General features: G+C 36.7%; 1 protein-coding gene across 1 annotated transcript; it reads right to left on the reverse strand.

Moving 5' to 3' along the window:
* Positions 1 to 19,971: 19,971 nt before the first annotated feature.
* On the reverse strand, positions 19,972 to 54,446 carry LOC131440682 (uncharacterized protein MCAP_0864-like). The gene is made up of 3 exons (XM_058612176.1): positions 53,911 to 54,446; positions 53,597 to 53,722; positions 19,972 to 21,138 (listed from the first exon to the last, which is right to left on the reverse strand). The coding sequence occupies exons 1-3, from the start codon at positions 54,238 to 54,240 to the stop codon at positions 20,449 to 20,451; spliced, it is 1,146 nt and encodes a 381-aa protein (XP_058468159.1). The 5' UTR covers positions 54,241 to 54,446; the 3' UTR covers positions 19,972 to 20,448.
* Positions 54,447 to 72,089: the final 17,643 nt, after the last annotated feature.

Consider the following 72,089-nt stretch of genomic DNA (forward strand, 5'->3'; position numbering starts at 1 on the left):
ATCAGAATAGTAAAATAAATAGTTAGTTATGGTATTCTATGAGACGATTACATGTACTTGTGGACGTTGCACATAATACATTTATTATGTGTTCTATTTTCTATACGTCCTTTTGCACAAACTTTTTTAGTGTAATATAGATTGATAGTTCTTTTTAATTATTCGTTCAGAAATACATTTGCCGCCTTGAAAATAAGTTCTCTTTAACATTCAGTAAAAAAACATCGATTTTAAAGTAATTGAAAAATCTATAACGATTTTTCCGATATTTCCCTTGAGCGTGGGAAAGGGGTTAAGGAAGAAATTTTTCCATTTGGTGGATCATTGCTTGTACGCATCCCGACGTTTAGCCCACACTCAAAAATCAATGAAATAACCACTCTACACTCGCAATTCACATGATCACTTGAGAAATTCCTAATCGGTTCACCATTTTTCCTCAATGTAGAAGACACATTAGACCATTTCCAACGATTTAGATCAAAGTATCCATAACTGATTTGTATAAAACTTAATTGTACGGCTGGCCGTGAAAATATCGACTGTCTGGTAAGGACGAATGCTCTACTTCTATACTTCCATAACTGATTATCCTCGTAGCAGAAGTCAGAATATTGGGTGGGTTCATCTTGGACCTTCCGTACAAGGTCACTGAAAGATGTTGTCACATTAGTACATATACGCGCGTCGGGGACAATGTTATCTGCCCCACGGTGTCACATCCAAGTGCTATAAATCTAGGCTTCAACGACTTAGACGGGAAGATGGTTTCCATTTATTGTTCCGCATTGTTTGTACTGCAGTGCCGAAGCATCTGTCACCATGGTGAAATGGCTGCCTTCGATATGCCTTTTCCGTTCCGTCTTGAGTCTGTGTCAAAACCCCTGCGCTCGGTCGCTAACGTCGGTTTGCACGCTGAACTCGACTTCGAAATCTGGATTCGAGAGAATTGGTGCGGTAATGAGTCACTCTTTTATCGTGGCGAATGTGATATCTGCCTTCTTGGTCCACCGAACAACTTTAGGTTTCCCGGATTGAAGGTCAGAGATGGGTGCGGGGATTGCGCTGAAATCGGGAATGAAACGGCGATAATAATTCACCATCCTGAGAAAGCGGTGAATCTGGCGGACCGTTTTGGGTGCTTCAAAATCAAGAATATCCTGTACTTTTGACGGATCTGGTCTGACTCTATCGCAAGGCCAAAGATACCCCAAAAATGGGACTTCTGATCTGCAAAATTGAGATTTTTGTATGTTAATCGACAAACTTGCTTCACGTAAACGACGAACCATTTCTTCTAGAAGTCGAATATGTTCTTCGATACTATCACTAGCAACGATAATGTCGTCCAAATAGACAAATACGTAGGGTTCTAGGACTCCTGCTCCCAAAATCTCATCCATTAAACGGGATAGCAAAGCGGGGCTATTAGTCAGACCAAAAGAAAGACGTGTGTATTGAAACATACCTCTGCCTTGGATGCAGAAGGCTGTTAATGGTTTTAATTCAGGACTCAACGGAATCTGAAGAAAAGCATCCTTCAAATCTATCGTACTTAGATAACGGGTCTTTCTCAGTCTACCCAGTATTCGGCCTATATGAACTAGAGGATAGGCGTCCCGTTTAGTTCACGCGTTTAATTTTCTAGCGTCCAAACATAGCCGAATGCTTCCGTTGGGTTTTTTTTATTGGTACCGCATTCAACACCCAATCCGAATGTGACTCCTTGATAATACCTAGAGTAAGTAATCGATCTAATTCTTCATATATGCTCTTCTGGATTTTGGGTGAAAAAGGAAACGGAGAAATTCGAATGGGTGGAGCGTCTATACATTTTTGTTTTAGCTCTATTTTGTGTCGAATCAGAGAGGTAACTTCGAGTTGGCTTGGCATTGCTGGTTTGAACAGAGTTCTCAGCCTTTCTATTTCCGCGATTTGGTCGGCGCTAAGCTCTGTCAGATCCGGTGATAAGTCACTGATATTTTCCTCTATATTGATTTGAAAAAATGTGCTGTTCGTCCATTGAGATGTGGATGTCGAAAGCTTGAAAAAAATCAATGCCTGCAATACAATCGTCCGGTAATTCCTTAACAATGGTAGTTTCAATGATTTTAGTGCTATCACCAAAAACAAAGGGAAGATAGACGCGTCCCACTACAACTAGTAAGTCTCATGACGCACTTGTGAGCTTAATGTCAGATGAAAACACTTGTGTTCTGTATCTTTTCCAATTAGAGAAGACTTTGTCCGAGATCAAAGTTTTCTCGCTACCGCTATCAAGTAAGGTTTTAATAGTTCGTTTGAAAATAGAAGGATAAATGTACGGTCTATTATCAATTATAACTGACAGAATAGATTGTTCCTCAGAGGTTGGCTGGATATGTGGAGAATAACCTATTGCAGCCAAATTAGAAACGATAGTTGTTGAAATCTTGTGAGCATCTTGAGATGAGCCTACTTTGAAGGGGCGCTCTCCTTCAGGCGCGGCTCGTTTTTAAACATAATGGTCAATTGTGAGTAGGAAATCCGAGGAAGCCAAAAATTTAGTAGTGTAGTTTATATGGCTGATTACATTTCGCGGTCTAGTGTTTTTGACTGCGACAATTGAAACAAATAAATTTATCATTCAGTGGCACGTGATTGCGTACTTGCGGCTCTGAACCGTTTTCATTAGTTCTATTTCGCGGATTATGAGACGGCTACCCTTCCTCTTCGTTAAAGGTTTTCTATTTGGCTGACCCGGTCTGATGACTATCCGGTGTCTTTCGCCCCGGTTCCTTGTTTGACTGAAACTGTTGGAGTTAGAATTACTAGTTTGACTACCCTCAGGGTTTCTATTATGGCCGCGGTTGATCCACTGGCCTCATCCTCGAAAATTATTATTGTTATTGTGTGCCTTTCTAAACACTGAACCATATTGGATTGACAATAAATTATAATAGGAAACGGTACCAATGTTGCAGAGTAAATTACTGTTAATAGGACTTTGAATAGAATAAATATCAAGATTATGCTGTTAGTACAACGTATGAGTTACCGGGTATTCCGTACTTGTAGTTTAAGGCCAACCTATTAAATCTCTAGATCGAACCTCTGATTGTGCACTCAAACTAGCTGCACCTTGCACATCAATTTCTCCCACTGATGCAAATGATCGGTTATAGAGGTGCAAAAGACCTGTTTTCGACATTTTCTTGTCTAAGCCCTCGTCTTCAAGATTTTCCCATGCCCGCTCTAATCTCTGACGACAAATTATTATATCTGATCTTGTGTCACATTTATAAGAATAAAACCGAACGCCACCTCAGGCTTCTTCTCTTAAAGCATTTTTCAGTTTCCATCAACACTAAACTAACACTCCGTTCTTTATCTTTCAAAATTTTACGGATTTTCAATTTGAATCCTAATTCTTCTTCGGTGAGATATGTTACCGACATCCCGATCAATTATTCTTTGTCTAGCGACATGATCGAGTAGTAAATTTTCTTGTTTTCAAGCCCGAATGTATGCCTACGAAGTGTGAAGGGGGAAGGAAATAGAACTTATAACTCTAAGGGAATACGATATGAATTGTGCCGATGACATCTGCACAAGTAAAATACATCTATAGGCATCATCTATTGTGTTAAATCGTGTATATATCCAGAGACAGAACGCGGGAATAATTATAGCACTTCTATATCTTTGCACATCCTTGTCTTATCTCGAGTGATCGAACGATTGAGAGGTACAGAATGGTCAATCAAGATTCTTAGCGTGTGAAGGAACTCAGAGCAAACATTCACTTTGTAGGGAACAAATATACCTTTCGTTTGAATCCAAATTTGTAAGAATCGGTTCAGCCGTCTCTGAGAAAAGTTAGTGCACTTGTTTTCATTTTTTTTGCACATAACACCCTGTAATTCCGGAACCGGAAGTCGGATTCGAATAAAACTCATGAACTTTGTATGGGGTTACAAGAATTTTCACTTGAATTTAAATTCATGAAAATCGGTTCAGCAATCTCTAAAAAAGTGAATGCAAAAAAAAGTTTCTTACAAACACACACACATACATACACACATATAGACATTTTGCGTACTCGACAAACTGAGTCAAATGGTATGAGACAATCGACCCTCAGGGCCTCGCTTTAAAAGTCGGTTTTCACAGTGATTGCATTACCTTTCTATATGAGAAAGGCAAAAAGCAAGCAATAATGAGTTTCAATTGTGTCAATTTTATTACTATGTATAATTATCTTGTTATGCGTATGAGTCACATGATGCGTAAAAAATTGTTATCATAATTACTGACCTGTAATTGTGTTAAATGAAACACATGTTTGTTGATCATTGTTTCCACAATTAATCTCAATTTTATTTCTATGTTTATCTTGTTATGCGTATGAGTGACATGATGCGTAAAAATTTGTTATCATAATTAGTGACCTGTAATTGTGTTAAATGAAACACATGTTTGTTGATCATTGTTCCCATAATTAATCTCAAAGAACTGTTTGCCGTCATCCATCAACAAACGCATATATAAATAGAAGTCTCATAGAAGCATTTTCAAACTAGTCATAAATATCAATTTGTAAATGAGTTTGGCTATCAATTAACCAAACCAGCAAATCGAAATAATGTTGATACCAATATCGACGATATCGTCCTTGTTTTTTCGTCATGAAGGACATATAGAGGTTGGGAATTTTAATTATTCATCATCCTACAACTTACAAGGCATGAAATTTGGAAGAGATTTAAGATCAAATTCATTTTCCCGGAGAACAACAGAAAAGGTCAACACCAGGGTAAAATAAACGATATAAAAATCTGTTCATTCCAGCTAGTGGCGTAATGATGCGTTTCTCATATTATTAATTTTCTCCTTTATATTACAGATGAAATTCCCCAAAACACTACAATTCAAGAACGTTTAGAAAATAGTTTTGAAGATTTTTGTTGCATAATACATCTACATTGGTATACTACATTTGAATTTAAGCTAGTGAAAATCTATTCAATCATATGTGAGAAAGTGAAGTGAGCTCCATTTTATCACATTTGATTACTGTTGTCGGTACATCTAGAATCGAGAACTAAATATCGGCATAGTGACAATCGGTTCATTCAACCATACACTAATATGTGAACTGTAATTTTTTTTTAAGATTCTCTATGACGATTTGAATTTAAAAAAAAAAGTACTGATAGGCGGACTTGGATAAAATTCAGCAAATCATTCATGGGACTATCAATGGTTTATTTGGTTACTACAAACTAGCCAATATAAGGGGATAACATTTGAAAACAAAAATTCTTGAAATTGATATTTTTACACAAAACACATCCGGAACCAGGGATTTGATTCGAATGAAAATTGGATTATTTTGATGGCGTCTTAGACCATTAAGTAGAAACTAGGATAGTGAAAATCGGTTCAGCAATTTCCGCGAAAAGTGAGTGACATTCTTTTCACTTTGATGATGTGTATCACCCGTTAATACTGGAACCGGACAACAGATCCTAATGAAATTAAAATACTTCATATGGGATCATAAGACCTTTCATTTGAATCTAAGTTTATGAAACTCGGACTAGCCACCATCGAGAAAATGAGTGACATTACTTTCATATTTTTCTTGCATATTATCCTGTAATTACGGAACCGGAAGTCGGATTCAAGTGAAATTCTGGAATTTTATATAGGATCACAAGACATTTCATTTGAATAATAGTTTGTGAAAATCCGTTTAGCCATCTCCAAGAATAAATAGTGAAATTATTTTAAATTTTTGGTATATATTACCCAGTAATTCCGGAATCGGAAATCGGATCCAAATGAAATATGGGACCATAAGACCAATTGTTTAAATTTATGTTTGTGAAAATCGGTTGTCATATACATTCGGATCTTCGGGAATGTCAACTTCCCTTTCAGAGCAGCCCAGGTAGTCGTGTAGTGGAGGTAGTGGTTTCAGAACTGGCTAAGAGTAACGCTATGGTATACCTGTACCGGTGGTATAAGTCCACCAAACAGCCGTGTGGCATCCTGTGGAATTATTTTCTACCAAAAATTGATCCACTGGATTCCTGTTTCATGTCGTAAAAGGCCACAAAAATAGAAACTCCCAAGTCAAGGTGTATTTCCGTACCGATGACTGAATGGCTGCAGGAGGTTGAACAATGTAGTCGTCAACGGAATATTTTGAGTTTTTCCTTACTGTATTAAGCGAAGCTCTGGCACAGGTGTGCGATAAGTGCTGGAGATGGAGTGTTCATTACTATAATTTACAATGGTTAGAGTATCACAAATCAATCACCAGCATATACGTACAGTAACTATGAATCTATCCAGACTTCTGCAAGAAGGTAAAGCTTCTATAGCTTTGGTTCAAGAACCATATTTCCAAAAGGGAAATTTCTTCGTTGGAAAGTGTTAAATCCAGTCTTTGTTGCCTTCAACAAGAACAATATGACTAATCCACGTTAAATACCTCGAGCATGCATACTTGCAAATAAAGGATGGAGTTTTCCCAGTGTTACTACAGAAGGGTATGAACATTTCAAACATGTTTTGAAGAAAATACTTACTTTTAGTGCTTGGCAGGAAATCATTGTCAAATTTATTCCCACAGGCGGTCGCGACACTTATGAGGAAGCGAAGACTGTCAGGCCTATCAGTCTTAGTTCATTTCTTCTTAAAACAATGGAACGCATAGTTGATCACTTTATTAGGAATGTTAATTTGGGCGTGCATCCACTACATGGAATGCAACATGCTTACCAGCGTAGAAAGTTCACTACAACTCTGTTACATGATGTTGTGTACAACATTGAAAAAGCTTTCTCACATAACCAATCTTGCTTGGGAGTTTTTCTAGATATTGCAGGTGCTTCGAATAAAGTGTCTTTCAATTCGATTCTGGAAGCAGCCCGTGGTCATGGCATACCTTCAAGTATCACAATTTGGATACACGCAATCGACTTATTTGTTCATCGCTTCGGCAAGCAGAGATTAGAAAGCTGAGTGTCTGTGGGTGTCCGCAGGGAGGTGTACTATCCCCACTTTTATGGAACCTAGTCGCTGATGGTTTGTTAAGGAAACTTAATAACCTTGGATTTACGACTTATGGTTTTGCCGACGATTATCATATATTGATGACCGGTATAAGCATTAACGCTTTCTTTGATTTAATGCAGCAAGCCCTGCAATCTGTTGAGCAATGGTGTTGTCAGGTTGAATTATCTGTAAATCCGGGCAAAACATTAATGGTGCTTTCAACTTATCGTAGGATAATCACAGGAGCTCGTTTGTTACAGTTCTTCGGTTCAGAGGTTACTATGGTTGAAAAAGTTAAATACGTCGGGGTTATTCTTGATTCAAAAGTGAAATGGTCTGCTTGCATGGCTTTCGGCCAATGCACACGAGCTTTTGGAAAATCAAGGGGACTCAAACCCAGATACATTCATTGGATTTACTCAACTATGGTTAGACCAATTTTAGCATATGGATGTCTTGTATGGCAGCAAAAAGGAGAAGTTGCGACAGTTTAGTCAAAGCTAAATCATATCCAAAAGATGGTCTTAATGGCGATGCAGGAGCATTTACTCTTACTGCTGCTCGAGAGGCGCTATTGTGCATTAAACCACTACATGTGTTCCCAAAACAAGATGCATTATCTTGTGCATGCCGTCTTAAGGTTACAGGACTTTGGAACAGTAAACCTATAGACTATGCTACTAGTCACACTCGCTTGTGGTCTCAAATATTTACGTGGAATGAGTAGTTACACGCTCGTAGTGACCTCACATGCAGTTTCCTTTCAAAACATTCAATGTGGGCTATCCTCTTCGTGAGGAATGGTGGTCTGGTTATTTGGAACGACAACATGATGAACATATAGTTTTTTACACGGACGGTTCTCTGTTGAATGGTCGTGCTGGTGCTGGTATCTACTGTCGTGAAATTAGGCTACAGCAGTCTCGTTCACTTGGTAGATACTGTACTGTGTTCCAAGCAGAAATCTATGCGATTCTGTATGGAATACCAGCGGCACTTCAGTAGAGAAGACCTCAGCATTTCAAATGCTATTTACTTCTTATGGGTACCCGGCTATTCTGGTATTACTGGAAATGAATGGGCTGATGAGTTGGCTAGAGCTGGTGCGACGAATGATTTCATTGGTCCTGAACCAGCTTCACCACTTTCGACTAGTTGGATAAAGCACAAGATTCGTTCTTGGGTTGCATCCAAACGTGCCAGTAACTGGTGCAGATCTTAAACTTGCGCTCAGACAAAAGTATATTTACCAGATTCGAATTTGAAAATACAACTTTGCTACCGCCGTATTCCGATAGGTGGCTGTACCGGCTAAGGCTGGTTACAATACATAGATGATTATGCCTTCAAAGTGAGTGTGTACAGTGCCTAACGAATTGTCATCGCCGTTTCAGTGACAGTTGTTCTTGTTTTCGTGTTATTTACGCTCGAAAATGTCTGTTTATGTGCCCAATTCTCGCCATTTGCGGGAAGTTTTACTTTTCTGTTACAATTCGAAAAAATATGCAGCTGAAGCGCATCGAATGCTCTCAGAAACTTACGGTGATGCTGCTATGAGTAAAAGATCGTGTCGGGAGTAGTTTCAATGTTTTAAAAATGGTGATTTCGATGTCGAAGACAAACATGGTGGTGGAAGAGAAAAAACCTTCAAAGATGAACTGGAAGCATTGCTTGATGAAGATTCGTGCCAAACCATCACAGGAGATCGCTACCGAACGCAACTGATGCGCCTTAGTCGTGCTCTAAAAGAAAAGCGGCGACAATATCAAGTTCGACATGACAAAGTCATCCTCACTCACAATGCTCGGCCTCACGTCGCAAAAGTGATCAAAAAGTACCTGGAAACGCTGAAATGGGAAGTCTTGCCCCACCCGCCGTATTCCCCAGATGTTGCCCCTTCTGACTTCCACCTATTCCGTTCGATGGCACACGGCCTGGCAGATCAACATTTTCAATCTTTCGAAGAGTTGGAAAAATGAATTGCTTCATGGATAGCGTCAAAAGTGGACTCCTTTTTTCGAGCTGGGATCCGAAAATTATTGGAAAGATGGGAGAAAGTTGAACATACTTTGACAATACTTTGAATAATACATCTATAAGCACATTTTCGCAATAAAGCTTTTGATTTTGAAAAAAAAAACGGCGGAAGCAAAGTTGTACACCTTATAACTGTGCATTTTGGCATCTGCAGATCGTGCAGCATCCTTTCTAAGATGCAGAACGATTTATTTCTTTATATTTTTTGCTGTTTTTTCACTTCACACACATCCCCTATTGATGAGAAGTACACCAAGGAACAAATCTTCAAATAATTAGAGGAACGTGTCACTTTAGCCAACTAATTCTGATTCTTAAAGCGGCGAATCAATAACAATTGAATTTTTTTTAAATGTCCTAAAAAGTACATAAATTGGTAGCCATTATTAGTATGCAGCCAAATAAACCGATTCCGGCTATTCTGGTTCAATATTTTCGAACAACGATGGGAGATAGTCGTCATATACTCAAAAACGGATCCTACATATTTCTTTTAGAGATGGCAAATCCGATATTCACAACCTTATGCTTAAATGAAACATCTTATATCCCTATTAAAAATTTGCATATTTTTCGGTTTCAACGATTATTTTCACCGTCGTTCAAAGTACAATATCTAAATCGTGTACAACCTCCATAATTTGATTAAAAACTTAAAGAATTCATACTTCATGTTAGCTAGTGGCCGTACGAACCGACTTCGATTATGCCGGTTCTCGGGTTCTGGTGCTGGAAGTACCTATAATAGTGAACTCGCTTCGTTTTCTTTAGGATGGCCTAAGCGATCAAAGTACTGTTTCATTCTGTAGGTTATACTAGTAAATGCACAAACAATCGCTTTGGTTTCTTTCAAAGATTAAACAAGAAATATTAAAAATTGAATACTACAGTATTGTATAAGAGAATATGATTGATATGAGAAAGGCATCATTACATTACGTTTCGTCTTAGACTCGTAAGAGCAGTGCAGCTCAACTTGAACCGCTATGCAAACATAAAGTTTAGACTACTTGCAGAACACTTTGTTTGGGACCAAAGTGACACGTCTTTACTAACGTGCCGAACGAGAACTTTGTTTTCGGCTTATACTGGCCGATTCAGGTATTTTCACTTAGGAGTTATCCTATGGGTACTTCTTGGGTTTGGCTTTCTTATATAGAAAGGCTATACAATCACTGTGAAAACCGACTTTTGAACCGAGGCTCAGAGGGCCGAATGTCATATATTATTCGATTAGTTCGACGAACTGAGCAAATGTCTGTATGTGAATGTGTGTGTGACCAATATTGTCACTCAATTTTCTTGTAGATGGCTGAATCGATTTTCACAAACTTTAAAAAAAAACATAAATTTTAAGTGTGAGCCGTAACATCCCGGCCCCGGTTGTAGCTTAGCATGCAATCAATACGTTCAGATGGACGTACATCCTAGCCATCATCGATAGGTAACAGACAAAGTTCTGTCGTAGCACGTCGTCGAACGCCGGCTTGTGAGCGGACATTCACTACACGTACGATATTGTCCTTGTTTGGGAAAACGGCAATAATGCTTTGTTTTGGTGGAGCGTTGTCTTTCTTAGAGAGGACCATTGACCCAAAACGAAGTGTCGGATTCTTCTGCCCCTTAGCTGACCGATGATGTAATAGGCTGCTGCACTCTTTGCGTTTCCAGCAATCGTGGATGGATCGCTGAGTCGCCTGAAAGTGAGAGAGTCCATTAATAGGAATTTTAGATTGATTTGGCTCTGGAAAACATTATCCGCGCTCTGAAGCATCAGTAAAACAATGAAGATCCCAATTTACTACTGTTGAACTTAGAACCCATTTGAATACACGAAGATGTCCGATAGTATCAATTAAAGTTAAAAAGACAACCACCAAGACTGCAATTCATCCGGAAGCTCATCGTCCCAATTTAGATTTTCAAGCCATAATTGTTGGACAAACATCTTAACACTGGCTACAACTGGTCCAATTAGACCCAGAGGAGAGCTGTGACATCTCAGAGAGCGCGATGCGTTTCGTAACCCTTTCGATTCTTGAAAACTGCGGAATCTTGAAACCGAAAAGAACTTCCTCAGGAAACCATAATAGTCCGAGAGTTTTTATCGAAGACGATTGATCAAGCTCTACAGCACTAAGCCTCTCGAAACCTTTCCGGAATATGTTCCAGAAGAGCAGGATGGTTGGTACTCCATTTCCGAAGAGAAAATCCACTCTTGTTCAGTAATTCGAATAAATGTTTTCCTGTTTCTACAAGCGTCTCGAAGTTGTCCGATCCGGTGAGTAAATCATCTACATAAAAATCTTGTTTTGCTACGCGTGCTGCTAGTGGAAAATCGTCCCCAGCATCCTCGGCAAGCTGATTCAGGGTTCTTGTTGCAAGAAACGGAGCACACGAAGTACCATACGCAAGGTTGTTACGGTCGCGCGGATTTCGCGGATTTGGCGCATTTTCTGAAGAAAATCATTCATCATATGCCGAAAATCACGTCGATCATGGCCAAAGGCTGTACTAATGATGCATGGAAGGAATGTTAGTTCGAAACACTTTGTTTCGGTAGCTGCGAAAGGTCCGCAGGTCGTTCTCAATTTGATCGATCCATCTTGCCCGCTGCGCGTCTCTTCTTCTTATACCTGTCCACAGTGGTTTGAATTGACAAAAACGTGAACTTAATTCTCTAGCTGCTAAACCGGTGATCCGATATACATAGTTCCTTTGGAGAACTCATTCACAAAAATATACCTCGTGATTTGTTCACATTAAAAAATGTGCAAAGTCTACTACGATAAAAAGTTCATTTCAACTACTTTTTTTCCTTAAGAGATAGAAGAACGATGTCTTGGACAAAATTTCAGAACTTCCAACGAGAAAAAACTTTGCCGAAGGAGCTATAGGTCTAACGCATAATGTTTCGGATATTTTCTTTTGAAACCACTTAAAATCAATTTTTTGTACATAACTTTTTTCGTAATTATTTTCAGTGTTTACTATGTTCGAGACAATTACTAAAAACATAAAATTACATATTTTTGTTGAAGACTGTGCACGGTTTGGTTTTCCCTAAAAAGTTATTTAACATTTGAACTATTGTATACACTAACTTTAACTACTAATAGGAAGCAGGGTCGCAGACCAAAAGGCACATACATACTTTTTGGAAAGCTTAAATCAAGTAATATAAAGCTACGAAGTGCGTAACGTGGCCCTTTCAAATTGAATAAATAAGACAACGAAATATCGAGTTCTTTTTCGACCATTTTCTTAGCAAATTCCAAATCGTTTACTAATGAAAAGAATTTATTAGCATGTAGATCGGCCACGCCATCTTCTTCTTCTAATGATAGTTACGTTAGCGTATCAGACGGACAACTACCTACCAGTTTTCCTTCACTGTCATTCGTTTCTTTAAACAAAGTCGATTTAGGTGATATAATGGAAAATAAAATGATCTACCTACAAGAACAGCTTTTCTAAATGATCCTCCGAATGAATTCGACTTCATCACTTTTTGAAGCATTTCAAGTTGGGTGACAGTTTGCCAATATTATTATCATGCGGACTTTGACTTAGATCATCTTATTGTAACATTCAGACCTTCCAACGAAGCTATAATTAATCCAATTAGTTCTATATTCAACTAACATAGAGCTTATTGGTTTGAATACAGATCTCACATTGAAAATCATGTCGATCATGGAAAATTCTGCGGACATCGACACAGCAATAGATATTTTGAATAATTACATTATCGAAGGTAGGAATCCTTCAGTTCCCAAAGCTCAAACTAAATTAAATTCTCGTATCATCGATGACAATCTTCAACTGCTTGAACTGGTTGAAGAATGTTTGTCGACAACAATATCAACGTTCTCGTGATCCTGCTTTGAGAAACAAAGTCAAGTGTTTACAAAAAGAAACTAAACATAGATTTACATACTCTTTTGCGAATTGAAAATTTGGTTGAAGAAATTGAACAAATTATACCATATTGTAAACCTTTCTGGAAACTTTCTTAAGTTTTTAAGAACCCTCAGAAACAAATACCTGCTCTCAAGGAATGAAATCTAATAGTTCTTACAAATGGCGAAAAAAGCTAAAAACTTGCTCAGCAGTTCGAAAGTGTCAACAATTTTAATTTGAACGTTGTGAGTCCTATTGAAAATCAAGTCTCACTGAAATGTGACCATATTGCAACTCAAGTATTGTAACAAAATGATGAATTTTGTTGAAATTACGTCAATCATTAGAAAACTTAAAACATGAAAGCTTCTGGTAATGATGGAATCTTTAAAAGTCTTATTAAAAATATTTTCGTCTTCTCAACAAGTGTTTTTCATTAGCTTACTTCCCTAAGAGATGAAAAACGCTAAAGTAATCCCCATCCTCAAATCTGATTAAAATCCAGCAGAAACATCAAGCTATCGACAAATTAGTTTACTTTCTTCTATCTGTAATCTTTTTGAAAAAAATTGAGAATGGTGTCTTATATAAATGAGAATTTAATTTTTCATCAGAGCAGTTTGGGTTTCGTCATGAACATTCAACCACTCATCAACTTGTAAGAGTAGCGAACATGATAAAAGCAAACCAATCTTCTAGGTTATCCACTGGAATTGTTCTGCTAAACATAAAAAAGCATTCGACTGTGTTTGGCACAAAGGTTTAATAGCAAAAATGTTCGACTTCCTGTTTCCTATATATTTGATCCAGATGATTCAAAATTATTTAACTGAACTCTCTCGGTTAACTACCAGAATTGCAAAGCTGAATTGCTACTCGTATGAGCAGGTGTTATTTTCACTTCTGATCTTCCAAATCTACCCGATGGTTCTCAGAAATCTTTATTCTGTGATGACACAAGTCTGTTAGCCACAGGTAGAAATTTAAGAGTGATCTGCAGTCGCCTACAAAAAAGCTTAAATATTTTCAGTGATTATCTGTCAAAATGGAAAATTGCACCAAATGCAGCGAAAACGCCATGATTTATCTTTCCTCATGATCAAGCTTCTTTTTTTAAACCAAACAATAATCACATTATCAAATTGAATGGTTTGGAATTGACATGGTCTGATCAACAAAATACTTGGGTTTAACGTAAGACAAAAAAATCACTTTCGAGGATCACACTGAAAGAACCCAGGCAAAGGGTAATAAATATATTAAATGTTAATATCCTCTTATAAAGAGAAATTCTAAGCTCTGTCTAAAGAGCAAATTATTAATTTATAAACTAATTTTTAGATTAGTTATGCTTTATGAAGTACCAATTTGATCAAGTAGTTGTTCCACCAGTAGGAAAACGCTTCAGAGGATTAAGAATAAAGAAAAATGATTTTGAAGCGTCGTTCCTGGTTTAGTAAAAATGGGTAAAACTGGGTAAAAATTGGTTACACAGACTACAAATATAGAACCCTTAGATGTAATGTCTCTGTATTAGTTAGTAAGTTAGTATAACACATGGATCCATAAGTCCCGAGACTAAAGCAGAGATGGCGCTCGTAGTAAACCAGTAACCACGTCTTTCTAGAGTACTTGCTTGAAACGGGTCAAAATTTTAAGTCGATCCGACCAGAAACAGCTGAGTTATCTAGGTTGGAGTAAAGTCGACTTATAGTTTGTTTAAAACATGGAAAAAACCGAGTTTCGTGCTTTGATAAAACATTGTTTTTTAATGGGTAAAAACACCGTGCAAGCGAAACAATGGATTGAAAAATGTTATCCGGAATCTTATCCAAAGCAACGATTTGTCGGTAGTTCGTCGAGTCTAAACGTGGTCATACCGACACAAATGACGCGGAACGCTCGGGTAGACCTGTGGAAGCCGGAAAATGTGAGTGAAGTGACAAAAATTATAATGAAAGATTGTAATGTGAAGCTCCGTGAGATTGCTGAGATGACACAGATATCATATGGAAGTGTATTTACTATCCTTCATTCAAAATTGAGCATGAAAAAGTTTTTTTCCAAGTGGGTGCCGCGATTGCTTTCGATGGAACAAAAACAGCAACGAGTCGATGATTCAGAAAGCAGTTTAAATTGAACGAATTGGGCTTTGATCTGCTTCCCCACCCCCCATACTCGCCAGATTTAGCCCCCAGTGACTACTGGCTCTTTGCTGATCTTAAAAAATGCTCCAGGGAAAAAGATTTGGCTCAAATGAGGAGGTCATCGCTGAAACTGAAGCTTATTTTGAAGCGAAAGATAACACACACACACACACACACACACACACACACAAACACAACGTTAGATTTCCCAGTGATCGATCAACTTTTGAATATGAGGGAGGTGAAATCAGTTGTATCTTTTCGTTTTATGTTTTGTATACAAAAGAAATGGTTTGACTTGATCACAATTGTTAATTTTATTATTTTATTCTCAAGATGCACAATGAGTTATAATTCTAGTATGAGAATGAAATAAATATATTTATGAAACTGAAATAAATAGCACGGTGATTGTTTCTTTTTATCTATAAGTTTTTCTACCTTATTATTGGGAATGGATTGAGAACAATTTTTGAGCAACGAAATATTTTACAAGCTGCTTTGTGCAACCATCTTATTTGTTCACTAAAACATAGATTAATTTCTATTCAGGAACTTTTTGACTTAGTTGCTAGTTATGTTAATTATAAACAAATATTTTCTGTATTATGAGCTTAATTGTTTATCTTATTGTTTACTGTAAGCGTGAGATTCAGCACTATGACTTAAAATCTTAATACTGTTATGTTTGAATACTCATATGGAGCATTTATTTGAGTTTATTTCTTTTAGTTCGATTTCTCAATTTGCATTTATTAGTATTTCATATCAGAAATGTCATTTGAGATGCATTTACCGCAAAACAGGCGAGTATACATAGTTGAGTGTTCATTACGCGTTTGAAATTATTTGCATATCACGATACATAAGCGAACGACATTGTCTCCGGAGCGGCATCTTTTTCTTTGTGTATTTCTATCGAAAACTACACTGAACTGAAAGTCCTTATCATTCAAGATTCTAATGAAACTGAATTTGTTGGAAAATTATACCTAGTATCCTAAGTGCTAATGCTGGTTGCCCGATATTCAGGACCGCCGAGAGCAAATACGGACTCGGGGGAGTTGCAATACGGGCTTCACTTCACGGATTGAACGAGAGAAAAATACCTATTTTTATCCACCTAGTGGTGTAATGATCTCTTTCTCATATTACTTATATTTTCGAAAACATCACTAGAAGATTCTCTCAATTTTTTAAACTTGAATAAAATCAAAAACTTTCGTTGGGTATAAACTACCATCACCTTAAATAAACAGTTATGTCAAGTTAATATACATAGATTTAAATGTGGCAAGCCTGTACGCTCCCTGCTAGGTGGTTGTGTTTTATTCTTTCGTACTAGCATGTACCGATGCGTACGGGTTTTGCATCATTTTGTATACCAGTTTGAAAGTTTTGATACTCATCCGCCATCTAATTTCGGAACCGGAAGTCGGATCTGAATAAAATTGTATAATGTTTTTCAAGACAATGAAAGCTTTAATTTAAATCATGATTCATGAAAATCGTTGCTGAGAAATTGATTTATGTATCGTCTACCTACCAAGCTCTGCCAATTAGATGAAATTACCAGTAAGTTTTATAAAAATTCAAACCTCGTTTCGTCATCACTTGTGAAAAAATACTCACAAAAATGAAAATTTTTCTCTTATCGTGATGTAATACCGGAACCGGAAGTCGGATCTGGATCAACTTTTCGAGGATTTGTCAAAGAATTTCAAAACCTTTTATTTGCATATTAATTAGTAACAATCGGTGAAGAAAATTTCCATCGAAATTGAGTGTGCATTTTCTCATACACTGCAGAAATCGATCTTAAAAATTTGAATTACAACAAACTACAAAAAAATCACCATTCTTTATTTGAATGAAATTGTTCCAATGTAGATAATTATGTTCCTTGCCTTATGTAGAAAGTTGAGAATATTTTAGGTGAAAAAGTTTCTCTAAAACTTTTCATTATCCAGCACTGATACTTTTTGCTAATATCGGGTCACTATCAATAGGGAATTCAGTGTATTTTTTTCACAAATTGAGTTTCATTGGAATCTTGGATGGTAATGACTTTCAACTTAGTAAAACTGGAAGAAAAGTTCAGTTTGGACAAGAAATAGTTGTTATTAGAAAAGTTTTTTCCCCTTAAAAGTGCCCTTCTTGCAATGCATGAACGGTTGGTAGGGAATGTAATCACCTTTCTTGGGACAAAGCTTTATCAACATCTAAAATGGCTTTTTTTTAATCGATTTCAATTTTTTAAAATCGTTCTTGTTTTCAGGTGTAAGTATGGATTTTTTCAGTATTTTTACTCCAAAATTGGATTGATTTTGTGAAAATTACTGGTAGAACACTTTCTCTGGATTTGTTGTTCCTCCACTATGAAAAATATTTAAAAAATAGGTTAAAAAGTTTGGTCCTTTTTGAAAAACAGACTAGATCAATTTTGGAAAACAAATAAAGTCTATATGGAAATTTCAATTAAAAAAAGAGATGATCCTGCCAACATCTGTTCGAATTTGCGCGAAATTCGCATATCGTACCTTTGATGATGCTTGTGACATTCCCTAGGCGTTCTGTAGCATTGAAAATGATTGACAGAACGATAGAATGTAGTAACTTGTGTAATAATACATCCTGCTTTATTTCTTATGCATTAACTGTCTCACCGAATATTTTCTCTTTTATAACTGTCCGAGAGAATAAATATGCACATCACATAGCTTGTCGGTGATATAAATGTGTTAGTTCCAAGTCTAAGTCTAAGTCCTGGCATTACATTCCTTTTGTGAAATTTGGCCTTTCTGTTTTAACAGACTTCGCAGCCGATTCTTAGTGTACAGAATCATTGCATGGCTAGTACTATGGATCCTACTGACACTAAGAATCCTTCCAGGTCGGGGCTCGAACATACGACAACTGGCTTGTAAGACCAGCGCCCTATGCATTGAACCACCAACCCGGGCGGTGTTAGTTCCAAACCAACGAAATAATTCATGTATATTTCAATTCCTTCCAAATAACTCATGATTCTATTCATGATTGTTTTTCCCACCTTCAACACTTATTTTCGAAATTTTTCTGATTCAGAATAGTATTTGTAATTGGCATACTAACAATCATATTCAATTTCACCTACTTCCGCTTACCTATTTTTCGCAAAATAGGCAATTTTAGCAGACGTGTTCTTATTTCATAGCTTCCGCATCAACAAGAATATTCGAAAAATATTCCGTCGATATTGATTAGGGTTTTAATATTATTCATTATGTAAGTTGTTAGACGACATTTTATTATAATACATCCTAAAGCTACAGTTTTGTTCGATTTACTCGAAATTATGCAAATGAATCGGAATCGAATCTGATAATTTTCTCCTCGCAGTTCACGTATCAGCGTATACCCAAAACCTCATATATTAAAAAAAAATTCCATAGCTGGCACAAAAATTCAGCAATTTTGAAATAGGTAAATTAGGTACAACGCATGTATTGTATATCATTTCTTCACCCACGTGTGGAGTAAAAATGTGAATAAGTTGGCAGGGGGAAGGGGGGTTTGGTTGTTAAAAGAAAATGGAAAGTGACAAATAATAAACGCTATTCCCCTTCTGCAAAACGATTACTTTTGTCATATATCCTGAGCGTATGTTTTGCTCAATTCTCTTGCAAGTCGTGAAACTATCTGTTAAGCTTAAAACTGCATAAAAAATCGTTCTTCTACAATGTTACAATGTTTACAACGTTATGACTGTTCGTTTACGGGTGTGCTGTATGACAGATTTGTCTAAAATTGATTTTTAAAATCGTAAGATAGTGTGGTGATGGAGTTGTGAGGTAAGGAGTTTAATACTGGGATATACTTTTTCAATTTGCCTTTCGCTGTATTCTAGATATATTATTCGATTCATTCCGCTCTGCATATATGTTTATAAGCATCTTAGAATCATAGAAACAGACTGTTAAGTACTTTTGTTTGTCCTTCGAGCTAAAAACTGTGGTTTTCTATATTATGTGCATGAATACTTTGAATTTTATCTAATATATTTTCATATGAAACTCAAACTCATACAGTTCAACATATTTTTGAAATCTCTCTTCATCTGTTTTGTTTTCAGTTAAGATGCTTAGAATCGCGAAATTTTTTGTAATTGTGGGGGAAAATTTGCTGCTATCGAAATGCTTCCAAAACTTTAGCTATTACCGAACAATTTTGGAATGTTTAAAAAGTTTTGATTTTAAAGCTACTGCGACTGATGCATTTTTACAGAAATAGTACAGAACTGAAAATGATATAAATAAGTACATGGATAGGAATAAATAACAATGTAAAGGAAAGTTTACTTAATGTAGCATGCCAGTTTTTTTTATCCACTTGCAATCAATCGTTATTTTTAAGTTATCACTGATCAACAAGTTTCAAGCAATGTTTGATTTTGCATTGTGCAATTCATTTAATTTATTTTTCTTATGTATAGTATAAATTGCAATCAGGAACTTTTACACTTATATGTAAGGCTTAAGCAAATTGATTTAAATCATTTTTGTATTATTTTTATAATTATTTCGTTTCTATGCAGAGACTAAAATATTTAATACTGTTCTTATTGAATATTCATTCAGAGTATTCAAGTCGTTTTTGGTACGCATCAACCGTTATTTGAATTGTTATATGCTCATATTGTATTATTATCACAGTATGGTAGATCTATTTAAATACTATATGTTTTATGTTTATATATATATATATATATATATATATATATATATATATATATATATATATATATATATATATATATATATATATATATATATATATATATGTACATGTCGTTGTTCATGACGCTTCTATTAATAATCTATTACTTATTGATTGGGCTCTTCGCAATGCTGTTTAATTTTTGATTTAATGTGCTGTGATGGCCATCTGAAGCAAAATCAAAGCTTCTAGCTTGGAGTTCTAGTTGGGAAGATATTTAGTGTTGCTCGGCAATTTAATTTGGATAAATAAAATTTGTAAACAAATTGAAGAGTCAATTTTGTTTATGATAAAATCTTCTAATGACATCTTCGATCTACGAAAAAATAATTTCGGTACAAAGGCAACATTTTATTCAGAACAGTTGTTTATGTGCTTGCTTTGGATTTTTTGTCATTTTAAATGTCTTAGCATTGCGAACAGTCTTATAGAATTGATTCGTTACAGTCTCATCACTTGCATTGAGCTTAAGGCAGTTTTACATCTTCTTCGCAAAATCATAAAAAAAATCCCTTTTGTAATGAGGATGGCTAATTTACACGATTTTTGTAAACATTTACTGTTTCAATTGACTGTGCGCGGGTTGCATTACGAACGAACCTTTGTTCAGAATCACTGACTTTTTATTATTTTTGCGTTGAATTTTCTTTTGGTTTGGTTTAATTAATTTTGACTGTTGGCCAGTAATGAGTTTCTTTTTATTGTTATTGACTTTGTGTGTACCAACCATCGGTGGCCTGGGCGTGGCTGTATTTTTTACTTTATTGTTCACTATACAACATTTGCTTTTAGGGAGGTTTTCATTCCTTTCTCTATGTCTGCTCTTCAGTTTCTTTTTCGATGTTTTCGTTGTGCGAATTTTTCTCGTTTGTTTTGCTTTGCTGAACTTAACCAGGAGATTGTTTACATGATGTTCCATATCTTCCAGAAAGCATCGAAAGCGACACTTTAGAAACCATTTGTGCAGTTCCATGTTTGCTTCTTCCGTCATGTCGAAATTAATGATTGAGTTCATCTCTTTTGCTGAGATTCTTGTGTCTTTGTGCTTTTCATTTCCGGTTTTGGAATGATTTCTGTACTCTTGAATTTCACATAATAATCCTTTGGCATTTTGACGCAGCTCTTGCAGTTTCAGTGATTGTTGCTTATACAAGTTTTTGGATCGTTCGAGCTCAACTTGTTTTAGATGGATTATTTGTATGGATGCCAAATAAACTTGCACGCGGGGTTCCCATGTTGATTGATTCTGTAAAATTTAAGCAGATACGTTTGTGGTTATATTTGTGTTAAGGATTGAATTAAAGGAAGGAGCGTTAAATTAAATCAGCTCGTAAAAATAAATTAAATTAAAATCTACTCAAATAATAAATACGAAAGCTTTGCAACCCAAGATGTCGAATGTCGTATATTAAAGGTATCTCGTCGATATCGGATAACATCAGAGCGCCCTTGTGTATTTGTATGAATGCCATTGGATTTTTCTGTTGAATACATTCAATGTTATTGCCGAGCTGAGTACCAATTTTGGAGTTTCAACAAACAATATTATCATCTTGTAGTATTAGAAAGTAGTTAAACACTCTTGGAAATATTTGACACTTGAAAGGTACGAAACCACTTTTATTTTATCTTCAGAAGTGTCATGACTTCGATGTTTTTGATATTCCAGCTAATACATTTGAAAGCCTGTTTCAATGCAGATGTAGGTCGATATATTTTGTTTGGTTTTTTAAACTTTTTGAGGGCACGTAAGCGTCCTCATCTTCTTTATGATCTCGGTCAATGCGGTGAAATATTGCGTCACACAATATTGAAGGATAAATCAACCGAGTTCACCACCAGTTTCAGTTCAATTATTATTTCCATAAAAACAAGTCTCTGATCGCTACATGCGTTGTATCTATAATAAAGCTCGTTCAACATCAACTTAAAATACGGACAAAAAGTGCAAAAGTTAAATGTTAAAATCGATGGAAGTAACAAAATATTTTGTGGGGACTGTTTCACATGTTTTCTTGCTTGTATTGTTGCCATAGTATCTACCGACACTTTCCGAAGATTATCGACGATTTTTAACGTTGGATAAAAAAATTACCCTATTACTGAGTTTACTGGCTCACAAAGTAGCTCTCGTAGCGCAAGTTGTGTGATCCTATCTTGTCCCAGTAACCGGAAATCGGATCCAGGTTGAATTTAAGTTAATTGAAATTGATCATCTTGTGCAGAAAAATTGAAATCGACCATTTTGTGCAGAGAAATCGACCAACAGGGCTGAAAAATGTAGTATACAGGTCCTAACTGTCTTAGCTTAGTTTGTATTTGTTTTCAATCGAACGAGATAATATCAACTACTGTACTTTCGGTACTGGTACTGGTTTTTATGATTGTTTTTGTTTGGTACGCTGATTAGTCCATCGAACCGCTTTATGTTGTGTGCTCTGGGCAGAATGAAACATCCCGGGTGAAAGAGGGCCCGCAGTGGAATCTATGGAACGATAGTGCTTAGATCTATTTGGCTAGTCGGAGACAAGGTCTTAAGTTTTGAGAAATATATTGTTATCAAGGTCAACAGAAATTGATATTATTTTTTTTGTTTATTTATTATCTATTTGTTTATTTCGGAGCAGAGAAAAGCCCACTGGAGTTGAAATGTACAATCTCTCTCTCCAGCAGGCATAAAACTTCCTCATCTTTTTATATCAACAGATTACAAAAATCCAACATATATATTTCTTAATACTAAGTAAAATAATGTCTCCTGGCGGGGGTCAAGAGTGGCTAGTTTATTGGACGGTGACGATAATACGTGTCATTGAAGGCCGCATCCTGTTGTCCGTGTGGGTCCGCGGGAAAACCCCCAAGTCACGAACACTCGGCTGGTGGCCCGCATGCTAGACATCGAAGAGAGTGGAGGAGAGATAAAGAGAAAAGTGAATGTTGAAGTAAATGGAATTACGAAGGGGTTCAAAAGAAGTTAAAGGCGGCAAACGATCAAGTTAATTCTCTCAATAGATGGAGAAGGGGGGATGCAAAAAATAATTAGTAACATCATAAAGATCTAGTTAATTTCGAAGAAGAAGGTGGACAGCTGGGGGATTGAGAGAGTCGAGCGGATATTGTCAAAATACTGAAAATTTTAGATTAAAACTACGTATAACTGAAAAACATCCTATCCTATTCTATGAACATCCTGTCTAAATAAAAACAAAAGTATTAAAAATAACAAACAATCGAGGTTTATTTTAAACAGCCTGTTTGACAAATTAAAAGAAGCAAGAATGTGTCCATATTATAATCATAATCAATAAATGGAGGCGCATGGTCGCAAATAACGAAGACTTCAATATTAAAAAAAATTCAACCCAAAAGCAAAAAATATCGCAATGTTTAAGCTTTCATAGAAAAACATAAAATTATATAGTGACCATTGGTCTACTTTCTTGAAAACCATTGAAAGAGTATACAAAAGAGGTTTTGAAACACAAAACTCCAACTATGTAATATTCACTTATTTTTACCAGAAACTGCAGATATTTCTTCACCAAACATCCACAAATTAGCGGAATCGATCGATTGGTTCAATTTATCAATAACAATATAAAAATAATAACTTAAAAACATAAAATAACTCATTACAAGGTGCCCATTGCTTGCAAATCATGCAATCGTTTAAAAGTTATACAGTTGACATTTTTAAAAACAAAACTTAAACTTCACAATATTTGCATATCTTTTCTAAAAATTATATGCATTTATTGACAATCTATCAAAAAATAAGCGAAATCGGTTGAGTGGTTCAAAAGTTAAAGATTTAAAAAAAAATGTCTTTTTGAAGAAAATCTAAAACAATCGATATTTTTATCCATCCTAACATGGAAATGGTCACCCTATTGACAAAATAAACAAATACTGGTCTAATACGTGTCGATCTAAGACAAGACCTGACAACTGGCTTCTTATTCTTCCTTCCGAATCATCCTTCTCGTCATTTTTGCTCTGTGGAATAAATACCAACGTATCGGCTACAGTGGCTACAGGGTGACTTAACCATTTTATTCCTCGTTTTGAGAGGAAACAATCAGCATTTGTTTTGGAACACCAGCACATCTTATTTTGTTTGTGTAAGTAATTGATATAATCCCAACGGATACTTGAGAAGGATATGCGGAATAACGAACACGATAAGAAGCGGTCTTACATTCTCTAGTGTCCACGATGAAAGATTTGCAGGAATATATATTGTGGGAATACGATACATTATACAAGAACAAGACGCGGTCGAGAGCGCATCAGGGCGTATTAACTAAGAAGCAACAACTGAAGGTGACTATCGAGCAATTCGTAAAACAGGTTAAAAGGTACCGGCATCGAATCTCAGCAGGGGTATGGAATGAGCTTACCGATCAGTACAACGTAGTAAGAAACAAGTATGAGGTAGCGATAAATATACTAAAGTAATCACTGATAAGAAGAAACTTTGCTCCGTAGAGGGACTCGATTTTGCCGCCAAGAGAACATGGCCATTCATAACACCATCTTCCAACATAGTATTCCTTATCGTTACACTTGGAAATCACCACAGCAGGCAGAATCTCAAATCCAATACGCGCTGATTGATGGAAGGCACTTCTCCGACATTATCGACATCAGGACCTATCGCGGCGCTAACCTCGACTCTGACCACTATTTGGTGATGGTGAAACTGTGCTTTAAACTCTCCGCCATCAACAATGCTTTACCAGCTACCGCCACGGTACAACATAGAGCGATTGAAGCAACCGGATGTCGCCTCAGTATACGCGCAGAACCTGGAGACAGCGTTGCAAGACGAGGGCGAACTCGATGTAGCTCTCCTAGAAGACTGCTGCAGTACAGCAAAAGCAGCCATAAACAACGTAGCCGAGTGCACCGTAGGGTACGTGGAACGGAGTCGACGGAACGAATGGTTTGAAGAGAAGTGCAGAGTGTTTTTGGAGGAGTAGGACACAGTACAAGCGATAATGCTGCAGCATGGAACCCGGCAGAACAGGAACGGTACAAACAGAAGCGTAAACAGAAAACCCGCATCTTTCGGGAGAAGAAATGCCACCTGGAAGAAGAGGACTGCGAGGAAATGGAACCGTTCTCAAGAAACGCGGAAACTCTACAAGAAGCTCAACATATCCCGCAACGGCCCTGTGGTGCGAACCGAAATGTTCAGAGATAAGGACGGAAGCTTCCTAATGGATGGACGTGAGGAGATTAAAGGCAGCACTTCGATGAGCACCTGAACGCACGGAGAACGTAGGCATGGGGCTCAAGATAACGGAGGAAACGACTACGTCAATGCAGTAGAATACGGAAATGATCCAGCACACTGAGGGAAGTTAAGGATACCATGCACCAAAAAAAACCTACAAAGCAGCGGGTAAGGATGACATCGCAACTGAACACGAGCCCAGAAAAGTTCTCCATGTGTTTGCACCGATTAATAGTCAGGATCTGAGAAAACAAACAGCTATCGGAGGGGTATCGACCGCATAGAACTATGGAGAATTATGAACAAGAACAGCTTTCCTGTGAAGCTGACTAGAATGATCAAAGTAACAATGTACGGTGTGCAAAACTGCGTAAGAATTTCGGTGAACTATCTAGTTCATTCGCATCTCGACGGAGAGTGCGACAAGGTGACGGACTCTCATGCCTACTATTCAACATCGCCTTGGAAGGAGTAATGCAACGCACCGGGCTTAATAACCGGGGTGAGATTTTCACGAAACCCAGTCAATTTATATGCATTGCGGATGACATGGACATTATCGCAAGAAACCTTGGAACGATGGCTGTACACTCGCGAAGCAGCAAAGGTTAGACGGGCGGTGAAAGCATCGAATACAAAGGCAAAGGCTGCTAGTAGGTGAAACCGAACACGGCTGGATTCGTCTAGGAAGTAATGTCACGATAGGCGGGGATAACGTAGTGTAGTGGAAGAATTTGTCTACTACGGAAGGAATAATTTGTATACGTCGGATCTTAACCAACTGCTGACAACAATGTGAGTCGGGAAATACAAAGACGCATCATAAGTAGAGGTCGTGCTTACTACGGGTTCCAAATGAATCTGCGGTCAAAAAAGATTCACCTCCACACGAAATGTACCATATACATAACGCTCATGAGACCGGTGATTCTCTACGGACACAAAGCATGGATGATACTCGAGGAGGACCTGCAAGCACTGAGTTTTCGAGCGACGTGTGTTAATGACGATCTTCGACGGTGTGCAGTAGAACGGTGTATGGCGGCGAAGACCACGAGCTCGCTGCACTCTACTGCGAACCCAGCATCCAGAAGGTGGCCAGAGCTGAAAAAATACGGTGGACAGGACATGTTGCAAGAATGTCGGACAACTCTGCCAAACGGTGTTGTAAAGATTGCCCGCGTAAGCGGGATTTAAATAAACCGAACCGTGGCTATAAATATCCTGTTGGAAGAGTTTGGAAAAACTGCGTCAATTATAACAACCTTGAAAGCCGCGCATATGACCAAGGGCAAATAAGCTAGCCAACACAATATAGGATAACGAGACGAATTGACAGAACAATAACTATCATCCCAATAATAGTGACAGAAATGGCAATAGAAGAGGCCAAAATCAACGGAACAATGCGAGAGAACCGAATCGAAAAAAAGGCGTGGTTCAACGCGTATGAACTAGAGTTGAGAACTTATACGAGACCTGACATAACGAAAAAGTTTTTAATCGACACCTGAGCTAGCTCTGTCCTAATAAGTAAAGGATGTGCGTAGGAAACAGGGTCTTCGAGATTAAACACGCGGGAGAAAATTCAAAATATCGCAAGAGCAAGCCTGAGAAACACGCACGCCTATTTCATTTAAATTATACACAGTTTAGGATCAAGTTCGACGTAATAAAAGAATTAGAGTGCGCTGAAACCCTAGGGATGGAGTTCATAAATTGATATGTAAATAGGCAATCAATATGGCAGATGGTTTTATTAAACAGATGCAATTATATTCGGATTACATGAAATAAAAGATGTCATAGCAGTAGTATGCTTGGACTATACAATTGTTTTTTGGGTTATTATTGAAGGGCATAATAATAATTTATGTAAAGTGTTAAAGGCTTTGCGCCGACACAACTTAAAAGTCGAGCCCGGCATATGCCAAATTTAGAAAAATGAAATAAAATACCTTGGATATGTAATAGACAAAGAAAGAATTCATCCCATGGAAGATGATATAAAAGCAATAAAAGAAATGGCTGCTCCAAAAACAGTCAGGAGTATTCGGTCGTTCTCGGGAACAAACAACTTCTACGGAAAATTTTTACCTCACATGCAAAGAAACGTAAACCATTGAACGATCTTGTACGAAATAATGTTAGGGGTGGATAAGGTCTAACATTTTTTAAAAATCATTTATTTTTTTATTTGTATTTTTTTATAGTAAAACATTTCAGCATAATCTGTGGGATTTGCGAGGCTATCGGAACAAAACTCAGCAAGTTATGGGACTTTATCTTTGCTTATCTCATACTGCGAAGATGTAAGAGCTTGGAGCACAGGTCCAAGATTTTTACTTTGATTGACTTAAAAACTTTACAAAACATTATTAAAATGTACCATTATAACAAAATACAAAAGAAAAACCTTTTTTTATTCCACCTAGTGGGGTAATGATGCCTTTATCATATTAGTAATGTTCTAACCATATTTTTTTCTGAAAAGCTTTTTTTCAAAATTGAGTAAATCAAAAACTTTCTTTGGTAAAAACTACCATCACCTTTTCAATTTGTAAACAGTTATGTCAAGTTAGGGCATGTTCAGGAGTGTTCTAGTTCTAGATGCATAATTTATATCAGTTTTAAAATTCGTCCGATCGGCCCGATAGTTATTCTTAATGCTTTATTCCGTTTTCAAGGTCATTCCGTATTCTATTGTCTACATCAGTGCGGTCGAGTGATAATTCGGATTAATCTACCCTCAAGGTCGATTGTGAGCTGTGTAAAGAAGCACTGTGTGTGGTACCGTTAGCCAGCGCCTGCTGTTATATTGTTTACAAATACATTAGACAGTGTATAGTGAAAAAACGTGTAAGGTGCAGCAAGAGACTGCAAAAAAGTACTTTTTCCTCAAGGAGGTTTTTTGCACTTTATCGAACAGGAATATTCTTCGGTTACCTAGGACGTTCGCCCTTTGAAAGCTAAAGTTAAGTATTTTTTTCTTTTTCCCTGTTGTTCAATACCACTAGATTTTTTTTTGCCCTACAATCTTTACTCGCACGGACTTTTTTACGTGCCATGACAAAAGGTTCAAAATTGCCTGATCTCCCTCCAGATGACGAAATGGAATCATCTGATGGCAATAAAACTTGTGCTAAAAATTATCCTGATGGGGTTGCACTTCCGGCCGGTCCGTACGCGGTTTATCCGCGGTTATCCTTAGATTATCTAAAGATTATCTGACCTCGCGGTATTCTACAATACAAAAGATTGAAAAAGTTGACAAGCTTAAGGTCTTATTAGCCAGTGCAAAACAGGCTACCGAGATCGTTCAGTGTGAGCTCTTCACGCGGGAGTATCGCGTATATATTCTAATTCACGAAGTCGAGATAGACAGCGTGATCACCGATCCTAGTCTGACTTGCGAGGACGTTTTTAAACATGAGGTAGGCGGTTTTAAAAATCCCCTACTCAAGAATGTTAAGATACTGGACTGCAAGCAATTGCTCTCAGTATCGACGGCTGAGAATGGGACTAAGTCCTATATCCCATCAGACTGGACCGAGTTCGTTTACCTGTTCGCATTTTTCCGCACCGACGTTGGTTTTAGGAATGTTTAACTCTCACGGTACGAGATGGGGTTGTCTTCTGGACGATAACAGATCAGCTATGATCCATGATATCTGCGACAACTTCAATATGACAATCTTGAATACAGGAGAAATGACACGAATTCCTGCACCACCAGCAAGACCAAGTGCGCTTGACTTATCCCTTTGCTCGACATCGCTACGGTTGGACTGCACGTGGAAGGTGATACCTGATCCCCTCGGTAGCGATCATCATCCTATCGTGATTTCAATCGCCTACGGACTAAGACCCTCGGAGACAATTAATGTTTTGTATGATCTCACACGAAATATTGATTGGAAATGCTACGCAAATTCGACATTACTAACTAACATCCGTCCTCCTAACCCGTGGTGGGACAAAGAGTGCTCAGAATTAAACGCGGAGAGAGCTTCATCATTTATCGAGTTTAGGAAAAATGAAATACCTGATAACTGTAGAAACTACGCTGCATTAGACGCTGAAGTGTGAAGCTTGATTAAAGCGAAGAAAAGCGGTTATCGGCATTGATTCGTTGGATATTCGATTTCGCTCAAAAAGTATGTCCTGACTCTGTTCCAGAACAGACGATCATACGCGTCGCCTCATCAAACAGAAACGAAACACCTTTTTCGATGGTAGAGTTCTCACTTGCGCTTTTATCGTGTAACAATAAAGCTCCGGGGTTAGACAAAATCAAATTCAACCTGTTGAAAAATTTGCCTTTCAATAGGCTTCTTGAGGATAGTATTGTCCTACATGACTGGAGACAAGTAAGAGTTATCGCAATTCAAAAACCAGGGAAACCAGCCTCCGATCACAATTCGTATCGGTCGATATCTATGCTTTCCTGTATCCGGAAATTGTTCGAAATAATGATTCTGTTTCGTCTAGACAATCGGGTCGAGACTACTGGCTTACTTTCAGATACATAATTTGGCTTCCGCAGAGGCAAGGAACGAACGATTGTCTAGCGTTGCTCTCAACAGAAATTCTAATGGCATTTGCTCGTAAAAACAAATGGCATCAGTTTTCTCAGACATTAAGGGGGCTTTTGACTTAGTTTTCATAAACATTCTATCTGAAAAGTTGCATCAGCATGGTCTTTCACCTATTTTGTACAACATTTCGTATAATCTATTGTCCGAGAAATACATGTATTTCGCGCATGGTGATTTGTCGACAATACGATTCAGCTACATGCTACAACATTGTTGAATACATCAACACATCCTGCACGCTAAGACAACTTGCCAACGACAGGACCCAGAGCTGCAGATCTCCAAGGACCATTGCAAGATACCCTCAACAACTTGTCGATATGGGCTCTTCAAATGGGTATCGAGTTCTTTACGAAGAAAATTGAGCTGGTTGTATTTTAGAGGAAATGAGAACCAGCACAACTACAGCTTCAACTAGGGGGTGGAACCATTTGCTCAGGTCTTCACATTCAAATATCTCGGGATCTGATTCGACTCCAAAGGCACCTGGGGATGTCACATTGGGTATCTGAAACAAAAATGCCAGCAGAGAATCAATTTTCTTCGCACAATAGCCGAAACTTGGTGCCACCCAGGAGACCTGATCAGGCTATACCAAACAACGATACAAAAACCCATTTCATTAAACTGGAAAGAACTCAGTATCGTTGTTTGCGTATTGCCTTAGGTTGCATGCAGTCGACTCATACGATGAGGCTCGAAGTGCTCGCGTGCGTCTTACCACTGAAAAACCAATCTGGGATCTCTCATATCGATTGCTAATCTGATGCGACATCTTGAATCCGATGGTGATTGAAAACTTCGAAAGGGTTGTCGAGCTCAATTTCCAGACCTGTTTTAATTCCATGTATTTTGATTACATGGCTCAGAATATTAATCCTTCTTCGTTTGCTTCCAACCGTGCTCGTTTCTTGGATACTACTGATTCTACTGTGTTTTTCGACACATCCATGAGAGAAGAGATTCGTGGGATTCCGGATCACGCACGCCCTCGAGTGGCCGTTAATATCTTTTATAATAAATTTGGAACAGTCAGTTGTGAAAATCTGTTTTACACTGACGGATCAAACATCAACAAGCCCATAGGTTTCGCTATCTTCAATCAGAACATCACCGCTTCGTACCAACTCAGTGATTCGGCTTCAGTTTAGCTGCTATTCAATACACCCTCGAGATTATTGAAACCTTGCCCAAAGACCATTACTTCATTGTCACGGACAGTCTAAGTTCAATAGAGGCTCTCCGGCCAATGAAGCCAGGAAGGTATCCCCCATATTTCCTGGGGAAAATACGGGAACACTTGCGAACTTTATCTGAACGGTCTTATTCAATATCGTTAGTATGGGTCCCTTCACATTGTTCCATTCCAGGAAATGAAAAGACAGACTTATTGGTTAAGGTTAAGGGCATTAGAAGGTGATATTTATGAAAGTCCAATCTGCTTCAACGAATTTTTCAGTATCTCTCGTCAGAAAACTCTCGAAAGTTGGCAAACTTCATGGGAAACTGGGACTATGGTTACATTCCATTATACCTAGCGTGTCGACGAAACCTTGGTTCAGGGGGATGAACGTGAGTCGCGATTTCATTCGTGTTATGTCGCAGCTCATGTCAAATCACTACACTTTCAACACACATCTCTGGCGTGTTGGGCTCGCGGAGAGCGGTCTCTGTGGCGACAGTTATCAGGACATCGAGCATGTCGTGTGGTCGTGCGTAGAGTATTGCGACGCAGCATCGAAGCTACTGGAATCTCATAGGGCCCGAGGTAGACCGCCTGAGGTTCCGGTTTGGAATGTGTTGGCGAGTCGGGATAGTTTATATATGCTTCTTATATATCATTACCTCAAACACATTAATATACTAGTGTAATCTGTTATATCTCGCTTAGAAAGTATAATCTCCACCTGCAGGTTCGACCCTAACATCCGCCCGATTCTCTCGATCCCCGTCCCTGTCCTCCATCTTCATTGGAACTAACAAGATCTTTTTTTTGTCACTAACGGTTTAGTTTCCCCTTCCCTATCTCTTCACCATCTCGATGGTAACTAATTAGATCTATGACGTTTTCAGACATTTGTTCCCACATCCCCGTTTCCACAATATTTACTTTTTTTTCGTTCTCTTCCGCAACATCACCATCATCACCCACGGAAGACCGCTCCAGTCGAAAACCAGAATGCGGGCCACCCGCCGGGCCTTCGTAGCCTGGGGGTGTTTCCCGCGGACCCACACGGACCGAAGGATGCGGCCAGCAAAGATATTTATCAACGCCATCTGGAAGACTCATGCAATATTCCATTCATCGTCCACTACCGATACCCAGCTGAAAGCTGGATTTTAGAGAACCCGAGATGACATAAATACCATTCTAGTTTTAAGTTAGTCGTTCATTAAGATTAGGAAATTCCCTTGGCATCTTAGAGCTTAAGGGGCGGGTAGGATCTAACACTTTTGACAAATCATTTATTATTTTCTTATAGTAAAACATTCGACGAATTTTCTGTGAAATTTTCAAGCCTAATGGAACGAAGCTCTGGAAGTTATGGACCTTTACCTATGGCTATCTCATTCTACGAAGAAACAAGAGCTCAGCGCACAGACCCAAGATTTCTACTTCGATTGACATCAAAACTTGACAAAACATTCTTGAATTGTTTCGTTATAATGAATTATAAAACAAAAAATATGATTTTTTGAAAATGTTAGACCCTACGGGCTCCCTGGAGTAATTAAGTGTTTCCATTGATTTTATAGACAAAAACCTTTAAATGCGTTTTCCTTGAAAGCAGATTTTGAAAGTCCGTGTCCATCGTCATTCGAAAACTACTGCACCATTTTTTTCAAATTATTCACACAATTTCTACATATAAAAAACCAGACCCCAACGTTTTTCTTTTCGTTTTTTTTGGTACTTTGGGGAGGTTTAACAGCTACAAAAAGGCGGATTTTTTTTTAGGAAAAATCGTAGTCTTCACTTTGAACAACCACCAAAAATAAAAAAAATTAAAAAAAAAATCTAACAGAAACGTTGGGGTCTAGAAAAACTTCTACTCTAACTATGCAGCGTTCGTTTGTTCACTTCTGATTAGACTGCGCTGAGATACAGTGGACACCGCAAATCATGATTTTTAAGAAGCGTTCTCGACAACACCTCTTCACCGACTTATTTCTCAATATTTTTTCATCAAAAAATTACAAAGTGTTGTTCGAATGATGCTTTTTATCATGCAAAACATTTGAATTTATTTTGTTAAGCGATAATTCTGGAAAAAATAGCATAAATGATTATTTTAGATTTTAGATCGGTTTAGACCTGTTCGGAAGGCGGGCAAACATTACGAATTCGTGCTACAGATACGGGGAGGATGTTATTTGATACAAAAATCACGTAAACGAAATGTAATCTACGTTTAAACTTTTGCATGTAAATTGGTCAAACCATCGCTGAGAACCATGTTATCAAACCGTCGAGTTTAATTGATTTGTTTATGAAACTGGGCCCTCTTGGCCTAGGATTTTTGACATTAAAATGCTTTGCTCTTCAGTACGCGCGGTCGGATGTCAATTAATAAATGGAAAACTAACCTCGTAACATTTTCTGTCATAATTTTGAACGATAATAACTCAGTCATTTGTTGACAGATTTATATAATTTTACTAACAATCGAGCAAGGCAAATGGATTCACCTTGCATTAAATTCAGTAGCATTTCTGCTTCTGTATAAGGTATAAAGGGGCTTTCGCGTCATGCTTGAAAAAATACCGCATCGTTCTATGCAGTATAAACTTTCGCGCTAAGCAGAATTTATAAATATATGCTAAGGCTCACTTTTCTGCCTAGTGGTGCTAGCCTACTGGATAATTGTTTTGTACTGTATCGGTCTCCGAAAAAATTGAGCGGTAAAAACGGGCGTTTTATCGATTTCGTATATCTGCGGAGCCAGAAGTGATAGCCATTTTATTCTCGAACTTGATCAATCAATCAATAGTTGCTGTCAGCAACGGTTAAACCGATTAACGTTTATTGTAATGTAATTAGCTATTATTTCTTTTTACTATCTTACATAATGACCAAGGAAACACTATTTCCATCTTATCAAAAGAACATTTAGAAGACATAAAGAATTACGCTATAAAAATTGATAATAGTTGATAAATAAGTTAATAAGTTAGTATAGATAAACCGTCTTTAGTAGATTGAACCATTTGTAGTGTTTACCATCCTTGATATTTTATTTTGTTTTATTTGTACCCACTTGTTAGTATTACCACAAAATCATGATGACGATTCTATTCTATTAAAGTATACTTTTTGCATATCTCATATAGAAAGTTTATGCAATCACTTGAAAAATTGGATGTCACTATCCTTGGCCTGGAGGGCTAAGTGTTCTATTACATTCGACACAGTTCATCAAGCTGAGCAATGGCTGTGTGTGTATGTATGTATGTAAGCATGTGTCAAATAATGTCACTAATTTTTCTTAGAGATGGCTTGATCGATTTCCACAAACTTAGACTCAAAGAAAACGTCTTATAGTCCCATAGGTTGCTATTGAATTTTATAATATTTTCAAAAGGAAAAGTGTGTTTAAAATTGCACACCATAATTTGAAGCGATGGAACTCTAACAACTCACTCCATTTTTCATAGAAATGATTTGATCGATTTTCAACAACTTAAGCTCAGACGTAAGGTCCCATAGTCTCATAGGTTGCTGTTGAATTTCATCCGGTTCCGGAATGGGTAAAATGTGTTTAAAATTTCAAACTGTCCTTTAGTGCGACGATACAAAATAAGGGAAAAATTTCTATTAACTTGTTCTAACTGTTTTCCAGTTGAAAAGATTATGTTCGTTTATATCAAAAAAAGTTTCTAATTTTATTCATGTTTACACAAAAAAAATTCTTGCCATTGAATATTTTAAAAAATATAAGTAATTTGAGAAGAGCATCATTGCACCACTAGGTGGATTGAAAAGAGTTTTTTATTAATGCTTCACATATATATTTTGTCATATGTTTCAGATGAAATTAGTGGATGTTAAGTAAAACGTTTTGGTTCAGTGTACACCGAGTCAATAACAGTTCTAAGTTTTCGCTCTGCTAATAATCACCCATAATTAGTGCAAAGTTATCGCTTTAACCGTTATTTTTTTACCGCAGCAAGCAATAGACGTGTGTTCTGCTCGAGAACTTTTCATTTCTCGTTTCAGAAACTTTTAAGTGCCCTTTTTAGTGAACAAAATCGTTCCAAAATCGTTAAAGACCGCCATTTGCGCTAGCCATTTCGATATCGCTGACACTCACTAGCACTCTCGAGTTCTCGTGATTTTGACATTTGACCGCAGCTCCAATCACCATGACAAAAAACAAATGTGATGCCGACGTTTGTTTTGGTTCCTCTGGTTCGCGAAGCAATAAATTAGCTTGCCGATCTTGCTCGAAGAATTTCCATGTTAAGTGCGCCAATTTAAACATGTCAACAATCAAGTTAATTCGTGAAAACCCAGGATTGTACTGGTTATGCTCCCAGTGTCGAGAGTTACCTAATCGAAACGAATCCGCTGATGGAACTTTGCAGTTGATTCTCCAACGAACCACCGCAGCCCTGAAGTCGATCGGTGCTTTGACTGATACAATGCAGTTTTTTTGTCGCATGTATTCTAACGGTTGTGCTAGACCTAGCTGCAATCATCGCTCTGGACATCATGATTACACTGAACGCTCTGCTAACGATGGCACTCGTTTCTTCGAACGGCTCGACGATCTCCATCTTGACTTAACTAACCTGTTTGAATCAATACTCGAGGACAACAACAAACGACCACGCACCAGTAGTACTGGCAGACCATCTATACCTCAACCTGACAAAATAAGGCGAGTCGACGTTCCAATATCTAACCAATATACACCAATTTCTACTGCTCCAATAGTTTCAGTCTCAAATTCCAACGAAAATTCAACTCATTTAACCAATGTTGCCGCTAGCGAATTCGTTGATCCGGATATCATACCTGTTCCAGTAGCGCATCCTTCACCTACTATCATTGCTACTTCCATTATCGACGACTCTAACACCGCTATTCCAACATCGCAAATTGTTTCCACTTTGCCAGCACCGCTCGCTACCTGTACTGTCAATACTGCACAAACTGATCTTCCACTATCATCAGCACCCTTTACTTCATGTACCACCAACATCAACTATTTGCCACCACAAACCGTCGCTGTTAATCAACATGCCACCAGTGACAATGAACCGTCCAACAATATTTTTGCTGCACAATGCCCTATGATCCCACCGCAACCTGGAGCAACTTATACTACCTCTGTGTATACGCCGCAAATATCATCTAACATCACCAGGCAAGCCAACGTAAATATTATTTCTAACGTTCCTTACCTAGGGCCTACCGTTAATTTAGTTTCCAAAAGTGCACATTTACCAAATAGCAACGAGATTATTTCACCAGTAAGCACCAGAAATATCAGAACAGAACCTAACAATCATAGCTCTAGCCTTCAAGTAGCACCTCCTATAAGACAGATCTTAACCGATGCCAATAATGGTAATTGGTATTATCTAACCAGATTTTTACCTAGTGAAACCGAGGAGAATATCATTAGTTATGTAGAATCACGTACAAACTGTCCTCGTAACTTTATTCAATGTTTCAAACTAGTAAGACAATATCAGGAGAGGCCACTTTCTTTTGTATCTTTCAAACTGAATGTTCCTGCAGCCTTTGAGCAACAAATAACGTCACCCAAATTCTGGCCTAACGGTGTGACGATCGCTTCTTTTTTAAAACGCAATCCAGTTCCGAAGCAACGACAGATTTTACCCCGATTCAATCTAAAATCATCCCGACCCTTGCCCCAACGGTTGCAAGTCATACACAGCAACAACACTCATTCTCCACGCCCGCATGCAGCCACCCCTCAACTCATCCGTCATCTCGCCCCCCCTGCTCCAGTAAGACATCCATCAATACCAATATCGTATCTAACACCAGGAACGACAACCACAACCTTAGTTTAGACATTTATTATCAAAATGTTGGTGGAATGAATAGCTCTATCGTAGATTATCAGCTCGCTTGTTCTGACTCGGCCTATGATATGTATATATTGACTGAAACCTGGTTAAACAATAACACTTTATCCCAGCAAATTTTTGATAGCTCATACACAGTGCACAGACAAGATCGAAACGATCAAAATAGCAAGAAAAAGAGCGGCGGTGGAGTTCTTATTGCTTGTAGGTCCACATTTAAATCTCGCCTGATATCTCTCACAAACGCGACCAGTGTAGAACAACTCTGGATTGCTCTCTCTTTCTCGCAATTTACGCTTTTTATGTGTGTTCTTTACTTTCCGCCTGACCGCGTGAATGAAATTACAATGATCGAACAACATTTATCTTCCCTCTCGCTGATTATGAATCAAACGAGTTTGAATGACAAAATCGTTGTACTCGGTGATTTCAACATTCCCGGTATTAAATGGATTCCCTGCTCCTCCAGATACTTACATCCTGATGCTACGCGTTCTTCTAAAACACCTACAACGTCAAGACTATTAGACGAGTATAGCACTGCTGGCTTAGTGCAACTAAATGATAATTACAACAGTAACAATCGCATGCTTGATCTATGTTTCGTCAGTCAAGATTTTGTACCCAACTGTGTTGTAACTATTGCACCATCCGCTCTTGTTAAATCATGCCGCCACCACCCTCCGCTTCAACTTAGTTTAACTGAATGCAAACCTGTTGTTTATGAAATTATTGCTGAAACTACTTACTACGATTATAAAAAAGCTAACTTCAACGCAATGAATCAGTTTCTGTTCTCATTAAACTGGGAAGCTCTATTTTCTGAGTGTGATGGAAACTCTATTGCTACACTATGGACAAATATTATGTTATACTCTGTTGATCAGTTTGTCCCCAAAAAAAATCATCGTCAACCAGTTTATCCTCCCTGGTCTAATCAAACTCGGAGGCGATACAAAAGCGCCAAACGATCTGCTTTGAAAAAACTCACCAAGCGACCCACTCTTCATTTGAGGTCTCAATACATGTTTCTTAACAATCGATATAAACGACTAAACAAAATTTTATATTATACTCACTTAAACCGCGTTCAACAGAACTTAAGAAACAACCCAAAAAGTTTTTGGCATCACGTAAACAAACAGCGTAAGGAAATAGGTATGCCTACTCATATGTCGCTTGGTGAAGTTCAGTCATCCACCATACTTGAAACCTGCTATCTTTTTCGAAGGCACTTCAGTAGCGTTTTCTCCAATGAAGTTCTTAGTAGCAAAGAAGTATCAGAGGCAATCGTGAACGTTCCTCTCCGTTCTCCTGTTGGAGCTCATCCTCCTATTACCTCGACCATGATAATTACGGCGTGCTCAAAACTAAAAAGCTCTACTAACGCAGGACCCGATGCCATTCCTTCGATAGTCCTAAAAAAATGCTTGAATTCACTCTTAACACCACTGACTATATTGTTCAACGATTCCCTTAATGCGGGGACTTTCCCAGACCCCTGGAAGAAATCATATATTTTTCCGGTTTTTAAGAAAGGTAACAAATCTGATATTACTAACTACCGTGGAATAGCTTCACTATGTGCTGTGTCCAAGTTATTTGAAATAATTATTCTCGATTTTATAACTCACAAATGCAAGGACTACATATCTGAAACTCAACACGGTTTCATGCCTAAGAGGTCAACATCTACAAACCTTGTAGCTTACACATCTTTTATCATCCGATCTCTACAATCGCATCTACAGGTTGATGCTATCTACACAGATTTTTCAGCGGCATTCGATAAAATAAATCATCAAATAACAATTGCTAAACTCGACAGACTGGGCTTTAGTGGCGCTTTACTGGATTGGATGCGTTCATATCTTACTGGTCGCGAGATGTCGGTGAAAATAGGAAACTTCACAACAGTTCCTTTTACTGTTAGTTTAGGAGTACCTCAAGGAAGCCACTTAGGACCGTTTATATTTTTACTCTATCTCAATGATCTCAACCTCTCCGTGAAATGTTTTAAACTATCATTTGATTTCAAACTATATCATCCTATAAAGGAACTAGAAGATGCACGTTTTCTGCAAGCTCAGTTTGACACATTCGCCAAATGGTGCCACAATAACAGGATGGTACTAAACGCTTCCAAATGCTCCATTATATCTTTTTCCCGTAAACGCTCAATAATTACATATGACTATCATCTCTTGCAAAATGTCCTCAAACGTGAATCCTCGGTTAAGGACTTAGGTGTTATTCTCGATCACAAATTGGATTTCAAGAATCATGTCGATTATGTAATTTCGAAGGCTTCTAAACTCTTAGGCTTCATATTTCGGATCACTAAGAACTTTACCAATATACACTGCCTGAAGACTCTTTATTGTGCGCTAGTTCGATCAACATTAGAATACGCAGCTATCGTTTGGTCGCCTCATTATCAAATCGACATTGATCGTGTCGAAAGTGTCCAACGCAAATTCGTAAGATTTGCACTCCGCAATCTACCATGGAGGGACCCATTCAACCTTCCTAGTTACAAAGATCGCTGTCGGCTTATTGAGCTAGATCCGTTGTCTGTACGTAGGAACGTATGCAAGGCTGTCTTTATTGCTGATCTAATTCAATCACGTGTTGACAGTCCTGATCTCCTACAATTGATCGATTTTGACATTCATCGTCGAAGTCTTCGTTCTCATCCATTTATACGAATTCCCCATGCTAGAACCAATTACGGATATAATGAACCCTTTTCCAGTATGTGCCGTTTATTCAATAGTTGCTCACAGGAATTTGATTTTCATCTCTCTCGTAATGCGATACAACGATTATTCCATGATTCTTTATTTTTGCAGTTATAATACTAATGTTAATTCTTTCCGCTCGATCATCCCTTCGTTCTCTCCACCATCTCCATTGAAAACTAATAAATTCGCTCGTTGTAACTAATCCTGTAGTATCTCCTCTTCTCCGCTCTTAATCGTTCTTCTCTAATCTTTTTGAACACTAATTAGATCTATATGTCGGTTCTAACCTCGTTTGCTAGCCCTCTTTTTTTATCCGTCTTCCACCATCTTTTCGACTACTAATTAGATCTACATGCCGAACCTAACCCCGTTTCGTTTGCCAACTCTCATTCACCACTCCCTCCTTCTACCTCCCATTTTAAAGCATATTTCTTTTTTCTTTAGTTTTAATGCAAAATCACCAACGTTTACCCGATGGGTTTAGTGTCGGAGTTAGTTAGCTAGGATTAGTTTTAATTGATAGTATTAAGTACATACATGTATTGTATTAAGTACAGTACATGTATCTGTTGGATTGTTGTAATCTGTTGATATGAACGATGAGGAGGTTTTATGCCTGCTGGAGTGAGAGATTATTATTTCAGCTCCAGTGGGCTTTTTCCTGCTCCAAATAAATAAATAAATAAATAAATAAAACGCGATTCTGTTCTTCCAGCAATTATCGCTGTAAGCAATAAAAATCTTTCATATGTTTGTGACATATTCGAATGTTGCTAAAAACGGAATGTGCTAAAAGCCATGCGTGGATCAATATTAATGTTTAATAAGATTTCCATAGAATTTCAAGGAGTTCAAAAATAAATTTTATGAAGTGTTTCATTTTTGTGTAAAACTATACTTCACCAATTTTTGTTCAAATTTCGCATACACATTCTACATCTAAAATACTAGACCCCAACGATTTATTTTTCGGTTTTTTGTTACTTTGGGGAGCGGTAACAAAAATGATCCGCCATTTTGTAGTTGAAATGGTGGATTTTTTCGTGATAAATCGCATTTTTACCTTTTTTTGTATACATAAAAAATAGGTATCGAATTCGCTCAAACCTAAGAAAATTTTTTCGAGGCCCGGAGGGCTGAATGTCATATACCAATCGATTCAGCTCGACGAACTGAGCAAATGTCCGTGCGTGTATATGTGTGTGGGTCTGTATGCGTATTGTCAACAAAGAGGTTGAGTTGTACTAAGGGGCTGTCCATAAAAGACGTCACGCTTTTTTTGACGATTTTTGACTCCCCATCCCCCCTTTGTCACAAATTGTCACAGAATCAAAAACCCCCCACTCCCCCTATGTCACATGTCACGAATTCAAAATAAATAAAATTCATCTCAATACATTCTCAATATGTATGACAAACCATACAAATATGAGTGAAAAATCGATTTATTACATACTGTCATTAGATTAAAAAATGTCCCTAAAACTACAAAATCATCGGGATTATTTTATTAATATCAATTATATAAATTACAAAAGTATTTGGTTGGAATTGATGGAACATTTAAATCATCTGTTTTATTCCTCCTAGGGTACACATATATTATTGTTTCAGGTAAAGAATAATATTTCCTTAGTGTAGCATACAGGGCTGAGAAAATAAAGACCAAAACCTCATCAACACGAGATCACTGCCGGATAATCTTTTCATGATCAGTTAAACAGTGAATTTTTAATCACATCGATCAATATCGGTACTGATCTTCCGTCACACAAGTGAGTAGTGATTTTAAGCTAAAATGATTCTTGATTTATGTAAGTTCAATCATTGGATGATTCGATAAGCTTTGTTGTTGGTGGAGGAAAATCACATATGATCAAGATAAGACATGACATGATCTACGTCAGAAATCGAGATCACACTTTTCAAAAAGAGTACAATTGAATAAACCGCATCAGAATCAGATAAGAGAAATTCTTAAGATATACTATTATCAATGCTAGAAAATCAAATTACTTGTCAGTGCATAACTTAAGTTAAACCTCTTTTTTCTTTTTTACTCATTCTTTTTAAAATCCTTTTCTTTTTTACTCATATTAGGCAAAATTTAATAATTTCGCTAATTTACTCGCTCCTCCTTGCACTTTTGCTGATCACAACAGAAATGATTTCCTGCATCATTCATTTTCTAATTTACAAGAAGAAGCTTTTACATCAACAAATACACGTTTTCCTATAGAATGTAAACGTTTATTGTGGAGACTTTTTCAGGAAATAGGGCAAAGCAGTAATATAATTAGGTATTTCAAAAATGCGCTCATTGAAAATATTGGACGTCACATTCCAAAAACCTCCCCCCTTCCCCCTGTCACAAAAGGTCACGTTTTATGAAACACCCTCCTCCCCCTTGCGGCGTGACGTCTTTTATGGACAGCCCCTAAGTTATATGTCAATTTTTTTTTTGTTTTTTGACAGTATCTGTCACACTTGACCTTGAAAATAGAATATGTTTCCAGACATAGATTGCGCACGGTAATAGCTATCCAACAAGCCATAGATTGTTAAAATCCGTCCATTTTTAACGGAGATATCGACATTCTTGTGTAAGCGACTTTTCCCCCTATTCCAGCAGTAGGAGTTCTGTATGACAAAGCAATGTTCGGGAGCAACGTGAAACACGATTTTTTATACTGTTACATATGATTGTTTCTAAGGACCAGAAAGACTATGCACAGCATCCTTTTTCGTGACATTTTACTTCGGACCGTTTTTCGCACGGTTCGTTTTTGGCAACATAATCGTTCGAATATGACATATGTAAACCAGATGATGGCAGCATTTTCGAGTTGAAAGCAATTCCATAATTATATTGGTTTACACTACTTACAGCAATAAATGCTGGAAGAACATAACACCCATATACCATTCGACTCAGTTCGTCGAGATCAGCAAATGCGTGTGTGACAAATAATTTCTCTCAATTTTCTCGGAGATGACTCAACCGTTTTCTACAAACTCAGATTCATATGAAAAGTCGTGCGCTCCCAAATAGGGTTCCTGAATTATGTTTGGATCTGACTTCTGAATCCGGAACTACAGGATATGTGAAACGAAATTAAAATAGTGTAACTCATTTTTCTCGTAGATGGCTGAACCGATCAATGATTCAAATGAAATCTAAGAACCATCAAAGATTCAAATAAAAGGTCTTGTTTTTTAGTCAGATCCAACTTCCGGTTGATTAGTATAACAATGTTCATTTCACATAAATTAATCAGGTTTATCGGGTTGGCAGATTTTTCAAAAAAGGCCAAATTGAATTTCCTGAACAATATTGAAAGACATATGGTCCCATACAAAATTAGTGAATTTTACCGATTCCGGCTTCCGATTCTGGAATTACAGAGTGATGAGTTTTAAAAATTCATATGCATGTAGAAGAAGACAATCCAAAAAGCTTAAAAGTTGGACTTAAAACTATTGCAATTTATTCGTCATATCAATTTATGGCCATACGAATCGTTTTAAGTTATGCTGATTCCTGATTATCGGCACCAGAAGTACCTCAAATAATGACGAAAAACTCTAAAGTGGAACTTACTTTGACATCTCATGGAATGTTCAATCGATTATTACACGTTTAGATTCAAATTCGATTCGATTTACAGTTTCGACATTACAGGGTAATGAGTGACTAGAACTTTAAATTGCCGCTTGAAACGACGGTCATTAAAATAATGTCATGAGAACTAAAACACCGGAGAATATTCATGCAAAAAAACACATGCGGATGTAAAAAAAAGGTATCATCTCACTGCTAGGTGGATTGCGCACGTTTTATTTTACACCGAAAATAATAATTTTTTTAAAAAAACGAGGAAAAACGATCTACTATAACTATATTGATTTGTTAACTTCTGATTAGCGCTAAGATACAGTGAATACTGCAATAAAATATAATAAAATAAAAAATAAATAAAATCATAATTTCTAAGAAGCATTCGAAAATACTTCTTCACCGGTTTATTTCTCCATATTACAATACAATATATCCACTAAAAATTACGGAATGTTGCTCGGATGATGCATTGTATTATGCAATACATTTAAATTTATTTTGTTGAACAGTAGCTTTAAAAAAAATCGCAAAAATAGAGTTTATTTTTAATCGGTTGTAAACCCTTACAAATATGGGTAAAAAAAGATTATTCACGTGTTGTTATTGAACGTATGATTTAAAACTGTCCTACACACATGAACATCTCGGATGGAATTATCACTTCACATACAGATTTGATTTAGATGATAAAACATGAGCAAACAGATTAATAATTTTAATTTCGATTACAAAGTATCCATTCACTTTCGATTATAATGTATCCATTCACTTCCAACAACCATAAAAACTAAGAATTTCCCCGACAGCGTCCAATCTCACTTCTTCGAAAATTCAGCTTTCGATTACGATTTGCGTGTAAATATGAATCAAACCATGAATCACAGAAGATTAGGCTAGATTTTTCAATAGATTTTATTGTTCCGGTGACTAACAGTTCACTTTAAAACTTTCAGCGATAGATTTTTCAAGCCCAATTCAGAGCGATTTGTTGATGGATTTGCTACATTTAAATTAGTTCGAAAACATTACTTAAATATTGTAAACTTAAACATGGAGTGATTTGTTGACGGGGTCGCACAAACACTGGAATCTTAGTTTGCAAACGAAACGATGGTTCGTAAATGAATTCTTATTTATTTCTCATCAAATGTGGTTAAACTAGAGTCACGTTATATCATATTATATTCTATAATATTATATTATATTATATTATATTATATTATATTATATTATATTATATTATATTATATTATATTATATTATATTATATTATATTATATTATATTATATTATATTATATTATATTATATTATATTATATTATATTATATTATATTATATTATATTATATTAAATTTAAATTTTAAATAACAACTACAGTATGAAGGTAAATGGATGAACCTATCAGGGCTACTGTAAGTCTACCGTATCCACTGGTAAGCCCTTCAACTGATGACTCGTAATACTTCACATCACATAAAATCAGTAAAATAACACTATTACTGAGTTTACTGGTTCACAGTTACATATTCAAGATTTTTCGAACCAAATAAATTAATATTTTCTTGAAAGGATTCACTAATAAAATCATTATAATTGACTTCCAGTCAAAGGATCTTATTCAAAAACTTTGCGGTACAAAAATGGGTGGGAAGGGATCAAAATGTAATAGAATCAATTATCATGAAAGAATCTGTCAATTTTATCATTCGCAAACATTCTAAATGCTTCAACTGGATTTAGTTCCTAATTGGTCACTCGAATAAGCTTTTAGTTGAGTGCAATGCAATTCATCATGAATGCAAATTCTGATTGATTTCAACATTTCACTATTCACTACTCATTATGTGTCAGAAATGTATGCAGATATTACACAGCATTCCGTAAGCTAATTTCAATAATCGCGTGGAACAACTGTCGATTTACCGTAAGTAACTAATTTCCTAATTGGTCACTTGAATAAGCTTTTAGTTGAGTGCAATGCAATTCATCATGAATGCAAATTCTGATTGATTTCAACATTTCACTATTCACTACTCATTATGTGTCAGAAATGTATGCAGATATTACACAGCATTCCGTAAGCTAATTTCAATAATCGCGTGGAACATACCCGATTTACCGTAAGTAACTTTTAGTTTTACTACATGGAGCTAGTTGGTGTCTTATTCATATTCTACATTCAAAGGAACAAATTATGTTTAGTTCTTCCACGCTTTTTAAATGCCCACTTGGATGATATTCCAAAACTAAGCAAAATTTTATTTTCATATAGGCACAGTCCAGTCACGTACCCAGAGGGGGGGGGGGGGGCGAAGGGCCCGGGCCCCTCCCGAAATCAAAAACAAATATATAATTATTTAGAAGGTCTAAGACATGTGTTGCAGAAATAACAAGACAGTGAAGAAATGTAACACAATAACAGTTTCAGTGGAAAAGTTTAAAGTGTCCGTTAAAAACACCCGTAAAAGGCACACCGAGAATTAGGTACATAAGCAATCTTCAGTAACATTATTTTTTATCTTTGGGCCCCTCCCGAAACGAAATCCTGGGTACGGGCCTGGCACAGTCCAGTCTAGTTTGTTATAAAAACAGTCATGGCAAACTGTCATGACGAATTTCGTGTCGACGTTTGCTTAAAATTGCTACTTTCGAACATATTTGTACTTACTGTGAAAAATGGCAAATAAACTACAATTCACGTTAGTCAATTTTAAAGCAATTAAGACACAACAATACTTAGCTACTATTCATAGCTAATTTATATATAAAATTAGATAAGTTTTGTGTTATTCATAATACAAAAATTTGATACACTTTTGATTATTACATCTGATCGGGCATACATCTGATTTATAATCTATCAATAATATCAATATTTGTTTGTATATACCTAAAACTGTATCGAGTTACGAAATTCAGTAACGAAAATTTGCAAATAAAGTTGAATCTGTTGCAACTAGAGATGAGCAAAATTATGCATTTGAAAGATCAGTACACAATTGAACAGTTTTCAGAGAAGTAATAGTTCCCATAAACTGTTGTTTTGCTCATTTTATTTTATTACTTTAGCTTTGAAATGAAATTGTGGCGTCGAGATCCGTGTCGGGCTCTTACACTCAATGTTTTTATCTGGTTTTGCATCCCGAAATCCGAGCATTATGATAGTTTCAAATAGTTTCTTGCTATTTTCATATAAGAGCCAAAGATAAGTTCTGTGAAGAGTACTACAGTTTTGGATTATTTTATGAGGAAAACATGATTACTTCGCCAGAAAAATTAGGAAAGGATTTTGAATCTAAGATCACTGAAATCATGTATTCCTTTATGTATTTAATATAGAAATAAATCTAAAAAAAAACTTAGAAATACTAAAATTTAGAAAAGGTTATAAAATAGTTTTGAAGATTTCTGTTGCATAATACTACTACCTTGATATACTACATTTGAATTTAAGTTAGTGAAAATCTATTCAATCATATGTGAGAAAGTGAAGTAAGCTCCATTTTATCACGTTTGATTCTTATTGTCGGTACTTCCGGAACCGAAAGCTGGATATCGGCAAAGTGACATTCGGTTCATTCAACCATACACTAATATGACGTACAAATTTATTAACGATACTCTATGAAGATTCGAATTTTGGAAAAAAATGTACCGGTAGTCGGACTTAGATAAAATTCGGTAGATCAATCATGGGACTATCAATGGTTTATTCGGTTACATCTCATGGGCTGCAAGCTAGAAAAATTAACTAATCAATATAAAGAGGTAGCTTATGAAAAACATAATTCTTGAAACTGACATTTTCACACTGCGCACGCAACCTGAGGAAGCAGGGTTTGAACCGTATGAAAATTGGGATATTCTTATGGTATCTTAGGACCTTTCATTAGAATTTTCTAGAAAAGCGAATGACATTTTTTTTCACATATTTGATTCCGGAACTGGAAGTCGGATCCAAATGGAAGTCAAGAACTTCGTATGGAACCAATAGATCTTTTATATGAATCTAAGTTTTTGGAATTCGGTAAAGTCATTTCCGAGAAAATGAGTGCAAAAGAACGTTACATACACATATACACACATACACATATGTGTTCCTACTTTTCTCATAGATGGCGCGACCGATTTTCACAAACTAAGGTTCAAAAGAAAGGTCCTATGGTCCCATACGTAATTCCGGAATTTCATTCGGATCCGACTTCCGGATCCGGAAATACAGGGTAAAGTGTGTTAAAAATTTTATACCATCACTGAAAAGGGCGAAAAACCGTAAAAAGTTTCTTTTCTTTCCGAGGCCCGAAGAGCCGAGTGTCGTATACCATTCGACTCGACGGCTCATCACAAAATGGCTATGTGTTTATATGTGTGTGTGTGTATGTATGTATGTATGTGTGTATGGGACATACAATTTTCTTGAACTTTATTTGAATCCAACTTGCGGATCCGGAATTACAAGGAAATTTGTGAACATTTATTGAAAAATGCGCACTCAATTTTCTCGGAAATTTCCTAACCGATTTTCACAAACTGAGATGCAAATAAAAGGTCCTAAAATTCTTTGAAAAGTCCCCGTAAATTGATCCAGATCCGACCTTTGGTCCCGGTATTACTGTGCGATTAGTGAAAATTTTCAATATCATGAGTATTTTTCCACAAACGATGTAGAAATGAGGTGCACATTTTTATAAAACTTACTGCTAAATTCATCAAGTCGGCTCACCTCGTTAGTTATAGAATATATAAAACTAAACGAAGAAAATTCTAAAAATGGAACTCACTTCAATTTCTCAGCAATGGTTAAACCGATTTTCCCGAATAATGATTGAAATTAAAGCTCTCATTGTCTTTAAATATCATTCAGATCCGACTTCCGGTTTCGAAACTATAGGGCATTCAAATTGTCTTTCAATAACGGCTTTTTTCCGTTCGCAGCGTGCTTTGTTCAATTTCGTATAGCGTGCAGGATTGCCACATTGAAATTTAATTTTTTTAGGTGACAAAAAATGTAAATTTACGAATCTTTTATTTAATTTGCACCTACTTGTTAGTATTATTACTAAATCATGATAACGATGCTTTTCTATAAAAGTAAGGGAGAGTGTTCGGTTACCGGCACCCTTTTCTTTTTAGCTCATAACTTCTAACTTAGTGCACTTTATGCGGACATCAATACATCAATGGAAAATTAAAGTCCCTGGCTAACAAATGATTAAGAAACTAAGTTGATTCATTTGATTGAAAAAAAATTGTTATCAATTTATTAAAGCGATAAATTTTTGTCAGTTTAAAAAAGGTGTTCGGTTACCAGCACCCCAAGAAATTTCGCTAAAAATGAACAAATGTAAGTAAAGCAGCTATTCAAAGAAAAAATAGATTTTTTTTTGAAGCGTTTTTGACAAAAATCTTCATTGTCTGATTGTGACTTCTCCTTGGCTCTCTTGGTCGAATATTTGGATGGTGGCGCCTTTGGTATTAATTTGGCTGGTCTTCAACGTTTTTTCTTAGACGGAGCATCTGGTGTATGAGCAGCTAGATGTTTGTCTCGACAGCAGCTTGCATATCACTGACATTTTTTCACGATTTGTCGAAAAAAATGTGGTTCCGGTAACCGAAATTAGCAGACATTTTGAAAATTACAAAAAAATCTTTGGTTGCGAAAGTTTTTATCCATCCGGTATTAAATCACGAAATAGATCTATTTCACCTCATAAATATTCAATCCACTCACCGTCCCGATTGATGCTCTTCTATTCATGATACTCTAAAAAAAGTCAGAAAAAACTTTTGTGTTGATATTCACGTAATTAAAAGTTATTTTGAACGCAGCAAAAAGTACAAGTGACTATTTGCTTCGCAAGTCGGCACAAAAAGAACGTGCTGCTATTACACACACATGACATTTGTCGGATTGACGCTATCTGCTTTCTGTCAAAAGTTACGGTGGGGTGCCGGCAATCGAACACCTTTCCCTACACTTTCTCATATAGAAAGTTTATGCAATCACTTGAAAAATTGACTAGTGAAAATTTGCCCAGAGGGCTAAGTGTTCTATATCATTCGAGTCAGTTCGTCGAGCTGAGCAATGTATGTCTCTGTGCGTGTATGTGTGTGAGTATGTGTCAGATAATGTCACTTATAAAATAAAAAATCTCGTAGTCCCATAGATTGCTATTGAATTTCATAATGCTTTCATAGGGTAAAGTGTGTTTAAAATTGCACACCGTCATTTAGAGGGACGATGCAAAAATGGGTAAATTTCTTTTAGATTTTCTTTAAAACTGATTCAATTTGCAGGCTATATTAGTAACTTACTAAACGCACCGACTTCGGCTATACTAACTCCAAGTTCCAGGTTCCAGAAGTACCGAAAACAGTGGTCAATAAGTTGCTGTTTAATTTAATCTGGGTCCGACTTGCGTTTCTAGAACTATAGGGTAAAGTATGTTTAATCATTTTGTGCGACAATGCAAAATAAAGAAAATTTCTTATTAACTTGACATAACTGTATACAAATTGAAAAGGTTATGTTAGTTTATACCCAAAGAAAATTTCTTATTTTATTTAAGACTAGCTGACCCGTCGAACTTCGTCTCTCCCAAAAACTATTTGTTCGAATTTTTGTTTTCGGACAGCAGAATTGTCAAACGGCTAAGTAGTTAACGTTTATCTCCATTATTTTTCTGATTACTTATCCTACAATGAACGGAATTCGACAGACACTCGCTTTAGCTCGAATAAGGGAATAACACCAAAAATTAATGTGAAAATATGAAATACTTCTGTTAAGAAAAAATTGAGCAAATGCACAGATTATCATACCCTCCTTTGAGTCAATGAAGCAGTTCCTTGTACAGTTTTCAAGTAGCGAGAAAGTTTTCTCAGAACTTTTTCTATATATTCAAGTTGCCAAAAAGTGACACGCGTACTGTAGGGCTCTAATAAAGTGGATACTGTACCAGGCTCGTGTGCAGGGGAGGGGGGGGGGGGGTTACGGCGTTTTAAACACTACAACCAGCAATTCCTCCCCCTTTTCACCCAATGGAAGATTTTTCAACATTAGGTTCCATGAACAATAGAGTACCCATTATAAAAAACTGCAAACAACTTGACTTTTCCTTCAAATTTTTGCGCCTTCCCCACCCTTGAATCTCCACTCTCCTTGAACTTCCCTCCTCATGAACCCCTTCTTTTGAACCCACCCTTGAAACCTCTCTTGAAACCCCACACGGGCCTGTCAGCTACTGTGGAACTTTTGATTGCTCAAGGAGACGTCGCTTAAATTTTAATTTAATATTGATCTTGCCAATTTGAACATTCTTCTCAGAATATGATATATAAAATGGCAGTATAAATCCGTTATGATAATCATATTGTACATTGATATCTAATGATTTTTTTTTATTCAATAATATAATATAAGATTAAGGCACACTGCTTAAGCTAATGGCCACTTATTATGTGCGCTAAATCATTAGAAAGCAAAAACAATCTATTAGTTTGACATTAGCGCTTCTACAGAACAATCTGCTCGTTGGTTTAATCAAAAAATTTCTGATTTGTTAAATTCGCGCTCACGATGACCAATATAATTTATCTAACTCCATTACGTGGTAAACGATATCAGAACTTTTTCTCATGCCTACAGCATACAGTCATAGGCATTCCGTTATTGAGTCATTTGCAAGCAATAACTGTGATATCCAATTAAGCACGTGACTCGAAATGACAAATAACATGAATCAAGTATGCATGTGAAATCTCGACACAAAACTATTCGTTGCGCGCCAAATATTTTTTCTACGATCTAGTATTCTTTTCTTCGACGACCAAACACTTATGTAACTCGTTGCGCGCCAAACATCAATCGTAGATCTAGCATTCATTGATGACTTTTTCAACGGAAAATTCCATTGCCCATACAAAACAACTTTATAGATTCTCCCACTTTTCCGGCAAATTTTCCTAATTTTTTTAATTACGAACCCGGTGGGGGTAGAAACTAATCAAACAAAAAAAGATTCATGTAAATCCGTCCATCCGTTCTTAAGTGATGCGATTACAAAGAATGATCTCTGCATTTTTATATACATAGATGGAAAAAAAATTCTTCACAGAATCTTTTAGTGATATTTTTGAAATTATATGTAATATGAGAAAGGCATCATTACACCACTAGGTGGATTAAAAAAGGTTTTTTTCAGTGGCCGACATTGAACTTTTGAAACTGAGACTTTGTGGTTTCTATTCAACATATTTCAACTGTTTTACTCGATAAGAATAAGTGTTTTAGATAAGTTCATTAATGTAGTAGTCAAATTAGAATGTTAAGCCCATTAAAAATATATGGTTTTTCATCCTCTCGATATTTGAACCGACTTTGAAAGAAAGAGACTTTGAATACTTTCACATTATTTTTTTAATGTTCTATCAGATATTGGAAAAAATTGTTTTCAACGCTACGTAATTCTATACCCCTTTTTCACCCTTTTGTTATTTTAACGATATATAATTGTGAATTTAAGTTAAACATGCGAGACAGAGCGTGAAAAATAAATCAAACTTTTTATGTCCAGACAAAATTACATGCGATCCACTCTCGTGAAGCAGCAACAGCAAAAGTTGCTAAAAATGCATGGACTATCGGAAATCGCTGCCAAACTCGACATACGCGTCATCAAAATGATGGATTTGGATTCGAAGGAAAAAGGATTATTCGTTTATAAAATTATGGACCAATTTCAAAAAGGCGAACGACGTTATAAAATAAATTCTGCCCTAGGCGATGTGATGTGATAATGAGTTATAATTTTAATTACAAGTCGGAACAGTTAAGGGTTTAGAACTGAAGATAGTTCGAAATTTAAGTGATAGCAAATTTTGATTTAGGACATTTATGAAGTCGCTGTGGGATTCATATTGTTGTTGAATAAATGATCTCTTAGTGTTTCTATTTTGTGTATCGAATAGCTTATTAGTGTAAGCTGTGAATGGAAGTGAATGTAGGGTATTGGCTTCATCTCAGCACCATTAGTCAGCGTATATACAAAAAACCAAGAGTTAGAGTGAGATCTGTTGTCTCTGTTCGATATATGGACTTCAAGAGTAAGACAAAATAAGGAGCTTTCGCGTCACTATAACAGCAATATTGTATTATTTTTCATCACAATTCATTGATTGAAAATTGAGTAATTTGTTAAACAACATGGTGACTCTACTAATGAGATGACTATTGGTACAATAGCTCTATTTAATTCAGAATTGCAAAAAAGAAAATAGATTAATCTTACTGTGCCGGATTTCTTGCGATCATCATAACATGAGCATTGTTTGTAATCCATTGATCGCTAAAGGATATACAACCTGCGACATCATATTTCATTGAAACGAAAACGAAACAGTCTCATCTATTATGATGATGGTCAAACTGATGACGAATCACTGCAGAAACTGTATTTGAAAGCGGGTGAATCACCAAGTAGAGTAAGGTATTCCCTATTTTTTTTTATTCGCGCACATAAAATGACCATTCGATGCAGTAAAGAAACCTTTTGAGTCACATATGAACAATATATATATATATATATATATATATATATATATATATATATATATATATATATATATATATATATATATATATATATATATATATATATATATATATATATATATATATATATATATATATATATATATATATATATATATATAATACTGGTATGTTAAAGTCATAAATATTATGAACATCTCCATGCATGAACGTGATCATTATTAAAAATGCAACAGTAAGAAAAGCCTTTCAACAAAAAGAGATCCTTCTCACATTGAGAGACGGATCTACAATTGCGTGATCCAAAAGCCAGAAGCGTGAAAGATAATATAATGATAAGCTTCTTGCACGGAAACAGTGTGGACAAGGGAAGTACAAAAATATTCCACACGATACGGATATATTGCATTCTCATATGGATCATGATCATATAGTTTCGATAATGATATACTACAACATGCGGCACAGATAAAGCATAGAGAAAAATTATGCCCAATAAAGAATATGAAAAATGTTTGATTGATGTACTTGGCGATTTTTGGTACAATGAATCTTGAATCAGAAAATTTTGTGTCCACCGATTAAATCGCGGTAACAATATCGAAATACGAATGATTTTGGAGTTCTTCGGTTTCCTGCTATATATATTTTTCGCCCTTTCTACGACGTCACTCGATCATCTCAGGAGAATCAAACAGTTCAAACTAATTATCGTTACTCTACTGTTTATTGCTAACTTTAGCTGAGAAGGCTAATTTTGTTGATCATGCACATTTGGAAATTTTATTTCTCATCTTTATTGTCGATGCATTTGCCGGAATTATAGCGCTTTTGTGAATAGTTGCATAGCGAGAGTTCATTAGATATATGATATATTATTAAATTACCTTTTTATATGGTTGCAAGAACATGTATTTTTTTCTGTTTTGCGATGTGTTCCAATCCGTGTCTTTACCAGAATGGCTGGTTATTTGGTCAATTTCTTGCATTGTGCGAATGATGGAGCTTTTTATCTGAAAGTTATTTGAAACAAATACTAATTTGTAAAAGTCGTTCTTGGAAGCAAAATGCATTGATTTGATTTTTTAGATGAGGTGTATGATTTATATTGTTCATGAAGATTTTGAAAAATATGAGAAGGCATTTAATGCGCGAGTGAGTTTTAAATATCGCTAATCAATTTATTTATCAAATATCTTACCCGGTCGAGATTGTCTAGTCTTTGGGCTAGCGTTATGTGTTTACTTTTATTTGTCGTAGACTCATTGTAACTATGAACGTTGCATGGATTTAACCAAAGCGTATCATTTTCGAACTGTGGTTGCCCGAGATGGTTCAACGGCATACATTGTGCACCTATCATACATACACTAATAACCAGCATCCATGTGCCAGGTACACGTGCAATTACTATAATTTTGGATAATATTCTTCTTAATCGCATCATTCCCTTGTCTGTCACACCGATTTGTTTTACATTCGCACTGAATTTAAAAAATACTGTTAACGCACGTGTCCTCATGAAATGCATTAGTAAAACACTGAAACACGCGGTCTAACGGAAGAGCAACATGCAACATTAATGCATGCAAACGAACATGATGTTTTTCAAAGCACAAATACAAAAATGGTGATACCGTGTTTGGCGAAATTCGCGAAATTTCGCAAATCTCGTAAATGTGTATTCCTTCTTATACATCTAATCTCTCGCACCAAATCTTGTTCCCAGCCCGGTGTCTACCGCGAACAACGTTCAGAATTCAACTGACTTTATAGTTCATTTTGAAACGTGAATGACTATGAGGTGCTTTACTTCCTTTTCATCGTACTTTTTCACGCAGGATGCAAGCCAAGAACTAAATTCTCTATGTATTTATCGGCGCCGGGCCCTTGCACACATTATCTCTGAATGAGAGAAATGAGCAGCTACTCTCAGTTGGATACACCCGATAAGAGTTTAAGCTTATGTAAAAGTATATATGTAGTTGTTCTGTGTGAATTCGGTCACATCTTGTTCAATTGTCTTATTGTCTTGTATTATGAATAAGAGAGCGGAGAGATCAAGAGTGAGAAAAAGCGCTGGGTGGATTTCCCACATTTGTGGCTTAAGACCTTTCAGGGGCACTCACTCAGTTCTGCAGATCAGCTTTCGTAGACACGAAATAGTACAAAGTGGTTTATTGCTTTACACATGTTTTGGCGGTCCAGCAGTTGAGTCATTAAGTAACTAAAATCGTTATTCGCCTCTAGATATTTGACGTATTTTTTAAAATTGAATGTAGATTATGATGTTGGTCGACTTTCGATGAATAGTAAAAGTAAGTTAGCACATAGTTTTATAATGCTTTGGTTTTCTCAAATTCTACAGCGTGGAGATATATTATGTTTTTGAGATTTTTCATATAGTTTATGGTAATAACCTGTCCAATTAGCTAACTATAGTTAGAAATATACTGTTAACGGAGATATTTAAACTTTATTTCACCATTCTCAACCATGTTCAGATAAATACGTGTATTTACTGACATTTTCAGTGATTCACTTTATTTGATAAGTGCCCAAATTATCAAGTAATATCTGACAAATGATTACACAACAATCGACTGTAACTCTTCTTAGCTACAAATTTTGAAAGACAACATTTCGCACAACTCAAAGTTTTCTGAAACATGCGAATTTGGAAAAAATACTGCATTCAATATTTCATGCAATTGGACATTTTAATACATTTTCTGTTAAAATTTTTGAAATTATTAAATTCATATCGATTAAGTACTCATCTCACAATTTTCATTCATTCATTTCGTACACTGAAATTACAAAGACTGAAATTTAATGTTACCATAAAATAATCAGGAAAGTTCCTTTATTTGTAACAGGAAAAATATATTCATGGCGTGTTTATCATTAATTAAGAATCGCATACAATCGAACGTAATTGTAATCGATTGTAATATTTCTCAAACAAAACTAGAGCAGAATATGTGCATTTGATGCATTGCATATGTGAAAATTTATTAGCTTTATTTTGAACATGCAAACGTACATTTTTGGGACCTGAAAAAACACGGTGAAGCAAGGGAAATATTTTCAAATTAATTACGTGAAGCATTCATAAAAACTAAGTCTTAGAACTAACTCCTCGATTGATGGTATGATTGTATAAAATATGGACAGTAATCTAATGGTATAGAATTTCCAAGAATTAGGTAAAATTGAGTTTTTAAAACTGTCTAATTGAAGAAGCATGGAATTCATTTCTAAAAAGGATAATTTTTCTCATACGTTTATCGTTTCAGCTGCGTTTATTTAACAATTTTTTAAAAAGACGAATGATTTGCACGATTGGAAAGTTGCTTTCGACAATGTATTAGAGAATTATTGGAAATTATTTTCAAGAACTGCATATGTAAGTTAATTTTCTCTAAAATGGTCTACTTGATTTGGGTTTCGATATGTTGTAGTTAAGCAATTGCAGAAATCAACAGCCGAAAAAGTGGCAAAATCAAAATCGACTTTTTCTATTTGATCGAAACTTGAAAGAAAATTTAGAATGCTAAAGTTTTTGGCTTCCAAGGATGGAATCGACTCACTGGTTTTTAAAGACGACGAATGTACTTTTCCAATCACTTTCTTCAAATCGCGGTAACTCAGAAATTGTCCAAGAAGAAGTTGTTGGAAATTGATTGGGTACTCTTAAAAACCCTGTTTTAATCCACCTAGTGGTGTAATGATGACTTTCTCATATCAATCATATCCTCATATATATAATTATGGTATTCTGTTCAAAAAGTTTCTCTTCGATTCTTCAAAGAAGAGATTCATTGTTCTTTAACTGGTATAACCTACAATATGAAATAGTTTTCTGATCGTACTTACCGCACTGAAACCCGAGAAGCGGTATAATAGAAGTCGGTTCGTATGACCATCAACATGACGTAAAACTTTACTAGTTGATAATAAAATTTTGATGATTTTATACAATTTTGACATCGTACTTCAAACGACGGTGTTATTTTTTGTTGTATCCGAAGAATATGCTCAATTTTTGTTAGGAGTATAAAATCTTTCATTTGAACCTAAGATTGGGAATATCGTTTGTGAAATCCTCTTTTAAGTATATGACTATTATTCCCAGTCGTTACTCGAAACCCGGGAATCAAGATAGCCGGAATCGGTTTGTATGGCTTCAGTAGTGCATAGGCCAATTTAGATTTTTTTCTTATTTTTGTTAAGTGAGGGTACAAAATCTTTAACACACTTTAGCCTATATTCCGGAACCGGATGTCGGATCCGGAAGATATGCTAAAAACGTGTTTAATCCACCCAGCAGTGAGATGATACCTTTTTTTTTATCAATCCGCATGTGTTTTTTGCATGAATATTCTTCGGTGTTTAAGTTTTCATGACATGTTGTTTTAAGCGACAATTTGAGATTTTAATCACTCATTACTCTGTAATGTCGAAACTGCAAATCGGATCGAATTTGAATCTAGAAGTGTGATAATCGATTAACACATGCCATGATATGTAAGTTCCACTTTAGAGTTTACGGTAATTTAAGGTACTTCCAGAACCGGTATTTAGGAACCAGCATAACCCAAACCGATTCGTATGGCCATTAAATTAATGGCGAATAATTTACAACAGTTTTGAGTCCAACTTTGAAGCTTTTCGGGATTGTCATCTTCTATATCGGTTCGAATTTTAAAAATTCATCATCATGTATTTCGAGAACCGGAAGTCATAATTGGATAAAATTAATTAATCTATATATATATATATATATATATATATATATATATATATATATATATATATATATATATATATATATATATATATATATATATATATATATATATATATATATATATATATATATATATATATATATATATATATATATATATATATATATATATATATATATATATATATATATATATATATATATATATATATATATATATATATATATATATATATATATATATATATATATATATAAATGGATGTAAGTTTGTATGTTTGTAACGCGATAACTTCGGAACTACTGAACGGATTGCCACCAAACTTGGCACAGGTACTTCTTGTATTTCAGAGATGGTTTAGGGAGTATATTTATATGTGAGAGAGCGTAGCAAGTGTCATAAACAAGGGGGGGTTATGGAAAAATTCATATAACTTGACAAGAATCGATACGTTTTGAAGACCGTAGAACCATTTTGCATACCTTAGATATGACTATATGGGGGGTGGATGTAGCAAGTACCTTCAAAAAGGGGGGTGTAATGTTTAAAACGGCATAATTCCGAAACTACTGAACGGATTGCCACCAAACTTGGCACAGATACTTCTTGCTCTTTTGAAAATGTCATAAGGGTATTTTAATAGGGGAGGGAGCGTAGTAAGTGTTCTTAACAGGGGGGGTCATGAAAAAATTTGTCTAATTTGACGAGAATCGATACTTTTTCAAGACCATAGAAACTTTTTGCACATATTAGATATAATTATAGGGAGGGTGGATTTAGCAAGTGACTTCAAAAACGGGGGTGTAATGTTTGTAATGGCATAACTCTGGAATTACTGAACGGATTGCTATCAAACTTGGCCCATGTACTTTTGACTCTTCAGAGATGGTCATAGGCGTATTTTTATGGGGAGAGGGAGCGTAGCAAGTGTCATTAACAAGGAGGGGTCATGAAAAAGTACATATAATTTGACGACAATCGAAATTTTTTTAAAATCTTGGAAACATTTTGCATACCGTAGATATGATTTAATAGGGGATGGATGTAGCAAGTTCCTTTAAAAAGGGGAGTGCAATGTTTGTATTGACATAACTTAGAAACTATTTAACGGATTCCTATCAAACTTGGCACATGTGCTTCTTGCTCTTCAGAGATGGTTATAAGAATATTTCCATGGGGGGAGGGATCGTAGCAAGTGTCCTTAACAAAGGTGGTCATAAAAAACTTTATCTAATTTGGTGAGAATCGGTACTTTTTGAAGACCGTAGACACTTTTTGCACAACTTAGATATGATTATAATGATATTCTTTGGGGAGAGGGTGTAGTAAGCACTCTGTAACTATCGCATGAATTGCTACGACATTTGGCACAGTTATTTCTTTCACTTCAGGAATAGTCATAAAGGTATTTTTATAGGGGAGGAAGCGTAGCAAGTATCATTAACAGGCTATGAAAAAATTCATAAAATTTGACAAGTATCGCTAATTTTTGAAGATCATGCAAACATTTTGCATACCTTAGATATGATATAGATGGGGGTGGATGTAGCAAGTGCCTTTAAGAAGGGGGATGTAACGGCAGAACTCCGGAACTATTGAACGGATTGCTATCAAATTTGGCACAGATCCTTCTTGCTCTTCAGAGATGATCATTAGGACATTTTCAGGGGGGGAAGTGTGTAGTAGGTGTCCTTAACATGGGGGGAGAGGATCAAGGACGAAATTTATATAATATGAAAAGAATCGGCATTTAGACTAGAAGAAGGGATTTTTTTAAATAAATTTTCATCTTTTTTTTTTAACAAAAGAGTGGCAAGAATTTCAAGATCGTAGTAGATAGTATTGCTGTTGTTAATTTGAATGCAACGCAATTTTCTTTGAATAGTTTCAAAGGATCTGGTTCCATTTTGCCGGAGAATTCCAAGAACTAAGGGAAAATAATCTGTATCTGCCTATGAACCCGAGTGTATTTAAGTCTCAGCATAGCTACGAAACAACTAAACGAATCACCATTAAGTTTGGCACATGTACCAAAGGTGGTAATCGATATTTTTGACAAGCACAGATACGTTCTACACTACTCAGGGTAATCATGGAGGAGATGTGTAGTAAGTTCACTGACAAAAAGGAAGATAAATCAAAATAGATTATAAGGTTAGTCTTAGGTTGAGTGAGTAGAGTAAGTGCCCCGAATATGGGAATTGTGAGAAAAAATTGATCGGGTTTTACGAAAAATTGGTACTTCTTTACGAGTACAGCATATTTCTAGCAACTAAGTGAGGTTCACAAAAACATTCACAAGAGAGTGGGGGAATAAGTATTCTCAATACTGATCTGAATTGACGAAATCATACAATCAATATGCATTTTTTATGTAAATTGAGAAAACTGTCAACTCAAGGTGATTGAAATAAGATTACAACTACATTTGTATTAACTGAATCGTTATTTCATAGGCTTTCCTCCCCGGTGAATGACCAAAACAATTAAAGCCGTGATAAAATAAATGATAAAAAAGTTATTCTATAGTACGAATGTAGTTATGATGTTAAACAGCCTTTCGTTGTATAATAATCATTATCAGATGGGAAATTTTGAGCAATTAATGATGTCATAAAAATTTTTATAAAGAGGAGGAAGTAGCAAGTGTTCATAGCCATGGAAACCAAAGGTTTTGTAGATCGAATGTGACGAGGAAGTACGTTACAAGCACATAAACATATAAAACTCGGAGGTTACTAAAAAGGTATTTATAGAGAGAAAGGTGTTTTAAATGTTTCTAACAAAAAGGTTTAAATATAAAACTGATCCAATTTGTCGAGAATACCATGAAAATTATGGTTATTGTGAGATCTGAGATGGAACACTGATCATTCGCAATCTGAACATGAACGGAGTATTGTTCAATCGGGTTTCCGTTTAAGTTATGTTTCACTACAATCAGAGTATTTCACTAAACAGGACAACTTCGAGGATTTTTTTCGGTCTTCCCTTCACGAAACATTTCCAACGCCGGGTAATTCAGCTAGTTTTCTATATAAGTTTATTTTAATTTGAATTTTTGTTTCTGAAATTTGATTAGGCTTTTTTTTGAGAAAACGATTGAGCTTTTATACTGGAACCGGAATTCTAGAATCGGTATGGCCGAAGTCAGATAAATTCACCTGAGAAGCTGTACAGTTTACTTTTGTTTCAAAATATTTGAAAATCAGTGAAGACATCTTTGAGAAATCATAGCACGAATTAAATTTTTAGGTGCCTTCTGAATCGACAACTGAATACCACTAAAACTGAAAAAAGTTAATATTTTTTATCGACTATCCAAATCTGCTAACCCGAAAAACCTGATTAATTTATGTGGAATAGACATTTTTATACCAATCACCCTGTATCCCCGAAACCGGAAGTTGGATCTGACTGAAGAGCAAGATGTTTCATAGAATCTTAAAACTTTTCATTTGAATCTTAAATGATTCTTAGATTTCATTTGAATCTTAGATCGGTTCAGCCATCTACGAGAAGAATGAGTTAAACAATTTTGATTTCGTTTCACATATCATCCTGTAGTTCCGGAACCAGAGGTCGGAACCAAACATAATTCAGGAACTTTGTTTGCTCCCACATACGACTTTTCGTATGAATCTGAATTTGCAGAAAAAAAATTTCCGAGAAAATTGAGTGAAATTATTTGTCACACACGCACTTGCTGATCTCGACGAACTGATTCGAATGGTATATGGATGTTATGTTCTTCCAGTATTTGTTGCTGTAAGTAGTTTAAAACAATATAATTAAATAAAATTCTGCCATCATCTGGTTTATATATGTCATATTCGAACGATTATGTTGTCAAAAACGAGCCGTGCTAAAATCGGTCCGAGGCAAAATGTCATGAAAAAGGATGCTGTACACAGTATTTTTGGTACTTAAAAACAATTGTATGTAACAGTATAAAAAATCGTGTTTTAAGTTGCTCCCAAGCCTTTCTTTGCCATACAGCGCTCAGAACTTCTACTGCTGGAATATGGGGGAAAAGTCGCTTACATAAAAATTTCAATATCTCCGTTAAAAATGGACGGATTTTAACAATCTATGGCTTGTTGGATAGGTATTACCGTGCGGAATCTAAGTCTGAAAACATATTCTGTTTTCAAGGTCAATTGTGACAGATACTGTCAAAAAACTGAAAAATTTGACATCAAACTTCGTATAACTCAAAAAGTAAACATAAGATCTCAAAACCATTCAATAGCGTTCAGGGTGACGGGGAGACCTTTCATTTGCGGCTAGTTTGATCAAAATCGGTCCAGCCATCTCTGAGATCTCGACCTCTTAGTTGACAACACACATACAGACACACACACATACACACACACAGACATTTGCTCAGTTCGTCGAGCTGAATCGATTGGTATATGACATTCAGCCCTCCGGGCCTCGGAAAATTTTTCGAAAGTTTGAGCGAATTCTGTACCTATTTTTTATATTTATAAAAAAAGGTAAAAATGCTTGAATTCACTCTTAACACCACTGACTATATTGTTCAACGATTCCCTTAAGGCGGGGACTTTCCCAGACCCCTGGAAGAAATCATATATTCTTCCGGTTTTTAAGAAAGGTAACAAATCTGATATTACTATCTACCGTGGAATAGTCTCACTATGTGCTGTGTCCAAGTTATTTGAAATAATTATTCTCGATTTTATAACTCACAAATGCAAGGACTACATATCTGAAACTCAACACGGTTTCATGCCTAAGAGGTCAATATCTACAAACCTTGTAGCTTACACATCTTTTATCATCCGATCTCTATAATCGCATCTACAGGTTGATGCTACCTACACAGATTTTTCAGCGGCATTCGATAAAATAAATCATCAAATAACAATTGCTAAACTCGACAGACTGGGCTTTAGTGGCGCTTTACTGGATTGGATGCGTTCATATCTTACTGGTCGCGAGATGTCGATGAAAATAGGAAACTTCACAACAGTTCCTTTTACTGTTAGTGCAGGAGTACCTCAAGGAAGCCACTTAGGACCGTTTATATTTTTACTCTACCTCAATGATCTCAACTTCTCCGTGAAATGTTTCAAACTATCATTTGCTGATGATTTCAAATTATATCATCCTATAAAAGAACTAAAAGATGCACCTTTTCTGCAAGCTCAGTTTGACACATTCGCCAAATGGTGCCACAATAAAAGGATGGTACTAAACGCTTCCAATGCTCCATTATATCTTTTTCCCGTAAACGCTCAATAATTACATATGACTATCATCTCTTGAAAAATGTCCTCAAACGTGAATCCTCGGTTAAGGACTTAGGTGTTATTCTCGATCACAAATTGGATTTCAAGAATCATGTCGATTATGTAATTTTGAAGGCTTCTAAACTCTTAGGCTTCATATTTCGGATCACTAAGAACTTTACCAATATACACTGCCTGAAGACTCTTTATTGTGCGCTAGTTCGATCAACATTAGAATACGCAGCTATCGTTTGGTCGCCTCATTATCAAATCGACATTGATCGTGTCGAAAGTGTTCAACGCAAATTCGTTAGATTTGCACTCCGCAATCTACCATGGAGGGATCCATTCAACCTTCCTAGTTACAAAGATCGCTATCGGCTTATTGAGCTAGAGCTGTCTGTACGTAGGATCGTTTGCAAGGCTGTCTTTATTGCTGATCTAATTCAATCACGTGTTGACAGTCCTGATCTCCTACAATTGATCAATTTTGACATTCATCGTCGAAGTCTTCGTTCTCATCCATTTATACGAATTCCCCATGCTAGAACCAATTACGGATATAATGAACCCTTTTCCAGTATGTGCCGTTTATTCAATAGTTGCTCACAGGAATTTGATTTTCATCTCTCTCGTAATGCGATACAACGATTATTCCTTGATTCTTTATTTTTGCAGTTATAATACTAATGTTCATACTTTCCGCTCGACCACCCCTTCGTTCTCTCCACCATCTCCATTGAAAACTAATAAATTCGCTCGTTGTAACTAATCCTGTTGTATGTCCTCTTCTCCGCTCTTCATCGTTCTTCTCCTATCTTTTCGAACACTAATTAGATCTATATGTCGGTTCTAACCTCGTTTGCTTGCCCTCTTTTTTTTTTCATCCGTCTTCCACCATCTTTTCGACCACTAATTAGATCTACATGCCGAACCTAACCCCGTTTCGTTCGCCAACTCTCATTCACCAATCCCTCCTTCTACCTTCAGAAGTCCGATTCGGGTAAAATTCAATGTCAACCTATGGGATCTCTCATGTAAATCTAAGGTTGTGAAAATCGGTCCAGCCATCTTCGAAGAAATCTACTACACACTTTAGTTACATACACACATACATACACATGGCATATGACATTCGTCCCTCTGAGCCTCGGTTAAAAAGTCGATCTTCACAGTGATTGCGTAGCCTTTGTATATGCACACTTAAATTGGAATACCGATCTCTTCTGTTTAAAACTCGGTAGCTGACTTTTTCTTCAAAAATAACATTTCATCACTGCGGCACCTTAAGGTACTGCTGTCAACAAATGTAATTATTATTTGTACTGATTAATCAGTAGAATGAGAATGTTCGGTAGTTCGGCTGTTCTAAACTCGTCAAAAGATGAAAAAATTACCGAATGAAGTTTAGTGTGTGAGAAAAGCAAAATCTTTTTATTCCACTGAGTGGTGTGTTGCTGCCTTTCTCATATTATTCATTTTCTCCTATATCGCTGGATATCGAAGTAGTGACATTCGGTTCATTCATACACTAACAAGACCTACAATGGCGATTTGAATATTGGAAAAGTATGTACCGTTGGCCGGACATGGATAATATTCAGCAAATCATTAATGGGACTATCAATGGTTTATTTGGTTACAATTTGTCAATCAATGGTTTATTTGGTTACAATTGTGAAATCGGTTCAACAATCTCCCAGAATATTTGAGTGATAGTATTTGTCAGTTTAAAAATCGGTTTGTTGCAGTGTTTGCATAGCCTTTCTATATGAGAAAGGCAAAAATCTGTTTCAATCCACCTAGTGGTGTAATCAAGGGTGGCAAAAATTCACTCATGAGGTTCGATTTTTTTCTATTCATCAGCTCACCGCATGATTTACGATGCAATCCGTAAAATGATGGTAAAGATGAAACTCATCGCTGATCTAAACAAACACACTCGTCTATACAGAGCACCTCTGACATCAAATTATGATGGTATTGATGGTTCTCAGTTTTGATTTCATACCATCTAACTCTTATTCCAAGTTTTAAAAAGTGAGTACTGAGTTTGGCATAACCGTACCGAGCTACATCGGTGAGTGTATGCTTAAACCACAGAGCAGCCAACACAACCCAGATTTTTGGTTTTGTTTTTACTGGTACTCAGAACGAGCACGAGCATTAATGTACGAAAACAAAAGTCGAACCCTAGCGTGATGTATACCATAACGATTTAATTTTATATCTCGAGCTAAACACAACTGGATACTGAACCGAATGCGTTTTCCAGCATACGAAAACATGTGTTGAAAATTGGATTGAAATGGCATCGATTCGAACGTTGGCCGCCCATTGCAACTCTGGTGGATGGGGAATACAAGGGAGACAGTGTCATAAGAATTTGATTCAATGTGTTGATTGCTAAAACATCAAATCACAATTCACAAATCGTCTCTCAGTAGGTTCTAATATTTGTACGCAGCGCTCATCTGCTGGTTGCTTGACACAACGATGTTTACGATGTTTTCTCTACACAAATGGTGACCCAGTTACTCAACTCGCGCAGTGATGCTTCTGAAACCTATTTGCAGGAGAGCTGAACTCTGTAATGATGAAGTACGGAGTCGATTATTGCCAGCCCGGAAGGATATTGGATATTTTTTGCGAAAAAGTTACGAAAAATCAATGCGGTATGCGACGGTGTACTACCGTGCTGCAAAAACCAAGAGTTGTCGGCCCAAATGATCTTTCAAAATAGTTTTTACTGATCCTTCTGATATTCCAACGATCCCAGTAGGGTCTCTGACTGTTAATCGTCGATTCTCAAGCACCATTTTCTTGATTTTATTGACGTGTTCATTATCAGTTGATGTTGGTGGCCGTCCTGGATGTGGTTCGTCGTCAAGATGACTTTAACTAACTGCCAACGTGACAGCGTCGAATAGTTTCAGATTGATATACGAAGGCTAAGGAATAGATTGAATTTGTTGTCCAACCAGGAAATTCCTAAAAGTTAGTTTATTGCTGCCGACGACTCTTTTTAGATCGTATTTGACAGATTTTACCCCCGACTCCCAAATTCCACCGAAGTGTAGACTTCTGGAGGAATGAAACCCTAGCTAATCGATTGACTTCCTTAAAATTCTGTCAGTTGCTTAACGTGTTGATCAGTAGCAAACAGTTTTCCAACACGGCTTCTGCTCCGATAAAGTTTGTCGCATTGTCTGAGTAGATTCCGCTCACCGGTCCTTGTCGTCCAGTGAAACGCCTCAACGTTTCAAGGAAAGCCTCGGTGGTTAGAATCGATACAAGCTATATGTGAATGGCGCGGGTACTGAGGTACACGAGCAGGCATACATGTCCCTTGGTGATCATCGGTTTACGTGCTTGTGAAACGACCCCGCATAATCAACGTCGGTGTGAAAGAAAGCGGAAGATGATTGCACTCAGTAAGATGGCAGATTTCCCATCAACTGCGTTGTTTTCATCGGATTCGCTCGGAAGCAAGTGATACACTAACTGCCTTTCGTATTACGTTCTTAGTCTGCAGTGGCCAAAATCGTCGGCATACAATTGCAAGTAAAGCCCTTTGTCCTGCGTGTAAATTGTTCTGGTGCTCGTAACGTATCAACAACTCGATGAATAGGTGTTTTGCTGGTAGTAGCATTTGGTGGCGACTGTCGTATGGGATGAACGTCTTCACACGGCCACCAACTCGCAGAATTCCATCGACTGGATCAATAAACGGATGAAGACAATGGAAGAAGAGTGTTCACTATCCCTTATCGCACGGCAGGAACGCTTCCCCTTGCATGCATCGTACTATCAATTTCAAAGCTTCTTCGAGTTCATTAGCTGTCGAGGAAAACTTTGTCAATATCTCTCGTCCAGAAAGTATATAATGTGAGAAACGAATTACCAAACTCATGCATCGTTGTAATCGATACCGTAGGGACAATAAGTGCTAAACATGATCGCATTTCAGGTAGATATTCATCTTGCAGAGGTGGCGATTGTATCACCCTCAATGTGTCTTGATTTGACTGAGTGGGTACATTCCACCAAATGTATCTGTGGATAAGATTCTAAGGCATTTCACCTCTCGATATTATGTCGGCAGGATTATTAAATGATTTATAAAATTATTTTTGTTTAAAAAATTTTATTTCGGCTTGACGTGGCCGTTTAGCCCGAAATAAATAAATAAAAAAAAATTTTTAATGGTGGATCTTGCTGTCATTTTCTTTCTTGGCGGAGAGGCGTTTTCATGGCTATCCAGCGAATGAAGGGGGACCAACGGCTCGCTATTCACGCTCCCGTCCATTGGTTCGGTGTCACTGTTTTTGGCGGAATCATCGTTATTGCGCGGGGTGCGTTGTTAGTTGTAATTGGGGTACCGTGTCCTACATAGGGTACAACTGGTTTCGTTGAGGAGCAAGCTTCATTGTTGTTAATGGCTGTCTCCGATGTACTGAAGGTTTTTTGGGTTGGTGTGGGGGAGCGCTGCTGTCCATTGGTGCAGATGTCTTCTTGTTCAATTTTTCACATGGCTTATCATAGTGAATGGCTTTTTGGCAATATTGACATGTGACCATCTGATTGTCATAGGTAACAAGTGATTTGCAAGGGATTCTTGTATCTTGGCCGAAAATCACATAAGAAGGTATAGTCTTCTTAAAGTGCATGCGTAACAAACGTACGTCATTGAAAATATCCGGGAAAAATTTCTTCCACTTTTCTTTTTCGATGGAAAGAATCTCTCCGTATTGGGACATAGTTTTGCGAATATAAGGATCGCAGACGCTTGAGGGTGGATCACGCACCGACACTTCTATAGCGCTATCTTCCATATACACTGGTATGTTGTACTTGATCCCAAGCAGCAAACATCTAGCATTGTATTTCCTTACTCTTCTCGCAACGATTGTGCGACTGAAAAAGCGCACTTTTCTTGTATTATGTGCAACAAATTCCTTGTTTTTTATGTTTCATAGCAGTAATATTTGTTGAGTAAAAACCGAAAATGAAACTGTTCCAATGAACTTTTTATAGAATTAGTTAAATAAACCGATGTGGAACTGCATCCTTTTAGGGTTTCGATTTAGTTTTACCAGCAGTAATATAAAGGATTTTCACATTTGTTACAAAAACATGTAAAATCATTTGTCAAACATATCTGACTTGAATAACCGTTCTGTAGCAGTTGTGAAACATGCCAATTTTAACAAGTTTTAATTGCTACTTGAGATGTTTTCATGCTCTACATAATACGTATTGTTATTGTCTTTAGTAAATTGAATTACATCCAACTCTTTATAAAACTTGACGTAAACATAACACATGAATCAATAAGTTCCGAGACTAAAGCAGAGATGGCATTCGTAGTAAACCAGTAACCACGTCTTTCTAGAGTACTAACCTTTGCTTCAAACGGGTCAATATTTTGTCGGTGGTTCGCCGAGTTTAAACGTGGTCGTACCGACACAAATGACGCGGAACGCTCGGGTAGACCTGTGGAAGCCGTTACACCGGAAAATGTGAGTGAAGTGACAAAAATTATAATGAAAGATCGTAAAGTGAAGCTCCGTGAGATTGCTGAGATGACACAGATATCATATGGAAGTGTATTTACAAGTCGATGAAAACAAAGGCCCCATACTCGCCAGATTTAGCACCCAGTGACTACTGGCTCTTTGCTGATCTTAAAAAAATGCTCCAGGGAAAAAGATTTGACTCAAATGAGGAGGTCATCGCTGAAACTGAAGCTTATTTTGAAGCGAAAGATAAATTTTTTTATAAACATGGTATTGAAAAATTGGAAAAACGTTGGAACCATTGTATCACCCTAGAAGGTGATTATGCTGATGAATAAAAAAAAATTTTGCAAAAAAAATGTTATTTCCATTGTTAGTCTCGGGACTTATTGATCCATGTGTTATTGTTGTCTTGTTGCATTGAAGTAAATGCACACGTTTAATATCAAGATGCATTTGCTCCTTAAGCAAGCATTCAAGTTCTCGCATCGAAGGTCGAATTTTGCACTGCCTGAAGTCAACAATAATTGTATTCTTTCGCAAAAGCTTTTGTTCGTTTGGTTCGCTCATTACAAGATCGTTCTATTATTCACTACACAATACTGTACTTGGTTTCTTCCGTCCCGAACGTAAGTGAACTGAAATATACTGCCTTTAATATTCGTGGGTTAGTTTTTGAATTTCAATCACTCGGTTAGCTACGTATAATTGTAAATCAGACGTCGAAAATGTGGTAACACGATCAAATTTGATTTTATTTTTCTGATCAGCGACGTTACAAAATGTGCGCGTAATGGTATCATACTTCCGACCCGAGACTTAATCCTTGTGCGTGCTACTTTGCGAATCTTTGTTATGCCGCCGTTCAAAACACGGACTTGATAGTTCACATAGTGATTCTGAAGCGCCAGTTGTGCAACAAATCATTCAGTTAATTCGTTATACAATTGTTCTGAGAGCATGAGCCGATGAGCGTTCTACAAGAATAGAGAATGCCATCATTGTCATAGACTAAAACAACTGCAATCGTTAGTAAAGTTTGCTTCTCCGATTGATTAGATGACGCACAGAGTACCACATTTAACGTTTTGTTACTGGCTCAACGGCAGTGACACCATCTGTAGCTGGTTCTGTTCGAGAATCTCCTTCTAGTTTTTTCTGCGGTGCAAGTGATGGGTTTACAGCTGGCTCTGTTTTTGTTTCTTCCGAATGCAGTAAAGTATGCTGCTTTCTGTTGCATTTACAACACGTACTCATCGATCGGCAATGCGGTGTCTCCTTCCCAGGCAGTTAAAACAAGATCCAGACCTTCGAAGCAATCCATATTCATCACTGATACTCTTGTTTTTTAATCCTTCGCACTTATAGAATACATGAGAATTTTTGAACATTACAACCTTTTGCTCATTCGAAACCACTAATATCTTTGATTCATTCATCGGCCGAACATCCTTTGTATTTTCCACTTTAGCACTGGTTGTGTCCATTTTTTTCATAACTCTGCATCGTTGTTTCATGAGCTCGATAGTGTCCGAAATGGATGCCAACTCTCCTGGGCTTCGTTTCGTTCTCAAACCTTCCGCGTATCACGATCCATTTTCGATTCTAACAGATTGATCAGCATTTGTTCTCCCAAACCGTCAACAGCGAGCTCAAGATTTTCCAGTGCCTGGACATTTTTGACACAAACGTCAACCATTCTGCGAAGTTCGATTTAACTATCTTTTGAGATTTTCGGTAGAGAAAAGATAGCATCGATGTGTTTATCGATTAGCGAGCGTTTATCTTCAAATCGATCAGTCAAAATCGCCCAGGCGGCGTCGTAATAACCGTTATTGTTGACATTATTCCAGTAGTGGACAACGAAACTGTCAACGGTGGAATGAACTACTGGGGTGCAATGACGGGAACCATCGGTCCAATCACATTTCTAACAGCGGAAGGGACTGGTGGTATCTGAGGTTTTGGCATCAAATCTTCTAGTAGAATGTTCAGCTGAATCTTAAGCTCGCTATGAAGAGTTTCGAATTCAACATAGTGGTTTTCTGGTTCATGCCGTCGTTTCGGAGTGTTCCCGGCTGCGGCATAGTTACGCTATTCGGCGCGCTCGCTTCATCTAAAACTATGAGGTCAATGTTGCTCTCCCGTAGGCCGTGTCTCGCTTCGACAAGTGTTGCTCAGCAAATGGAGAAATGGGGGCATCAAATCTTCTAGTAGAATGTTCAGCTGAATCTTAAGCTCGCTATGAAGAGTTTCGAATTCAACATAGTGGTTTTCTTGTTCATGTCGTCGTTTCGGAGTGTTCCCGGCTGCGGCATAGTTACGCTATTCGGCGCGCTCGCTTCATTCTAAAACTGTGAGGTCAATGTTGCTCTCCCGTAGGCCGTGTCTCGCTTCGACAAGTGCTGCTCAGCAAATGGAGAACTCGTACTCAGAACTATTGAAACACTTCAACGTTGTTGCAATACACATTCAAGTTGAAAAATTTCGAATCTATTGGTAGTTAGATTATATAAATCCTTCTACAGATCACTGAGCTTTCAAAATACGAGAAAGCGCAGTTCGTGCTCGCATCTCATCCGACATAGTCGCAAATCGTTTACGGTCGAGACAACAGAAACAAAGACAATACAGTGTAGTGAACAATAGAGTGCACGAAATGGGCAAATACGATTTAACAAAGCCTGAAACTTGGCCTACAAGTCCAAATTCAATTTGTATTGATTTCAAGCGCTGCATAGTTAGACCAGCAGCAACCGAAATTGAAATCTTGCTCAAGGAACGAATGCATCTAAACGTTAATGATGTAAGTGAGATTCAATTCCACAAGGCGTCTAACTGTGTGTACATTATGTTCAAACGTGAAAGAGATGCAATTGCATTCGCTTCGGTTAACAACGAGGTGCTTCGGTTAACAACGAGGTGATAATGTTAAATATAAAATCCCTGTGTACATGGTGGACAATGCAATAGAAGTACGCGTACATGACTTTACCCCGCAGACCAGCGATGAGTTCGTTCGGGAAAACATGTCGCAGTACGGTGAAGTTCTTTCCATCGAAAGGGAAGTATGGCGGAATTTTTCCCCGGTGTGCGGAATGGCGTGCGAGTGGTACATATGCAACTACGTAAAGTAATTCCATCTTACATCATTTGTGGTCAATATGGAATACATCCGTGTAAAACGCTGATTACGTATGAAAATCAACTGGTTACATATCAGTTTTGTGAAAAACCTGCACACTACGGCAAACCTTGCGCTGAAACTGCGAAAACAAACAAAACAAACAAAAACAGGGACAACCGCTCAACAACGGAAACTAACTAACCAACCATAAACTGCAACCAATGTACAACACCTTCACCATCTAACCAACCATAAACTGCAACCAATGTACAACAAGGCGCTTCTACAGTAACTAGCAACGAGATCAAGACTGCGAATAACAAGGAAAACGAAAAGAAGACGGATATCAACAATACCACCGATGCGTCAATGGATGACGAGACGAGTCACGAACAAAGTGCTCCTCAATCCTCGCAGGAGGGAAATGGAAGCTCCTCTCCCCCTAGAAAAAGGGTGACAACGAGATCGAATACAAAAAATTTTCATTTGAAAAATCGGCTCAATCGGCCACGTAAAGCTTGTACTCAAATAGGCCTGAATAAAAATGTATTTTAAATAAAAATAAATACGAGAAAGACAAACACGCGTCATGTGCCATGTGACAAAAATTATGTTGATACGTTAGATACAACAAGAGATATTCAGATATTCATTGTTTGACCGAAAACCAGTGTAATGCACTCAGCAATTAGCAAGAAATAAAATGGATGGACAGAATTCAATAT

Source organism: Malaya genurostris, chromosome 1 (genome assembly GCF_030247185.1).
Source record: "Malaya genurostris strain Urasoe2022 chromosome 1, Malgen_1.1, whole genome shotgun sequence".
Lineage (NCBI taxonomy): Eukaryota > Metazoa > Arthropoda > Insecta > Diptera > Culicidae > Malaya > Malaya genurostris.

Coding starts and splice junctions, on each gene's coding strand:
- LOC131440682 (XM_058612176.1), bottom strand. CDS start 54,240: ATGCATTTCATGAGGACACGTGCGTTAACAGTATTTTTTAAATTCAGT. Junction 53,723..53,910: donor GACTAGACAATCTCGACCGG/GTAAGATATTTG, acceptor AATAACTTTCAG/ATAAAAAGCTCCATCATTCG. Junction 21,139..53,596: donor TCTTGCAACCATATAAAAAG/GTAATTTAATAA, acceptor TAAATTTTACAG/AATCAATCAACATGGGAACC.